Source organism: Furipterus horrens, unplaced genomic scaffold, assembly GCF_987537825.1.
Source record: "Furipterus horrens unplaced genomic scaffold, mFurHor1.1.pri manual_scaffold_8, whole genome shotgun sequence".
NCBI classification, from domain to species: domain Eukaryota; kingdom Metazoa; phylum Chordata; class Mammalia; order Chiroptera; family Furipteridae; genus Furipterus; species Furipterus horrens.
The window spans coordinates 99,063,777-99,135,092 of record NW_028327178.1 but is presented as its reverse complement, the minus strand read 5'-3'; the positions used below and the strand labels follow the sequence as shown (position 1 = coordinate 99,135,092).

Here is a 71,316-nt window from a genome sequence, read left to right as displayed (position 1 = left end):
TTTACCTACGAAGGAGGGACGTTGTCCAAAAAAGGCAGGGTAAGAATCTCCAAAAGTCCTTTCTTCCATAAAAGCAATGAGAACATTGGCAGAATTGTCAGAATCGACTATTTCAGAACACTGGATTAACTAAAAGTCTGCCGCAGTCTGGAGGAGTGGGCTTTTTTTTTTTTTTAAGGAAAACCAACGAATCTTGCTAAGAACAGTGAGCTTTATGGCGTTTTAACTTGCTCTTTCTTACCTTCCTGTTGTACAGCCCACAGCAGCCTTGGCAACTCCCAGCCCCTAATCACAGGGGAAACTAGCAGCCCAGCTGCCACTGGAGGCAGAACAGGGCTGGAGATTTCCAACTCTCCAGTCGCAAAGAAGCATCATTATTTGACCCATCAGTCGGCTGGAACACCCGGCTCATCAGGTTCGTCTTTACCTGACCTGGCTCTGAGCTGACCCAATACGATCAGACTCCCCCCACCCCCCAGGGGGCTTTTGTCAAGAACAGTAAGTAATCATTATGAACACTGTGGCTGACTGAGGGGGAGATAACAATTTGGGCAAACAAAAAGTTAACTAAAAACCTAAAAGGAAAAGCTGGAGAATAAAATTGCAGGGGGTTTTGAAAAGAAGGCCCATAACCATGCCTCTGGTTGTGTGCATGGCCCAGGCTGTGTGCATGATCAGGAGACAGGAGAAGGCCCTAAGCTGTCACCTCTGGCTATCCTTGAGGCGTCCTGCAAGCAGGAAGTGAAGGCTAAACCAGCAGACTTTTAGACTGAGTATAGAAAGCATGCCCAAACAGGCACACAGAACCCCTTTGCCAAGACGGAAGACTTACTGGTTCCAGGAAATCTCTGTCCAATGAATAGCTGACCATAAAGCTGAGAAGAGACTTCAGGGGCCACAAACGACAAAAAATACAGGCTTTACCGAATTACTCCAGGAAAGCCGCTGAACAACGGAACAATAACAACAGCAGAAAACAACAAACCCTTGCCCTGGCCAGGTGGCTCAGTTGGTTGGAGCGTCGTCCTGTACAGCAAAAGATTGCAGGTTTGATTCCCAGCCAGGGCACATACCTAGGCTGTACGTCTGAAACCAGGTTGGGGCACATACATCACTGTTTCTCTCTCTCTCTCTCCCTCTCTCTCTCTCCCTTCCTCTCTCTTTAAAATCAATAAACATATCCTCAGGTGAGGATTTAAAAAAAAAAAAATCACAAAAAACCTAGGATGAAAGGAGAATCTGATTTGCAGAGCTGTCACATTATGTTATTTAGGGCACCCAATTCCAACAAAAATATTATATGATATGAAAGAAACAAGAAAGTATGGCCCATAGATGGGGGGAAACAGTCAATGAAGCTCTCCCCAGGAAGCACAGATACTAGACTTACCAGACAAAGCACTTAAATCAGCACTTTTAAGTGTGTTAAAACAACCAAAGGAAACCTTTTCTAAAGAATTAAAGGAGAAGCAGCAGGAGGAGATGCCAGCAGGAAACCTATCTTACACCATTCACAAAATGAACTCAACATGGATTAAAGACCTAAACATGAGACCTGAAATTGTAGAACTCCTAGAAGAAAATATATTTTAAAAAAGATCCTTGACATTGATCAACACTTTTCTTTTTTTGATCTGACACCAAAACCACAAGCAACAAAAGCAAAAATAAACAAGTGGGACTCCATCAAACTAGAATGCTTCTGCACAGCAAAGGAAACCATCAACAGAGTGAAAAAGCAACCTACGGAATGGAAGAAAATAATTGCATGCCATATATCTGATGCGGGGTTAACATCTTAAACATATTGTGTAAGGAACTCCTACAACTCAATAGCAGAATTTTTTTTTCATAGTCAGAGAATCTGAATAGACATTTTTCAAAAGAAGACATAAACTAGCCAACGGGTATACAAAGAGGCTCAGCATCACCTGGAATGCAGGAGGAAGAGTCTGAAGCATCTCCTAAAACAAAGAGAAGCTTTGGGGGGCATTGATGGTGGGTGGCGGGTTAGGGACAGGGCTGCTGTTTTGAAAAGACCACTCTGGCTGCTGTGTGAAGAGTGCCCTGGGGACTGAGGGCCTAGGACTGAAGAGACCAGATCATTGAGGAGGGAAGGGATGGAGGTGGCTTTGTCCCCGGTGGGCACGAGAAAGACAGTGAAGTAGACATGTTTAAGAAACATTTTGGAGCTAGAGCTGATAAGATTTGCTAATGCAGACAATGTTCATCTCCTAGCAAGAGGTTTTCCTTCTGTTCCTTTTAGAGGCTTTGTTCTCCCCTATCCATTTGCAGAGAGAGCCGATGGGGGCAGTTTTAGAGTATCTTTGGGAGTGAGAGCTGAACGCAGGAGGTTAAAGTGCCCCAGACCCACCACCTGGGCTCTCAAAACTGAAGCACAGCATGTCCACAGGAAAACCAACCAACCAACCAACCTCATGAAAATGGTTCGTGTCAGTTTGTCCACAGTAGCCCTAAACTGGAAACAGCCCAAGTGGCCACCGATAGTGCAATGGATAAATAGAGGGTGCAGAATACTAGACAATAAGAAAGCAACCTGCTGTGACGAGCAACAACTTGAATGCATGCTAAAAACACGATGCTGTTCAAAAAAGCCAGACAAAACAAGAAAGCCTACTGATGATTTCATCATACAAAGTTCAAGCACAGGTGCAATTAATGTAATTTATAATAAGAAATTCCAATGGTGGCTACCTTGGAGTGGGAGGCAGAAATTGGCTGGAAAGGGGTATGCAGAAACTTTCTGGGAAGTTGGAAATGTCTTATATCTAGACCTGGGTATATGCACTTGTAAAAACGCCATCAGTCGCTGGTGATATGTCACGTGAAGATCACATACCCTTGATATGAATTGGTGAGAAGGGGCTGTTCCCCAAATCTATAACTCCAGTCCGATCATGGGCAAAACCTCAGAGGACCCTTCTACAAAATACCCCCTCAACACTGTTTGAGGTCACAGAAAACAAGGGAGCTGTCACAGAGCAGAGAGGGCTGAGGAGACACCTAAGCGCAACGTGGTATCCTGCATGGGATCCCGGGACAGAAAGAGGACATAAATAAAAGCGCTGCTGAAATCCATAAAAGTCTGGAGTTATGTTAATGATATTGTCCCAACATTGGTTTCTTGGTCTTGACACTATATCACGGTGACGTAAGCTATTAACACAGGGGAAAACAGGGTGTGTGGTATATGGGAACCCTGTACTACCCTGGTCATAGTTTTGCAAATATGAAATTATTCCAAAATAAAGTTTGTATTTCAAAAAAATCATCAAGCTGAATATTTAGATTTGCCAATTCACTGTATGTGAATGAGTTCTCAATAAAATATTGCTCCCCTACCCGGCCAGCACTCAGCCCAGCGGCAGCTTTTGGGAGCCCAGCGGTGACCGTGGAGGAGGTGGCATTGGCTTGCATCTTAAAGGATGAGTGGAAGTGAACCAGGGGAAGAGCAGGGAAGGGTGTTGCACTGTTGAGGGAATGTCTAGGGGTGTGGCCAAGCCTGACACTTTCTGGGGCCCAAAGGGGAGGTGGCGTGGAGATTAACAGAGTAGGCTAAGGTTTTAGGGGTTGATCCTATAAGTCAGGGACTGCCAACTCAACAGAGCATCCCTTTGAATGTAGAACCGAAGGGCATCGTGTTGGGGTTCAGTGATGAAGGAGGCGAGTCCCAGCCACACTGCTCCGAAGTAGGGAGAGAATTGAAGAGAAGCAGGTATGTATGATCGGTGCGTACTGGCAGCACACCCCAGCCCCCAGCGCACACACACAGATGCACACGCTCAGCTCAGCCTCTCCTCTCTGAAGCGGGCCGCCCATCACAGCGAACGGCGCACACACACACACACATACACACACACACCCACACGCCAGGTCTGGCTAAGAGCTCTCCACCCTTATACAAATTTGCTTGCATACACCATTGCAAGGTGAGGCCTGGCCCAAAGCCAATTTCCACTCTATCAGTTTCCACGGAACAACAAGACATGCAGTGGCTTCTAGAAGGAGCTGCAGGCTCCAACGGCTTTGCCTTTTCTGAGAAGCAATTGCTACTTTCATAAACACTGCGTGGGGGCGGGGGGGGGGGGGGGGATAGCTCGGCAGACGGTGGGGAAGCTATTGCTCATTATAGGCAAGACCTGATACAGAGAGGAGAGAGAAATCCAGCTTGTACCATCTCCACATATCACAGTATTGTGACTTATAACAGCATCTCCTGGATCTTATTTCATTACAACTGCCAAAAGGAAAAAAAAAAAAATTGAATTACCATGCTAATGTCTTCTCTTTGGGTGAAATCTGTGGTTCGGGTACATGGATATAAAATACATCATTAGTTGCTTTTAAGCTTGTCTTTAATGATGAAAAAACATTGTGGGGCACAGGGGACAGATATAACTAAACTCGGTCAGCCAGCAGCATCGGGAGCCTCTTGTAAACCATAATGTGACAGTGCAGTTTCTTTTTCCCTCTGAAATGACAGTTAATTCCAGACCAGGAAGGCTGTCAAAAATGCTTAGTTCTGCTCCACTTGAGTTAATTACTGGCCCTGGGGCAGGCTGCCCTCCACTCCTCTGCTAATGGGGCTGGGCTCCAGGTAAAAAATCCATTTGCAAGAATGTTTTCCTTGCTCCAGATCTAATTTATTGAATATCAAATATTTATGCCAATGCAATTAAAGTGACAACACCACTGCTCTCCCTTCTTCCCGGCCCCCAGTCCTAGACAAGCCCAGGCTTGCTGACAGAATGCTTTACCCCGTCAACACAGGGTAAAAGTTTCACTTGAGCTTCTAAAGCAAGAGCTTTGAAACCCACTCAACCCACCAATTCACCTGGGATTCTCTTTCTCCTTCTTTTGGAGGCAGCCACGTGAGGTTCGGGAACAATGACTGAGGAGCTGGGGCAGAAGGTAAAGCGAAGAAGAGAGAGGGAGGCCTGACTTTGGTTTCAATTCTGACATCCGCTGTGGTTTTCTGGGTTCCAGACACCGAAACAGGCAATACGGTGAGACGGATGGACACACTTGGTCCACAGCCCAACAATCTCCTGGCCTGAGAGGGGACAACTCGGGGCATGTGTAGAAGATGTTCCAGAAACAGGTTGTTACAGATCTTGGCTTGGGGTCTCCAAGGCTTGAAGGCCACCAAAGGTCCCCTCCCATCCAACCAGACCTAAATTACAGAAAGTTTCAGATCTAGCCAAGCATACGCCATCTTTCCCAAATCCCTAGTTACCCAGTAAGGGAACCTTAGACTTTCCAGACTCTGGAGCTTGGGCCGTTTCCCGTTGGGACTCCTCACAGGTCTCACCAGCACCCCCATCGTCACCCCCTAGGAGTCTCTAGCACCACAAGACTCATGATTTGACATCTGCCCCAACAGAGGGGTGACTGGTAAAGATGGGCCAATGAGCAATCTAATGTGTACACTCCCACAGGTATGTCCAAAAAACATAAAAAGGAAATAATGTGTTGATGGCATATTTGAGGTGGTGCTATGCCCTCTGGCTGGGATTCTGTCAGGGACCTTGGTGTCCATACTCACCTCTCCCTTCCTGCAACGAAACAAGGTCTTTTCTTGGGCCTGAATTGGGTTTTGAAGGAGAAGCAGGCATGCACAATGCTTAGCAGAGGGAACACAAGAGATTGTGTTTGAAGAACTGGAAGTAGATTGATTTTTATTGGAGCCTGAATTGCAAGGGAGTGAGCCCTGGGAATATAAGCATCAAATGAGGTCATCTAAGCATGTTAGAAAATGTCAAGTTCTGGATAAATGTGAATTACTCCCCACGTCACAGAGGTATTGGGGAACCAAATGATATGTTATATGCATTACAAAAATTGTATTACATAAATTGTCATTGTTACAAGATATTTAGGAAGACGGATTAAGCTTCAACCATGGAGATAGATCAGAAAAATACATTTTTTCATTTCTTTTGATCCTACCTTTTTAGAACTGTTATAAACTGAAATATTTTGATAAATATCCTTTCTGTTCTCTTTTTTTTAGATGAACACACTGTGCCCAACTTTAATGTTTAGATATTCTTGGTTTCCTGTCAATCCCACCAACTCGCTTTAGATTTGAAGCTTTGTGATCATTTTTTTTTTTTTATGACTAGACAATTCTTCATCTGTGAGGATGGGGCAAGAAGGTTGGTATTAATATCCAGATCTGCATCTTCAGTTATCACCCTGCTCAAACACATTATCACACCACACCCAAACTACTGCCATAATTTCTTAGCTGTCTACTCTGCCTCTAGTTTCCTCTGTCTCAAAATTGTCTTCCCTTGGCTGCTCAAGCATTGATATTGTTTTTACCACTAAAAGTAACTATAAAAGAACACTTGCTATAGCCACTGTGATAGGACAAGAAAAATAAAAGAGGTAAACCTATTGGGAAGGAAGAAACAAATGTATCATTATTAATTTTTTTTATAATTTATTTGTTTATTTATTTATTTTTAGAGAGAGGGGAAAGAAGAAAGAGAGAGAGAGAAACACCACTGTCTGGTTGCCTCTCACTCGCGCCCCCAACTGGGGACCTGACGTGCAACCTAGTCATGTGCCCTGACTGGGAATCGAACCAGCGACTCTTGGTTTGCAGGCCTACGCTCAATTCACTGAGCCACAGCAGCCAGGGCTAAATGTATCATTATTTATAGACAGTATAATTATATATCAGAAAAAGAAAAAAACAGAAAAGCTATTCAAACTAATGAGATAAGACAGTAAAATGGTCTAATATAAAATATGCTATATACTAACAATAGCCAATTAGAAATATAATTAAAAATATGGTCCGTGATATACATCCAGCTACCTTGATCACATCTTCATGAGAATGTATCACAGGAACTTCAGTGCACAAGTGAGTTTTGGATTTTTCAACTCAAACCTGCTCCTCCTCCAGAGCCCCCAGCACAGGGGCCCGATACGTAGATCTGTCACCAAACCGTGACTATCACCTTTTATTTCCATCTGCTGTTCTCTCCAATCCAAGTGCCTCCATCATCTCTCACCTGAATAACTGTAGTAACTCCTCACTGTTCTTCTGTTTTGGGTTCCCTGTTCTCTCCAAACTGTGTCCACAAAGCAGTCATGGGGACCTTTTTGAAATTTTAAGTAAACCACGCCACACCCCCACTGATAGCTCTTCTCTAGCTTATGAACCCCATATCCTACCCACTGCCTGCGTTGCTTGGCTTCCTGTGATCCTCACTGGCCCTTCTAGCTTTGGCTCAAGCCACTCACCTCCTTGTTTCCTCCATTAGAGGAAGTATATAAATGTTACAAATGCAAAAAGGGAAACTATGGCTTTTAAAACTGTAAGAGGACTCTATGCATAATTAGAAGATAATATTTTCATAACTTCAGTGAAATTGATTATTTTCTCAGAGAATATAACATACCAGAATTGTCTCAAGAAAAATTAGACTACCTGGATAGACCAATAATAAAGGAAAAATAAAAAGAAATTGTCAAAGTATTACCTCCTAAAATTGCTTCCAACCTCAGATGTTTTCATGGGCACATTATTTCAACCTTTCACAGAATAAATAATTTCCATGTAACATTTTCATGCCTTCAGGGCATGAAAAAAGATGTAAATCTTATCAGTTCATTTTACAAGCCCAGCAAAGCTATTGACATAATGTTTTGAATAAATCTCAAAAACATCATGTTGAATGACAAAAGCCAGGCACAGAGGAATATAAATTATATGATCCTATTTATATGAAGTTCAAGGAGAGGCGAATTTAATGTCTGGTGGTAAAAATTAGAAAAGTGGTTGCTGGGTGTGGGCCTGGAGGACTGCCTGGAAGGGGTCACAGGGAACTTTCCAGGGCCAGAGGATGTTCATGTCTTGACCTGGTGGATGGCTACTGAAGTGTGTACATTTGACCAAAGTCATAAAGATGTACACTTAAGATTTGTACATTTTATTATATATAAGTTATACCTCAATAATATATTATTAGGAAAGAGAAAACCTCGTAACCATAACTGAAAAGATAGTCAAGAAAAACAGCAGGTAAATTATACTTAATATGTTATATATGCAAAAATACTGAACAAAATGTAGACAAAGGTAGTCTTGCAAAAAATTATACAAATAATACACCAAAAACTGCAAGGTTGTTTCAATACTAGAAGTCTATTACTATTATAATACAAATTTGAAAAATGCATTATAAAAATATTGGAATTAGTTTATAAAATTCATTTATTCATGACTTTAATGCCTAATAAGCTCAGATACAAAAAGATAATACTTTAACATAATAAATAATATTTATTTCCAACTGAAAGCCCAAATCAGCCTTAACAGTGAAACTCAAGAGGCCACCTTATTAATGTCAAGTACAAAATGAGGCTGGCCTCTGTTCCCCCTACTATTCACTATTGTTCTAAAGTTTCTAAGTCATATAAAGGGACCAGAAATAGACATGAATCATAACTATTCGAGAGAAAGAGACAAAACTATTAGTTTTAGTCCATGATAATATTGTCTTTCTACAGAACTCAAGAGGGCCACCTGAAAAACAATATTTTGACCAGATATAAAATAAATATGCAGGCACAAGTAGGGATGCTCACTGAAGCATTGTTACAAAGAACAATTGGAAACCACCTAAGTGCCCAATAATAGGAGACTGGATAAATAGAAGGACACATGTGCACTAGAATACTATAGAGCAGTTAAAATGAATTTAGTAGATTCAAAAACATTAAGTGAGAAAGAAAATGAAGAATGTTATACATAGTGTGGTACTGGGAATGCGATGTTTAAAAATGCACTAAACTACACTGTTTGGAAATTTTGGGGGGAATATGGTTATGAACGATACTTACTAACATCAGAAAATTGGCTGCTTCTGGGGAGGGAGGAAAGGGAATGAGATTGGAGGGGAAAACAAAGGGGCTTCAGCTGTAGTCGTACCTTGTTATTTAAGAAATAAAAATCCCTGGGGGAAACACTCTCCATTTGACAAGTAGACCCAGCAGGCCAGAAATAACGCCCAGAAAGTTTGCTTGTGGCCCTGAACCAGTCCATCTCTGCCCCTCCTACCCAGCAACCACTTCTCTTTTGTCGCCCCAGATGAGTTTTGCCAATTCTTGAAGTTTATTTAAATGGATTCGTGGGTTTCCTTTCAAGTCTTCCTTGTTCTCCCTCCTGAAGACTGGCCTCCTTTATTTAAAACACCAAGTCTCAACAGATTGAGGCCGGCTAAGCCACAGTCGAGGACCGAACACCCTGGTGCTCTTGGCCACCAGGCAAGTCAGGGGTACATGAATTATAATATTGAGACAGTACCTTTCACTTACTACATAGGCATTTTAAAAAAGTTAATACCTAGCATCTGGAAATATGCATATTTTCTAGAGAGACCATTAATTTAGGAAACTTTCTGTAAGAGAATTGACCATTATTTTCAATAGCCTTAAAAAAAAAAATCTTGTACACCTAAGTCTTTCATGTTTCTTCCTCCATCCCAGAACTCACCACTGAATTCCACAGTTAGATGCCCAACGTCTCCACCTGGGTCTCTAACTGGTGTTTCAAAGCATGACCAAAACCATGCTCCCAATTCCTACTGCTCCTCTGTGACCCAAAGCTGCTCCTTCTACTAAAACCCTGCCAGGAAGACAAACAATCCAATTAAAAAATGGGCAAAGGACCTGAACAGATGCTTTTCCAAGGAGGACATACAGAGGGCCCACAGACATATGAAAAGATGCTCAACATCACCAGCCATCAGAGAGATGCAGATTAAAACCACAATGAGATACCATCTCACACCTGTCAGAATGGCCATCAGTAATGAATCAACAAACAACAAATGCAGGCAAGGATGTGGCAAAAAGGGAACCCTACTGCACTGTTGGTGGGAAGGCAGACTGGTGCAGCCACTGTGGAAAACAGTATGGAATTTCCCAAAAACATTAAAAATGGAACTGTCTTTTGACCAAGGAATTCCGCTTCTGGGAATATACCCTAAGAATCCCAAAACACCAGTTCAGAAGAGCTTATGCCTCCCTATGTTTGCAGCAGCGCTATTTACAATAGCCGAGTACTGGAAACAGCCTAAGTGCCCATCAGTAAATCAGTGGATCAAAAAACCATGATACGTTTACACAATGGAATACTATACAACAGAAAGAAAGAAGGAACTCCTACCTTTCGCGACAGCATGGATGGAACTGGAGAATATTACACCAAGTGAAATAAGCCAGGTGGGGAAAGACAAATACCATATGATCTCATCTATAAGAGGAATCTAATGAACAAAATTAACTAATGAGCAAAATAGAACCAGAGGCATGAAAACATGGAACAGGCTGACAGCAACCAAAAGGGAGTGGGGAAGGGGGTAATGGTGGAAAGAAGGGACAAGCCCAAGAACATGTAAGAATTCACATTTTCCAATTCAGCACAAACCTCTTCTCTCGGTGGGGAGCAAGGTCCAGCCCGTACTTTTCTGTTTGTTTTCTCGGTAAGAGGCTTTGTTGCCTGCAGTGATTAGTTGCCACAGGGAGGTCATAATTAACAGAGAGCCCAACTATTCCTAGCAGTCAGAAAACTGTTTTCTAACAAGTAGAAATACAATTAATATTGCCCAGCTCTCTCTTCTGTGGCGCTCCCCTCCCTTTACTCTCTACAAAGTCAGAAGGGGAAAAAAGATTAGGAATATCATATGGGTTGAACTGTGTCCTTCCGAAATGATACATCAAAGTCCTAACCCCAGTGAGTGAGAAGGTGACCTTATTTGGAAATAGAGTCATTGTAGATATAATTAGTTAAGATGAGGACCTCCTGGAATAGGGTGGCTGGTTCTTAATCCGATGTGACTGGTGTCCTCACAAGAAGAAGGGAGACGCAGAGACACACACAAGAAGAGAAGGCTGTTGGGAGGGCGGGGGCAGAGACAGGTGATGCAGTTGCAAGACAAGGAACGCCAACGATTGTCGGCCATGATCAAAAGCTAGGAGAGTCAAGGAAGGGTTGTACTCAGAACCTCAGAGGAGCAGAGCTCTGCCAACACCTGGATCTCAGCCTTCCAGCCCCAGAACTGAGTGAATAAATGTCTGCTGTTTCAAGCCACCCAGGTGGAGGCACTTTGTGACAGCAGCCCCAGCAAATGAGTACAGAGCAAAATCACCTAACTCCTCCCCTTGCAAATAGAAGTGCCTGAGGCTCTGGAAGGTGCAGGAGATTACCCGAGGTCCCAGGCAAGTGAGAAGCAGAGATGAGACTTGAATCAAAGTCCCACTGACTCCGACACCAGTGTTCATTTCACAGTATGATTCTCTCTCTGGGTGTGTGGCCCCCTTGGCCGCTGTAATCACATCTGGACATCGACCGCCTTGGGCTCAGTACCTGGGCAACAGCTGCAAGCACACCTGCCCTGGAGTATCCTGAGTGCTGGACGCTGCAGAAATGAAGATATTTTTAAGAATGCATGTGATGACTGAGGAAGAGGAGGTAGACAGAGAAAAGTGGTTAATATTAATTGAGCTGAGTGCCAGGGGCCTTATACACATGATCTATTTACATCCCACAATGACCCTTTGGTGTAGGTACAACTATCCTCGTTTTTCAGACCACAGTCAGCCTCAGACAAGCTAAATAACTCTCCCAAAACCATACAGTGGGCATGTGGTAGAGATCTGAACCCAAGCCCATGTGACCCCAAACCCTTCGAACTCAAATACTCTTCCTGAGTAGTTTCATCTCTGCACGTGGTTTTAATTGCCATCGATTTGCTAGTGGCTCACACATATTTATCTGCAGTCCCCAGATCTCACCTCCCTGTTCATTATCGCTACCTTAACATCTCGCAGGCATCTCAGATTTGACATGTCCAAAAGTTAGCTCATCAGCTTCCACTGGAAACCCGGCTCTCCCATCTGCCAAGATCCCCAAACTAGAAACCTGGCAGTCATCCCTGACTCCTTCCTCCCTCCCTTTATGAATCACCTAGTCCTACTCATTCACCCTCTTTCTAGCTCCACTGCTGGTACCCACTGCCATCTCCCTCCTGGGGAACTGTGGTCTCCTCACTGAGCTCTGAGGACTCCGCCTTCACCCTTTCCCTTCCTGCAGTAGCGAGAGTGATTTCTTGAAGCACAAATCTTATCACATTAGTCTCCTGATTAAGACCCTTCAACAGTGATTCCAGATTCTTACGTGCTAGTCACTGGTATAATCCCTTTACATATACCAAATCAGTTCATCCTAAAAACCACCCTATGATATAAAGTAGGTACTCTCTTGTTCTCCTTTGGCAGATGAGAGAATTGGGGTGCTGGAAGGTTAACTAACTTACCTAAAGTCTCACAACTAATCAATGGCTGGGCCAGGATTTAAATTCAGGCCCCGTGGCTCCTGAGATCATGCTCTTACAGTGATACTAAACATCCTTTCCAAAGATGCCCTGCTTCTCTTTGATCAAGTCCAAAGTCCTTCTCATGGCCAACACAGGCCTGCAAGGTCTCACCTCTGCCTCTACCTCTCCGCCCACCCTACTCTCTTATTCTTCTCAAGTTCAGAGCAGAGGCTGGGCTGGATTTCTTTCTTTTTTTTTTATTTTAATTCTTCAAGATCTCTAAGCTTCCTCCTGCCTCAGGGCCTTTGCACATGCTGTTTCTTCTGCCTGGAACGCTGCGTAGAATGCCCAGGTCACTCACCGGGCATATTTCTGTTCCTCTTTCAAGTCTCACTTTAAACATTGTTTCCTCGGGGAAGCTTTCTTTGAACCCCTAGAGCAAGTCGGTTTCCCCGTTCTGTACATTCATCATCACCTGCACTTTGTCTTTGTACCACTTCCCACAATTGTCATTATTTGTATAATTTTATTTTTAACATATGTCCCCACCCCACCCCTGATGGACAGCCAGCTCTGTGAGTGCAGGGGCTGTATCTGCTGAGCTTCTCTGGGACATTGCGTGGAAAACAGATATTCAATAGGTAGTGATGGGCACAAAGAACAAAAGAAACAGAAGAACAAATGAATGAGTACAGGCTGCTCTTCAGCTGTCTGTCCAACCAAGGAGCACCTGTCATGAGGCAACACCTTTCTCTCAAAGAGAGCTTCTCGCACCTGTAATGAGCATCCAAACCACCTGGGCATCTTTGTGAAGTGCAGACTCTGATATAGGAAGTCTGAGCTTTTGTGACAGGTTCCAGGTGATGCTGACGTTGCCAGTGCAGGGACCACACCATGAGCAGCAAATATTGAAAGAGTCTCTCAACTCAGTCTCTTATGAGCGAGTCTTTCCAATCTCGTCCCCCACCTATTCCTGTCCAAGGTGGCACCTGGTGATGGAGAGGGGGCTTTGTGTGACCTTTTGCTCCCAGGGAGTGGGACGTGAGAGTGGAAAGGGATGCAGAACTGGCCCTGTGCTGGAGCCCAAGTGGCTTTGTTGGTGTCTGCTGGAGATGCCTGCTCAGGCCTGCGACAGTCAGGGCAACGCCAGCTCCTATCTCAAGTTCCCCCCACTGCTCACATATCCCTCCAGTGAGGCGATTCCTAATCCATGTGATGGTTCAAGGACCCAGGTTCCTCCCATCTTTGGCTCTCCCATCTGTGGTCTCTCAGACCACAGAGTCATCTTCGAGCCACCAGAAGAATGGAGGGTGATAAATCCCACCCACTTCTTGAAAGCTACAGCCTAGAATTGACACATACCACTTTCACACACATTCCCCTGCTGCCGACCTGATCCCAGACATTTGTTAGCACTGACTGAGTCTGTGGTCTATTCTCCATCAGACATCGGGGTGCTGTCTTCCCTGAATCTTGACCTCCCACCTCAACGCATCCCGGCACTGCAGCTTCATCCTATCTCTCCCCCCACCCCCCACCCTGGGCATCTCCTGGCAGAACCCTTCGCCGTAAGATGCCCAGACCACTCACCACAGCTGCCCTGGTGACGGGCTCTTGGTTGAACCCACCTAGCTGGAGCCTTCCTTCTGCCTGCCCTCATCACAGTTCAGGGGTCTTCTACACAGCTATCTCTTCCTGAGGTCCCAAACAGGAAGCCAGGCAGAGGCCTCCTAAGAGAGGCTCAGTGGCTCTCCAACCTTTCTGGGTCACGATGGCTGGTCTGGGCACATGGTGCCTCTTTCCACCATGCTTACCTTCCCTCTGTTTCCCCTCCCCCTCCCCCTGTCCACCAGGACAGGAAGTAGAATGGTCCCTCCCTCCCTTTCCCTGTCTTGTCAAGGCTCTCCCTTCAGTAGGTACCATCATGTCCCAAGCTGTATCCCCTTTGCCACTCCAATGTCCCAGCCCCCAGATCCAGTGAGTGTAGCTCCTATAGGCTAATACTCTCCCCTCTCCTAGAGACTCACCTTGGGTGGGATGTGCCTCCCCTAGGAGCTTACTCTTCCTCCCCAAACTGTGACGTCCAGTGGCTGCTGACTGGCTGGCATGGGGGTAGAAATGCCAGCCCCCTGTTCTCAGGTGGGGACCAACTCTGCGGGGTCAGGCTGAAGCTGGTTTCTAGCTGCAGGTCCTTCCCCTACTGTCATGCTCACTTCTTTTCTGCTAAGAGCATTCTGCAGCAAAACACTCACAAGAATCCCCATCTCAGTCTCTGATGCTAGGAAACCTAACCTAAACACTCCCTGATGTCAGATCCTCTTCTCCCTGAAGCTGGCACTTGACCTCTTCTTTCTCCAGAGCCATAATGGCAGATAGGATCCAGGGAAAGAGAAACCAGCTTACAGATAACAGAACATGCCCTGAGATTTAAAATATATCACAAAAGAAACTCTAGGGTCTTGAACACCATGCTCTCCATCAGAACTCTCATTGGCACCCCTAGCATGGCCTGGAGCTCTGTCTCGGAGGGAGGCCACCCACCAAACCAAAGAGAACCTGTGGAATAGACTCCATGAACACTGTGCATGCGCTGAATGGCAGATCCTTGTCCCTGAGCCCCACCTGGCCTCACCTTGGCCTTTCCAAGGCAAAGCCCTCTTCTTGTTTCTGCGTTGACCATGTGGGGAAATGCAATGCGAATAGGTAAGAATTCAGAGAGAAGGAAAGCGCATCATCTTCCATACGGTCCAAGCACCTCTTTCTTAGCCTATCAGAAAATCCACACCCTCTTCCCCTGGCCTATCAGCTGGCCGCATCCTGGGACCTGGGACCCACACAAGAAATACTTCCAGTGCTTGGCGCCTGTGGAGACACGTGGCCGATGGTAGTGGGGAGGGAATGGAGGTGCCCACAGGCCCGTGGGCAGTGGAGGGAAAAGGTGAGGATGGGAGAGGAGAGGGTTAAGAAACTGGCAGTCCACACAAACACCTTCCACACCGCTCTCCTTTCAATTTCTTTTCCGTGAATTTAAATGCGTTCTGTCACAGTGAGTTATGTCACCCGCAGGAAATGCCCAACTCGGGGACGTTTTTAAAGATTATTTTTTAGATCACCTCTCACTATCCATTTGAGGAACGATTGTTCAATCTGAAAAAATAAATTCAAAACTGTCCCCATCTAAGCAAAATGGAAAAATAACTTTTTCTATTCTTTCCTCTTCTTTCCTTTTATTTTTTTAAAAGAAGGCTTATTTCTGAAGGACGGGTTTGAAAATCTGTTTCACCTTGTCTGGCTGGATTTGAGCACCTCAGTAAGCTGAACATCATGCCTTGTCATAGGAGCAAACAAAATGAATGTACAGACAGCTGTGTGACCTCAGGTAATTTACTTAACCTCTCTGAGCCTTAATCTCCTCGATTGTTACACTGAGATAACAGTACTGACCATGATCACCAAATGAGATGACACCCAGGACAATCCTTAAATCAAAGACACATGTAAGATATCTATTCCACTAAACTGTCAATTCTTCAAGGGCAGGGAGTAGGCTCTAGCCAATGCTGCCCTCTTGTACAGGGCCTGGCCCACAAAAAGCGTTTAATCAATGTTGGATGGCAGATGGCTTGATGGCTGGATGTCTGGACGCACAAAGAGATGGATGAATAAAAAAGGAATAAATGGATGCATTGATGTGCTGGAAAATAGCTATCCAAGAAACAAGTAAACAAAAACGCCTTTCCTTGTACTGGCCTCCAATTTCCGTGTTGTACATACTCCCACCGATGCTGATTTCAAGCCACGAGTGTGACATCAGTGAATGCAGGGCTGGAAAGAGACATGCAAAATTGGCATTTACGAGTCTGCAGAGGCCAGCTCCTGCACCTGACAGGAAAGGATGGAGGGAGGGAGGGAGGGAAGGAAAGAAAGAAAGAAAGAGAGAGAGAGAGAGAGAGAGAGAGAGAGAGAGAGAGAGAGAGGGAGGGAGAGAGAGAGAGAGAGAGAGAGAAAGGAAGGAAGGAAGGAAGGAAGGAAGGAAGGAAGGAAGGAAGAAAGAAAGAAAGAAAGAAAGGAGGGAGGGAGGAGGGAAGAAGGAAGGAGGAGGGAAAGAGAACCACAAATACCTTACCGTAGAGAAGAAAAGAAAAACCCCCGGGACCAGGGAGTACGAGGAGGAGCAGAGCCCGAGGAGACAGGAAAGCTGGGTCCGTCAGCGCGCCTCATGGGCTAGGACTGAACCCGCCCATTCTCTGGAGCAAATTCTTTCTTCTCAAGACTGAGGTGTGAGGTGGGGAGTTTATACAGTGCTGAACAATGATCCCCAATTCCTTTTAAGAATTGGAAATCTTTCTTTTTTCAAATGAAATCTTGGAAGGCACAATGATGATTACAGCCAATATCATGAAGCATTTACTACACCCTGGGTACAGTCTCAGCTACATGGTGTAGAATACCCATGGAATTTTCCCAACAGCGCAGTGAGACAGATAACCTTGCTATTCCCAGTTTACCAGTAGGGCTGAGGCACTAGCCCAAGGTCACACAATAAGCAGTAGGTCCAGGATTTAAACACATGCGGGGACAGCCGTCCTAACTACTCTGCTGGTGTGCCCAAACAGATCCAAAGAAAAAGGAGGGCTCTAATGTAATATGCCAATTAAACCTCAGTTTAAAGCTAAGCCCAGTAACTTGAGACCCCACATAGAGCCAGATTCTTGGCGGGTAAAAAGCGGGAGGAACAGGTGCCAGTCCTGGTTCTGCACCTGGCTGGCTGTGTGTCCTTGGAAAACCTTACCCTCTCTGAGCCTGTTTTCTCATTTATGACACAAGGTGATCACCCCCTGCAGCCCTTATCGGTTATACATTGGGCAATTGCCATAAGAAACAGGCAGTCTTCAGAGTAAACAGCTCCAATAAGTCACATTCTAGACGGCTTATTTACTTACCTCTATGCGACCAAGACCCATTTGGTTTAGAATGCATCCATTTGTGAGCTCCCATGACATTCTTGAAGAAACTGATAGTAATCACTTCTCTAATGACATTAAATCTTGTAGGAATGACTTTATTCTCAGGGATACTTAGTTTAAAGTTACTTTTGTAAACGCAAGGTAATATTTAGTTTCTAGTACTGCCTTCATATTCCATTTTACAAATGTGCATGAAATTAAAGCTATTTTGTGGGGGGAAACAACAGCAAAGAACAAAGGTGGTCAGTCTGTTGCGTGTTATTTTCTTTGAGGCTCATAGCCCTTTGAAAATTTAAAGAGAAATATGGACTTTTCTCCCCAGGGAAAGGCAGGTGCTACTAAATTTGGGATACGACTTTGGGACAGGAAGGATGAGGGGACTGTCACCCCAGCACAAGGGAGGACCTTAGTAGAAATAAGAAAGTCTCTAAGGTCCCAGGTAATTCTTCAGGTGCATGCTTCAGCATCCTCAATCAAGGCAGGAAAGTAGCCAGAAGCCACTCAGACACTGCCTGAGATTTTAAAATGAAGAATTCTCTTGATAAATAAATCTCTTAATGAAATACAAACAATTAAGCTAAAAGTCCTATCCAATGCAGTCTGTCACTCAGCAGCCTGACACTTAATTGAATTTCTTTTTCCGTCCCCTGGCTCCTTTTCCCTGATAAACAGATTCATTCACCACAGATCAAGTTTCCCTAACCCAGAAACCAATGATAGTCAATCAACTAATTGACACAACAAAGACTTCTGTTCAAAAAAAAAAAAGTTTCCCCTAATTAAAGTGGGAATGAAATATTATAATACTCTGGTGCCTGATATTAATTACTCTGTGGTTAACCCTCTCCCTCCTCCTTGGGGACCAGGCAGCAAACTGCAGGGCTGAGGGAGCCCAGACCCAGATATAAGTTCACATGCCAGCTTTATCCTAACGTTACTCTTTGGCCTTGGGAGGTGGCTTCTCCTCTCTGTTTTTATCAGCCGTGCTGTGAGAGAGAGCTAGGTGACTTCCCAGGCTGTTTCCAGCTCTAACTCTCACATTTTATGACCCAGAGGTCAGCCTGATGGCATAGTCTTCACTCTGTGATTGCAGGTCAGCCAGCGGAGCTTGCCAGGACCTCTCACAGGCCTCAGATGGAAAATACAGCCCAGCTTCAGTGCTCCCTCCTCCTGTACCTGGAAAACGCAGCAGCCCCTGAATGCATCTACCCACGCGCTCCCGGGCACAGTCCTTACACACACATTTATACACTCTCCTTGCAGAACACTCCCTCACACGCTCATCTCTCTCTCTCTCTCTTTCACACACACACACACACCCTTTCCTCCTGAAACATACCTGCCCATGTCTAGACACAAGCCCCTCTGGAGGGCAGAGCCCCTCAAAGCCATGTGCACACTCATCCCCTGCCCCCAGACGCACAGGCACACGCGGATGCAGCCCAGACTCCCTTCTACAGCAAACCCCCTCCAACGAAGCCGTGCACGCATGTTTCCCCATTCACATGCCACACACACAATCGCTGTCACGTGTGAGCTTGGGCTGGATATGAGCGGGCTTCCCAATCCCAAGGAAGTGTTGGCTGGGGCAATCCAAGGGACCTCAGAAAGCTAGTGACCGACCCAATGGGCTTCTCCAGAACCGTCTGGGTTCCAAAGTTTCTTTCATTCGATTACGGGCTACTGCGTGCCTCCTGCGCCAGGCATGGTGTGGGAAGGAGAGTAGGGGACAGACAGACACTGTCCCTTGGAAGCAGCTCTGTTCCTGATGGCCCCAGCCCAGGCTCACCTGTAGGGAGCAAGGGGCCCATCCTTAGGCCCTGACACATCTGGGGGTCAGTTTAGAAGCAGCTTTTTTATGACATCATGGTCAAGGTGCCTTTGGGCCAGGACTTACAGGACACAGGAGAGGGTGTGCCAGGCAGAGACGCTGGCTGAACAGAATTAGGGGGGCTGCGGAAGGAGGGTGCTGAGAGGCAGCACCACCCAGAGGTCTGAGCTGCCCAGCTCCACTGCTCACTATCTTCTAGGCTTGGGCAAGTCCCTAACTACCTCTAAGCCTCAATTTCCACACCTGCAGAATGGGGACAATAGCAGTAGCAGCAGAAAAGGACCATCCATTCACTCAACAGATAAGAGACTGAGCAGCTACTCTGTGCCAGGCACTGTTCTAGACACATGGAGCTGTCGTGATGACAAATGCCAGCTCTTGCTGCCACATCTGCACACACTGGGCACCAGCTTGGAAGTCCCCAACCCACCCACCCCCGCCCCAGGCATGTGAGGGAATGGAGGGAGTGGGAGGCCATCCGGGCCAGTGGGAAGACTGGGCTCTGGAATGAATAGGGGGCCTTTGGTGCTCTTCCTGAGCAGGGTGGGCATGAGGGAGCTGATGGAAGAATGGGAGGGGCAGAGGTTTAGTCTGGGAGGCCACCCTGGAGGAGGGGGCCCTGGAGAGGGACTGGTGATGGAACCCCCAGGCCCAAGCTACATCTCCAGTGAGAGACCCGGTCTCAGCCCTGACCCCCTCTGGGCCCACCCCCCATGCCTCATGGGGACCCCTTCCCAGGGCAGGGCCTGGCTTCCCCTGTAGGTCTGCAAAGCCAGGCTGGGGTGGAGGCAGTGGGTGCATTTCCCTCCCCCTCGGATACAGAGCAATGCTCTCTCTGCGCATCTGATGCCTTCTGTTGAGCTCATCTCCCTGTCTGTTTTCATGTTTTCCTCTCTCATGCTGGCTGTGAAAATACTTGCTTTTGAAAGTTGTTGCCATAACAACCACTTCATTACACGCCAGGCCCAGTATCTCAGAAATGCAGAATCTCTCCTTAAAAGCGTGCGCGCTGCACATCAAAGGGGAATAGGAGCTCATTATTTTTACATTATTTTGCAGGCAAATAGATATTTTCCAATACACATTTCTTTTCTAAGTTGATTTTCTTGTTCAGTGGAAATGCACATTTCTTTCTTAACGCTTTCCTGCCTGCAGAGTTGGGGGCCTAGAAACCTAAGTTCCTCCAAGTGGGGGGGGGGGGGGAGAAGACATTTCTTTGCCAGGACATTCATCCCTCGGCCCCCAACACAGCAGCTCATGAAGGATGGTTGCTCTAGTTCACAATTTAACTGCACCCAGAAATTCTAGAGAAGGCAGAAATTCTCACTGTGCCATATACACGCCTTTACTGCTCTGACTCTGATCTAACCAAGATTTCACAAGTCAAGCTAATTATTTAAGGAGCCAAGTTAAAAATCAAACCAAACAAATAAAAATCTGAACCATCTGGGATGAAGTTGTGGTCCACGATTTTCTTTTCTTTTCTTTTTTAAAATTCAATCTTTATTGGTTTTTTATTTCCCCCAAGGATTTTGTTTTCTAAGCCAGAGGGCACCGTCAGAATTTAATCGGGCCCTTTAGTGAATGCCTAGTATGGGTTTCTCCCCTCACGGTCATGTAAGGCCCATGATTTTGGTCTGTTTGGCTCCCTGATTTCTCTCCAACACCTAGAACAGTGCCCAGGCCTGAAGGTGCTCAATAAAGATTTGTGGAATGGACCAGTGAATGAAATGGGCTGTAAAAACCATACCTATAACAAGTCTGCAAAGAAAGGGATCATCGCCCCCGTTATACAGGCAAAGAGTTCAAGACTTAAAGACAATACGTAGTAACATTAATAACGACAATAATAACAGCTGACATTTTCAAGTTGTTACATGCATTTAAAAAGCTGCACCTGTCTTGCGTGCATAGCTCCCTGACTTTTCCTAAAATGAGCACCGCCAGGCAAACCAACAGCCGGATCCAGAAACAAAGCACTCACAGGAAGGAGACTGTGAACGGCACAGCTTCTCGGGGGTTTACAATCATCCGCGAAGCTGCTACACATTTGCTTTATGTAGGTTTCTGTATCTGTTGTCCTTTACAACAGAAAGGGCAAGTCTCCCTTGAGTCACTCCCTCCCATAACCACTATCCTGACCTCTAATGCCATAGATTAGTGTTGTCTGTCCTTTTGATCTCTGTAAATGGAACCACAGAGTGGGACCCCTTTCATGCCTGACTTTTTACCCTATTATGTTGTTTTTTTTTTTTTCAGATTCACCCATGCAATTCACCATCCTTTGCCTCTCTGCTCACAGCAGCTGATTTTTATTGAGTAGTTACTATGCACCTGTATGTTCACTGAACCCTCCCAATTCTCTAAGATGAAGGCATCATTGTGAGTTGCCTGGAGCCCCACAATAGTGAGGACTTGAACCCAGCACTTTATGGCCCCCAAACACGTGTTGTTGTCAGGACCCTCTTTCCTGGGTGACTCGAGTCTGGCGCTAAGCAACAGGTGGGTTAGGCCAGGGGTGAGCGGAGAGCTTTTGGCTCCAACGTGAAATGGCCCCAGTGTGCTCTGTCTCAGTATCTTGTCACTGCTTGTGTGTGTATCCTGCTCCTGACCTCACTGTCAGGCTCTCAGCTGCTCCCTCCTGCAGCTATTGCTGTGCCTGCCAAGGGCTACACCAAGAGTTCTCCCCATACTTCTAATCCACTTTGCCCAGGAAGCCCAAACACTGGGGTTATTGGAATTGTGCATAAATCAAGAGAAAGCACCTATGAACAAGGGCTTGCCCACTCCTGAGTTCTAGGCAATGATATCTGGGACAGCTGGTTTCTATCTGTTCCCTGGGTCCAGATAGTTGAGGTTTCTAGATAAGCCAAGTGCCACTCATGACATTTTTCCTTCTTTGACAGCTTCAATAAAAAGTTTTGGGGTTTGAGGTCTGAGGACTTCATTCTTGTCAGATTTCTACAGCTTGTCTCAATGGTCAGCAGCTGACAAGCTAGCTCAGGTCTTCGTGGCCCTGAAATCCTTCAGACAAAAGAGCCAGGAGACTCAAAAGGCCCTTTGCAACTCTCAGTGTCGAGGCAGATGTGAGTGCTGAGCTGTTACCTGGGAGGGACTGGTTTCTGGCCCCACATGACAGCTGGGGGCTCCCATAACCCTGGGCTTTAGCGTGTCTGCGCTAACTCCATTCTCGGGAGCTCCCCTGCCATCCCTTCAGGCCCCAAGGCTGGCAGCTCACTTACCTTATTCCGGGCCTGCACTGGGTGCTGAGGACGGGCACCCACCCAGCTGTGTGCCCGGCAGCATCCTGCTCTTCTGTGTCCAGCCCTCCTGGATGGCCTGGGTCACATGGGCCCGTGCTAGTCCCCCATCCCAGCCTGTCGTCCCTCCATCAGAGACTCGCTCACCTCCAGTGGCTGTTGTCAGCTCTCCAGGTTTTTTTAAATGAGAAGCTGACCCTTCTCCCCATCCAATGAGCTCCCTTGGAGGATGCCAGTCCTGCACCCACTCATCAATCCCTTCCCAAACCCGCCTGGTGGCCTTATCTGCTCTCCTGATTCTCGTCTGAGCCACGTTTTAGCACTTAACCGGCTCCTTCATTAATTAACGGGTTAAAAACAAATCTTTGACACAGTTTCCAGAGAAAGAAGGAGTCTGTCTCTTTGGGCTGTCGCCATGAGCATGAGCACCCCGTCTTCCTGAGGTTCACTGTCCCCTGAACCCAGGGCCTGACACCAGGGTCTCTCTCTTCATGGACAGAAGCAGTCATCTGCTTGTTTTCTGACACTTGCTACAGAAGCCCCAATGGCTGTGGTGTAAAAAGCCGTTCCACACTGAACCCACAGCTCCCATTCGGCAGCTACGGTCCTTTAATGGAAGCACACGTGTCTATCGAGAGTACAAACAGAACGGTTTCTATGGAGACATGGTCACAATGACTAATTAGACAAAAGAGAGTGTTTTTCAAAGCCTTGAAAGACACCATGGGTATAATAAACGAGCATCATCTTATTCAATTGATGTATTCCTTCTCATTTCTCCCTAGAAACATCAATAAATGGTCCCTGGTGACGCGATCTTATTATGGAGTTGGACTCTTTGGCCACCCAGTCAGAACCTTCCAGACTCCCAACCACAGGATTCTGGTCATGGAAGACATTCCAAAAGCAGCTGCAGGGTCACTTGTCCCTGCCAGCATTTCCAGATGGAGCTGCCTCACTCTGGTCCTACCTGCTCACTCTCACGGTGGCCATTAAGGAGACCAGGGATGCTCCAGGCTTTAGGGACCTCGTTATGTCCCCTTCAGCACACCAACCTGGCCTGGCCATCAGCTGTCCCCACCACCTTCATTTGTTTCAGAATGTTGGGTGTGAGTTTTCGTGTTACCCTGCTTCCCAACAAAGCTGAGGACAATGAGTATTAACTAGCCCACAATCCAAAGAACGTATATCCTTCTCCCCAAGGGGGTATGACCCTAGCATAATGTATCCCACACTAACAGCAAAAAGAATACCTGGATAGAGCTCTGGCTGGTGAGGCTCACCTGGTTGGACATTGTCCCATAAACTGAAAGGTCGCAGGTTCGATGCCCAGTCAGGGCACATGCCTGGGTTGCAGGTTTTGTCCCCAGTCAGGACAAAATATGGCCCCTGATTGGGGGCATGTGAGAGGCAACCAGTCAATGTTTCTTTCTCACATCAATGTTTCTCTCCCTCTTCTTCTCCCTTCCTTCTCCCTCCTTCCCCTTCTCTCTAAGAGCAATGAAAAATGTCCTCAGATGAGGATAAGAAAAAAAAAAAAGGATACCTGGACAGAAATACCTGGATGCAAGAAACAAATGGCAACTATGCACACACACTCCAACCAAATCACCCAAAGGCAAAGAATCCAGTCTAGAACAAAGTATAACCCCCAAACCAGAAGAAAAAGTTACTATTTTTTCTGCTCTACGACCACATAAGACTACAGATATTTTAAAGGTATAAACTGTCAAGAACAAATATAACAGAAGTGATGATAACAGAGATCTCATCAAAATTTTGAAGATAAAAAAGTAACTGACCGAGAAAAAGAGAAACCGAGACCTACGTGTAACTGCAGGGTGGAGAACCTACGCACAGTTGCTTACGGCAGCTTTATTCGTAATTGTCCAACACCGGAATCCAACGTCCTTTCACTGGTAAGCAGATGAGCCAGCTGTGGTCCGTCTGTACAACGGACGTGGCAACAAGGAGCAAACTACTGAAACACGCAGCGTGCTGATAAAAGCCCAACCTCGAAGGCTACCTTCTCTAAGAGGTATGTGATTTTCTGGAAGGCAAAAACTATAGTGATGGCCAAGGTGCAGGTATGGAAGCGGGGGTGGCCCACAAAGAGGCCGAAAGAATTGGGCTGCCATGGAATCCCTCTGCCTCTTGATTGGTTGCGGGTGACCACGTGACAACCCATTTGCCAACACTCAGACCTCAGTGTGCCCTGCTGTGTGAAAAATGAATTCGGACAGGAGTGGAAAACGTAGTCACAGACTCTTCGCAGAATAGGCCCATGTCTTTTGATTTGATGGACAATTTTATGTTGCTGTCTCCAGCATCCGCCGTCGGGTTTACTTAAGTATGCTATCTGGGAATAACATTGTTAATTGTGCTTCTGATAGAACAGATGGATTTTACACACCGTGTGATTCCAACCACAGTGTCTTTCCTAATCTCTTGTGAAACTGGGAGGGATCTTTTAGGAGACAAATCCATTGGGAATCATGTAATAGTTGTTTGAGGTTCAGAAATTCCTTTGGTTTCACTGTTTCCCATACCCCACCCCCAGTTAATGTCAAGTAAAATTATATTTAATGACTTTTACTTTCAAAAGTTTCCCAGTTTACAAAAATATTCCTATCTCCCTCTCCAACTAGAAACTCCACATAGAAACATAATTTGAATGATTTTTTTTTTTTGTAGCAATGGGGGGGTTATTTTTTTGTTGTTATACATTTCTGCATTTTCTGCATATCAATGCATGTGCTTTTCTTTTTTTCTGAAAACAAGTCCTCCCCTGACCCCACCCTAGGGACAGTCAACAGTTCCCTCTTGCCTCTCCCTGGCATGCATGTCACACTCCTTACTGCAGAGGTGCTGCCACTCCTGTTCCACCCCCGCTTTCTGGACTGCACATCCTGGCAGGGCAAGAACTCTGTCTTTGCGCATCCTATATCCCATGGAGGGCCATGGTCCACACAATAGGTCCTCTATGCACATTTGGGATAAAGAAGACCACATATCAAGGTCAGAGGCACCCTGGCTGGGGTGGCTTAGTTGGTTGGGGCGTCATCCCATAACTAAAAGGTCACAGGTTTGATTCCCTGCCGGGGCACATACCTAGGTTGCAGATTCATTCTCCAGTCTGGGTGTATACAATCCCTGGTCTGGGTACTAAAGAAGGCAACCAATCAATGTTTCTCTCTCTCCCTTCCTCTCTTTCTAAAAGTAATTAAAAAAATACTTCCTGAGTTTGAAAAGTAAAAAAGAAAATTCTCAGAGATTTCAAACCTGACCTCAGGTGGTCCCCTCACGTTGTCTACAACGTGAGATGGAACTCAAGGGAGAAAACCACGTTGCTTTCACAAGGACACTGGGACGCTTAGCACTGTCGGCTCACTGCCTGACATCTAGCGACATGTCTCTGCTCCTACTCAGAGACCGAGCCTTTGACAGGAACCTGGTGGATGGATTCTAGAACCATGAATAAACAAAAAGGACTTCAGGATGTGATGGAGCCATGGAATCCTGGAAGACACAGAGACTAAGCAAGCAGGGATTGAGTAGCCAAACCCGACAGACTCTTTGGCATTGATGAAGTCCACATTAACCGTTTGTAAGCCATCCTCAAGCACTGTAACATGAGATCATGTGTTGTTTGATATATTGTTGCTGATGGATTAATTCAAGTGATGTGCCCCGCAGAGCTGGGTATGGAAGGTATTGACAGTGAGTCCCCCTTCGCCAGTGAGTGAGCCAAGCCCACCAAGTGACACGTCTCAACAGGGTCTGGTCATTCTCTCTGAGGCCTTATATGTCCCCCACTACTCCCAAGAAGTGATAAAACTTTGCTTGTGTGAGACATGGCCTCCAAAATAAATCTAATTGCTTATGTTGGTAATGAAAGTGAAGTAAAAGTGAAGGCATCCGCGAAAGTGATGATGTAGAGCTATGTACTAAAAAAAGAATACCAAATTGCAGTGCAGCTCAAACCTACCATGTGAATAACTTCAATATATACTCAATATGGAAATCAGAAAAAGTGACTCAGGAAACTTTCCGCGCATGCTTCCATCACGGGCGAAACACATCAAATGAAAGCTCAGTTTCTTCCTTCCTTCGATTATTCAATTCAGCCAATATTACTGATATTCTCTGGTGGCCCAGGCACTGGTCTCGGCCCTGAAGATGTAACAGTGAACCAAGCAAAGCCCCTGCTTTCATGGAGCTTACTGTCCAGTGGAGAAAGCTAAGAAACAAATATATCCTATGTCAGGTGGAGACAAATTATGAAGAAAAAGTAAGTGGGCAGAGGGATAAAGAGCGAAGGAAGTTGATCTTTTAGGGAGAGTGGTCAAGTAGAGCCTCTCTGAGGAGGTGGCAATTGAGCAGAAACTGGAACAAGGAGGAGGGGGAGGGAAGCTACATGGCTATCTGGGGGAATATGCATGAACATCCCAGGCAGAGAGAACAGCAAGTGCAAAGGCCCTGGGGTAGGAATGCACTCGGAGGAATAGCAAGGAGAAAAGAGAAACTGGAACCAGATGAGCAAAAGGAGCAGCATGAGATAAGATCAGAGAGGGAGCAGGCAGACCCATAAGGCCACACAGGCCACTGTAAGGACCTTGGTTTTGACTCCACGTAAAAGGGGAACCAATTTCTAACAGGATTCTTCAGCTGCTGTAGGGAGAATAATCTGCAGGGAGAGAAAATTCAGAGGAGGAAGACCAGTGAGGCTACTGCTATAATCCAGGTCATTGGTTGGTGGCTTGGACAAAGGAGGTAAAGCAGAACTAGCAAAAAGTGGTCATATTTGGGAAATAGTTTGAAAATCCCCAGAGGTTATCAAGAGTCCACCTGGAGCAAGAATCTTTTACTTGTGCTGAGCTATTTATGTTTAAATATATTTAAATACTTATAATAATATAAATATATTTATATGTAAATATTGCTTTAAATTATGCATTACATTCTTTTTTAATTTTTTCAATTACAGTTTACATTCAATATTATGCTGTATTAGTTTCAGGTGTACAGCACAGATCAGGGGAACACTTTATAAAGCATTATACCCTTAAATATATTGCTCATAACAGTGGCTTATGTTCAAGTGTAGCACCATTTTCATTTTGATAAAAATGACCAGCCAGGATGCTGTAGGCAATGGCCTGTATACAAGCCCACTGTCTGGAGGCATAGTCCAGGTCTGGACACAACCAACTGCCTCCCTGGTGTCAGATATGTAAATGACCATCCATGTACTCAGGATCCTGGGAGGATACACCTGACCGCGTATGGTTTAGTAATAAGATCAACGTTTAAGGCCAAAGTGTGGGTTTTCAAAACTACCACTGAAGATGCCTTAGTAACCAGTAAAGTGGATCAGCTGATCATGGCTACAACCCTCTTCAGTTCTGCTCTGGCACCATCGAGTTTGACCATAGAAAGGGACAAATGGACAATATCATTCGCCCCGATGGGCAATGAACCCCGCTGCCTCTTCAGCCCCAGGCCAGGACCTGGAGGACGCGTGGAGAAATCACCAGGATTCCTGCTTACGCGTGAGGTCTCCTCTGCTCTCTTTTGCCATGAAGCCTCTAAAATGTGCTGTCAATGGCTCCGTTTGTTGTCGTAAGGACTAAATGAGATGGTGGAGTCAGTTTGCAAAATCGGGAAGGGGTTGGAATCAAATGCCCCTTTTGCCCCATACTCACTGTGTGGCTTAAGATTACTTAGCCTTCTGCCTCTCAGAGGGAGGAGTAATGACACCTACCTCACACGAGCCAGGTGAAAAAAGTATGAAATCACATATGTCCAGTGCCTTGCATTGCACTCGACACTTAGAAAGCGCTGGTCCATGTTCGGCCCTGATACTGGCTTTATGAATGTTCCTTTGTAAGTCCAGGAAGTGATTTCTGAAGGAGTTTAAGAGCCTTCAGGGACCCCTTGGGTTTGTGAGTATTGAACCAGTGGACTGGTGCACCCCAGAATGGACCCCAGTAGGCTCCACATCCCCAGATTAAACCACTGACCTACAGGGAAGGAACAAGGGTCACTTGTGTTCAGAGGAGTCTGGAATAGGGAGCTTAGAGTCACTGAACTTCAGAGGAGGGATGCACCCATTAGGGAGTAAAATGAACCCAACTTCTTAGGGTAACTGTGAAATGATCAAAGGAAACTAACTGAAACCTAAGGAGGTGAAGGTGTCATCCAAGATCACACATCAGTAAATGTTACAGTACAACGAAACTGGAAAGGCCTTCCAGGTCATCCGGTCAAGCCACAGCGAGGACTCGGGGTCTGGAGCTCCCCCCGCCACCTACCCAACACTAACTCCCATGTCCACGCCATTTACAGTTTGGCAGAAATCCACTCCCATCCCCTCCCCCACCAGCACCACCCTGAGCTGCCCCAAGATGCTCTAACGAAGCTGATGCAAAACATTTCATGTTGTACCACGCCTGTGGTAACAGTTGAGTTAAACCGAATGTTCACAGTCATTACGCTCAGAAACCCTGCACGAGTTCTATCTTTTGGGGTTTCAAAATGAATCAGATTTCCACACGCTCCTCTCTCCATCTAATCGCATGTCTGTATATGGTAACCTTTAGAAAATGAGTCTAATAATTAGTCATCTTGGCCTAGTTAAAGACAACACTATGTTCTCCAATTTCACTTTGTTTTCAACAGGAGAGTGATGCCAATGGTAATTTTCACCATGGTTAAAATATGCTTCTCAGCTGGTCCCTGCAGGAAACGGAGACAGCTCAGGTCCCTGCACCTGTCCGGCACCTGCCCACGGCTCACGCTTTAAGCAGGCTGTGCCCCCACCCCAGGTGTCCTCCCCCAACACTCACTCACATCTCTGACGACAACCATAAACTCAGCATTAAACTAGATGCTTTGGACTCATCGTTACTCTCAATCATCTTTGCCAGACAAACTTTACTGCCTCATTTTGAAGATGAAAAATTTGAGAACCTGAGGGTCCTGGTCCAAACTCCAGGCCCAGCCTATCTCCCCCTTTCACCCTGCAATCCAGCCAGCCTGCATGTGCAAAGGCCCTGAGTTCCCACCTCTGGGCCTTTGCACATGCAGATCCCTCTACCTGAAACACTCTTCCTCTTGACTCTTTGCCTAGTTAACTCCTACCCACCCTTCAGATCTCAATTCAAACATAATTTCCCAAGGGGAGGATTCCTTGCACCCTCCCACATCTCCCCATAGGAGTTCTTCACTCACATAGCTCCATCCATTGCTCCTCCTTCAAAACAGCTATTATAATATGTACTTTCATTTTTATGGGATTATTTGCTATTGTCTGGCTCTCCACGAAAATATGAGGAATGCTAAAAACAAAAATGAAAAAACTTGCCACACACACACACACACACACACACACACACACACACACCAAGACTGTGCCCACCTCCCCAGAACAGTTCTCAAAATTTTCCTTGTCCAAACCGCGACACCTGGAGCTTGTCAGGTGATGATGATTCAGCGGGACCAGGCGGACCCCCAAATATATACATCGTTAACAAGCACCCAAGTCGTTCTGAGGGGAGCCCGTTCCAGACCTCCACTTGCGGATCCCTAGACTCCGAGGAATTCGCGTGCGAGTACGAATGCCGGCGGCTGCGTGGGGGCCGCTCAGCCGTCCCCCCTCGCCCACCCGGCCGCGAGCTAAAACCGGCGGAAGCTGGGGCTGTGCTGCTCCCTGGTGGTCACAGCGGTGCAGCCGCCGCGGGGCTTCCCGAAGACCCTCCCCGCCGGTGCCTGCAGTGGCCCGTGACCTCTTGTCGCCCATGTCTGCCGCGGGGCACAGCACATCCCATGTGCTTCCTGAACTGTTATTCTTTACTTTTTTTTTTCTCTAAATGTATTTATGCAAAATAACTCATTTTAAAAGAGATACTTAAATGCTCACAGTAGATGGGGAAAAGAACAGTGTCACCGTAAATAGGGAGTGGGGAGGGGGTGGCGAGCCATGAGAAGTGAAAAAAAAAAGACGTTTCCAAATATTTAAAGAATAAAAAATTACAATTTTACAAACAAAAATAAACAATGGCTTACCCGGATGGTGGAACTATAAAGAACAACACAGAAATTATTACAATATTATTAAAGTCAGGATAGAGTGTATCTCTGGAGGAAGAGATAGTGGGGGTTCCTGGGACCCCCGTTGTCCTTAATCTGGGAAGTAGTTACAATTATGTGTTAACCTGCACATAGAAGCTTTAGGTATTTTTCCTGTATTTTCTATCTCATAATGAGAAATGCTATGAAAATAAAAATAAAGTGAAGTACAAGTAATTTACAACTGCACAGCTAAAAATAAGGGAGAAGACCCTGAGCTCCGGGCTGCTAGGAAGGACCCTTGTCCAGGTGAGGCCAGGAGCCCAGCTGGATAAACGCCCAGAAACAGGCTGATAGCAAGGGGCCTGCCAGGTGGTCGAGCTCCAGGCAGCAGCACCCCCACCACCACACCCCAACCCTCCTTCCTCCCAGCTCACTCTCCCTTGGGCTCCCCATGATTAAAGCTCAAAGCCTGGAGTGGGTCTTTGGGGGTCAGGCCACTGTCAGTGTCCTGGGCCAGCGTGGTGGAAACAGCAGGAACCTAATCTCAGGGGACCATTAGCACCCCGATAAGCAGGCGAATGGGGACAATTGGGCCGCTCGTGTTCTGTTTTCAACCACTGGAGACCGTCACACATTACTGACTAACGCCCCCCATTCTGATTGGTTCACTCCTGTACCACACCTGTCATCCAATATGTTTACAATCAGCCCTGCATGTGTGCAACTCCTCCCATAAAAACTGTCTCAAAACACCATCAAACATCGCTCACATACCTCTGGTCGGGCACCCAACAAGCTCAGGAAGTGCTGGGCATGACCTGGCCCCTTCCAGGGTGACTCTAAGGACCCCAGCATCACAGCAGGGCTGTCACCAGCGCTGAGCACCTGCAAGGCACATGGTTAACTCTAGGGCTTCCTCGTTCAGAAAACATGAGCGCTGGGACCGTCCCAGCACAGATGCGGAGGCCGCCAGGGAGGAAGGAGTCCCTGCGGGAGCCCACAGAGCTCTGCCGTTTGCGTGTTTCTGACTTAATCTTCACAACCACCCTCCCACAGAGCAACTGGGGAAACTGAGGCTGGCCCAAGCACTCTCCATTCTCTCCTTCCACCTTTTTTTTATTGTTGGTTTTATTTACTTATTTTTTTCCTTTTCCTCCTTTTTGGGGTGTGCCTCTCTTCCAAGGAACCTGCTGCTGGCTCCCTGAGTACTGGACCCACCAGGGACTCGCAGGCAAGCTCACTTCTCCCGCCGTGCTCAGCCCACTCCCGTCCTGATGAGGTGTGTGTGTCCATGCATGGAGAGGCAATCTGGGAGAAGAGACACCGTGTTCTTTTCTTCTTCATACCTTTTTGCATTTTCTGATTTCTTTGTATAATAAGGTTTGAAAATGAGAAAATACAGCCGCGTGTTAAGGAAATAAAGCAGCAGAATTTGGGGCAGTGAGCTCTCAGGTGAGAATAAGGTCTCAAGGCTTCACTCTGCCCTTCAATGGCTAAGTGACTTCAGGCAGGTCCTTCCCCCTGTCTGGGCCTCAGTATCCCCCCCTATTCAACCAGAAGGGTGTGTCTGTGCTTCTTTATCCCCATCCCCACCCCCACCCATTTTCCTGCCCAGCTCTGTGGGAGGTTGACCCCTGTGGACTGCACCACCCAGACACCCTAGCTGGCTGGCTTCAGGGGACTAGAGACTGGAGGAGAGAGATGGGGGTACTTCTTCTCCCTGTCTTCCTTCTTTGGGCCTCATTCAGGCAGCCCCTCCACACCAGCTCCCGTGGACCAACCTCTTCCTTACGCCTCCAGTTCTTCATGGACCCCAATAGCACAATCCCCTTTCCTGCCCGACCCCCAGGCTTCCCACTGTTGCTAGTTCTTAAAGACTGAACACTGTGGTTGGGTCCCTTAGCCCACCCACTGTTCTGAAATATTCTTTTCACTAAACTGAGTTAGATTCTGTTTCCTGCTAGGATGTCAAGTAACACAGGGGTGGGTCTATTAGCAAGTATAAATTTCCCAGACCATATCCCTGGGGATAAAAACCTATTAATTTCCCTATTTCTTCATCTTTGAACTCATTCTGGCTTTTAAGCTCCCATTCCCACTGAAGCTGGGAAACAAAGCCGCAAACATAAGATAGAACAGCCGCTTCATTCAACTCTTCTTGGGGAAACTTCATTGTATTCAGATTTCGCAAGTGCACACACTCACCCGAGGTGATACAAGTTGAGGATGTGGGGGTGTTACATACCGCATTAGCACTTGGGGACAGTTGTCCAGCTGAGAGTGGTCCTTAGCCCTCACTGGCCTCCCTGGAGTCTGGGTCACCCCGATTCCTACTGCTGCTGCCAAGATGAGTACAGTTTGACCACGGCCCCCGATAATTCATTCCAAAGACCCTGTTACCCACTCAAGACAGCATCCACCCTCAGCCACATACATGCACACCCTCTCTGGGGGCTTGAGGACTCTAGTCTGCTCCCCCACACTGTGCTGAGGTCCCTGGTCTCACTGACGCTGTCCTCAGGCCACCCATTCCAACACCTTCCTCGGCTACCACTTCTCCACCAGTGCCGCCATATGGGGCTTCTCTGTGAAGTCTCTCTGGGAGGGACCCTCACAGCCTCAGCTGGGGCTGCTGTCACCTTGAAGGACAGGTGCTGGACTCATCCTCAGGAACCTAGTAGTTCTAAACCTTAACCACCCCCCCCCCCAATCTGGTCCTTCCACGCTAATTGAACTCATCCCCTTTTGCACTGGAGAACATTCTTTGGCACCGCCCATTCATTCCCATCCTGAGTCCCCTTGGCTGGTTGTGTGACAGGCCAAGCTTTGAGAATGAAAAAACAAGCAAACAAACACATTTTTCTCTCCCCAGCATCCGGCTCTTGCAACCCAAAGCCATAGCTTTCAAGAGCACCTTGGTTATGACCCAACAATTCCACTTGTGGAAATATATCTGACGATGAAACACTGATTCAGAAGAATACATGCATCCCTATGTTCATTGCAACGTTATTTACAATAGCCAAGATTTAGAAGCAGCCCAAGTGCCTATCAGTAGATGAGTGGATAGAACAGCTGTGGTACATTTACACAATGGAATATTACTTGGCTTTAAAAAAGAAGGAAGTCTTATCTTTTGCCACAGCATGGATGGACCCAGAGAGTATTATGCTAAGTGAAATAAGCCAGGCAGAGAAAGACAAGTACGATATGATTTCAGTTGTATGTGGAATCTAATGAACAAAATAAACAAATAAACAAAAAAGAAACAGAGTCATAGATATAGAGAACAGACTGGCAGCCATCAGAGGGGAGAGGGGTTGAGGGGGGCTGGGAGGACAAGGTAAAGGGATTAAGCAAAAACAAAAACCAAAAAATCCCTCACAGACAACAGCATGGTGATTACCAGAGGGAAGGGGGGTGGGGAGGGTAGAAGAGGGTCAAGGGGGGATAAATGGTGACAGAAGATGACTTGGGGTGGTGAATGCACAATGCAATATACAGATGATGTGTCATAGAATTGTACACTTGAAACTGATATAATTTTACTAACAAATGTCACCCCAAAAAATTCAATAAAAACGTTTTTAAAAGAGCACCTTGGAACTCAAAACTCTGCAATCTGACTGTCATCATCCAGACTGCTGAGGGGTCCTCCCTCCCCTGGGGTCTAAGCCTCAAGGTCCATTGGTAGTAATCGTGATGGTCTTCATGGGCACTACTAGCTGCAACCAGCCCTGAATCATTCACCCCCTGCCCCCATTCAGTTAACAGATATTCTGTGAGCACCCTCTGGACACCAGACAAGAGAAAATGAGGAGCTGGTTGTTAAACATTTGTTGGGCTCACTACTCCATAAGTCACCGAGTAAGAAATAAATCTGTCATTTGAAGGGACCCTGTGGTAGGAGCGGCCCGTCTCCCACCCATGTCCATGGGACCTTCCAGTGTGTTCTCCCCATTGCCAAGGAACTCACAACCCCATCCCCGAAGGAGCCATCAGCAAATGAATCTCCGGGAGGTTGGTGTGTCCATGCCCCCGTCCCCTCTCCCCTTTGGGGGTGGGGGTGGGGGTAATTCTGAATTGTGTGTTTCATACCATTTCCCACAGTTTCCCCAGAGGCCTTCCAATGCCCATGGAGGTAGCTGGCTTAACCACACACACTTGAGCCTTTGCCAGTCTTTCCTAGTTTCTACATGTTTTTCTAAATATAATTTTTGCATGTTTTTTCTTATTATGGAAATGTGTGCCCGTTGACAGTTTGGGAAAGTATAGAAAGTATACAGTTACAACGTGTGACTCATTCTTATTTGCTATTCGCACGTGAGGGTATGTACAGGTGCATCTCACTTCCCTGCCCCCTACAGGCTTACCTGCCCTTCCCGAATAAACTAGCTGTACCTGAGTCCTTGTCTCAGGCTCTGCACCTGGGAAAACGCCAGTAATACCAGGGCCACATCCCTGGTGGGACTCCATGAAACCAGTGAGCTGAAGGCAGCAGGGACAGGGACGCTAATGCCACAGGGCGGCTGGAGGGGACTTGTGCTCGGTGCTGATGTTATCCCTGCGGAGGCGCAGGAGGGCCGGCTGTGGTCCCACTTCCTGCCCCCGGCACTGATGGTGGAATGAGGTGTGTTGTTCCTGGGCCCAGGAGTCCAGCCAAGTGAAGTCATTGCCACGTGGCTCCACTCCTCAGTCGGGTCCCTCAAACCACAGGGCCTCCAAGATGACAAAGCAAAAGGACAGCAAATCCCACCTGAATGGGGACGGTGCAGCATCCTGCAGAGATCACACAGACATTCCCCATGGTAGTCCCTCCTGCCAACACAGGCAGAGCAGTGTCTCGGGACTTCTCAATGGGCTTGGAGGCCCCAAGGGAAGGGTCAGACCTAGGAATGAGTATTATGACCTTTCATAAAAATCTATTCCTCCAAAAATAAGAGAGCCCTTGCCAGTGTGGCTCAGTTGGTTGGAGTATCATCCCGTGGACCAAAAGGTGGCGGGTTCGATTCCCGGTCAGGGCACATGCCTCGGTTGTGGGTTCGGTCCCTGGTCGTGGTGTGTACAAGAGACAACCGATTGATGTTTCTCTCTCATATCAATGTTACTCTCTCTCTCCCTTCCTCTCTCTCTAAAATCAATAAACATATTTAAATATTTTTTTTTTAGAAAAAGAAATGAGAAAACCTTCAAACAGCATTTTCTGAAACATGTCCCATGGAAAACTATCTGCTTGAGGTGGTGTGAGGTGTCAAGGCGAAAAGGCTACACTGGGAAAATCTTGAATTAAACAAAGGAACACTGGCCATCTCACCCTAGGACTTCCCAGATCAAGCCGACGGGCCCTGTGCCCCCCCCACCCCCCCAGGGGTAACGTGCAGGGCTCCAGCCTCCACAGCTGTGGGGAAATCCATTTCTGTTGTTGGCGCCACCCAGAGTGACTATAGCTCCCAGCGTGGCTCCATAGGACTCGTGGTCCTAGGCACGCCAGCTCGGAAAAACAATTTTCATTTCATAAATAGGCACAGACAGAAACAATATTTAATTCAAACATCTGTAAGGAAATGGCTGAAACTGATGACATTTTTGGCCACAGAGAAAACCTCAGTGGTACTAACATGCAATCTTTTTCAGGCCACATTATCTGACTACAATGTAATAAAAGTAAAAGTTAAAAACCAAAGAATAAACAAACAAAAAAAAATTAAATCACTGGGAAATTTATCCCTAAATAACTCAAGTCAAAGAAGGAAAAAAAAGAAAACTGCAATTATGGGCCATTTGGAACATAATGACAATTCGAACTCCACATTGCAAAATTCATGGGATGGAACCAAAGCACTCCCCGTGGCTCTAAGTGTTTTTGTCGTTAACAAGAAAGACTGGAAGCGACTGAAGCATTCCACTCCAGAAGCTAGAAAATAAGCAACAAGATAAACCTAAGGAGAGAATGAAAAGTAAAGGTAAAAATTAATGAAATAGAAAATAAATAAAATCAGTAGAAATGACAAATCTAAGAATTAGCTACATATATATAGCTGTAAGAGATCTAGATTTGTAAAAGCCCAGTAAAGAGAGGGGGCAGGAAGCAAATGAGGGGGAGAGAGAGAGAGAGAGAGAGAGAGAGAGAGAGAGAGAGAGAGAGAGAGAGATGAATACAAAAATTCAACATTAGGAAAGTAAAGGAAATTCAACCAGAGATGCAGAGAAGAGTTTTCAGATTAAAAAGGACTACTAAATGCACGTGATGCGCTAGTTAATTTGGAGTGTTCAGTGGAGAATGCTTGTGTATTAGTTGGCTCTGGCTTCTGTAACAAATACCACACACTGGGTATCTTCAACAACAGAAGCTCATTTTCTCACCAATCTGAAGGCTGGAAGTCCAAGATCAAGGTGCTGTCAGGGTTGGTTTGGGGTGGGAACTATCTTTTTGGCTTGCAGATGGCCACCTTCTCATGTCCTCTCATGGCCTTTCCTCTGTGTTCCTGTGGGGAGACAAAGGTCTCTGTGTCCCTTTCTCTTCTTATAAGGACACCTGTCCTATTGGATCAAGGCCCCCATGCTTATGACCTCATTTAACCTTAATTACTTCCTTAAATGCCTCTCCAAATACAGTCACATTGGGGTTAGGACTTCAACATATGAATTGGGGGGTGGGGGGGAAATTCATTCCATAACAGCAGTTTTTCTAGAAAAATAAGAATTGCCAAGACAAGTAGGAAACCATGAAACCAACTTGAAAATGGACATAGAACTGGTATTTCCTGAAAGGGGGGGGGGATGGGTAAGAGAGTTTAGTAAAAAAGTTATTTCAAACTTTTAAAGAATGTTTCTAGGCTCCTTAAACCATCCAGAAAACAGAAAAAGTAAAATAGATGCATTCCGATTCATTTTCAAATCTACCACGGCCGTGACACACAACCTGACAGACGTAACCCAAATGTCACTCAGTCTTTGGCATCTTAGCACGATCCCACGGTACATATGGAGAAGCGCTGCACAGCCTGACAAGGCAATTTTTCAAAATAAGGTCCTCAAATCGCAGGGCCAGCTGGAGCCCCAGTGGGCTGAGACCAGGGCAGCCTTGAATATGAAGCGGCCCGTAGAACGCAGCGTGGGGGAGCCCAGGGCCAGAACTCAAGTGCTCAGAGGGGCCGCAGAGGCTGTCCGCGCCTGACTGCTGCACATGCAAGGGGACACAAGGAGCCAGAAGTGGAGTGGACACCCCCTCCTCAATGCCACACACACAGTTCATGGGTTTGGCCTGCTTGGGATCACCTTAGGTCATGGAGGATGGTCCCGGGGCTGGGGCTGCAGAGTTGGCTCTAACTGCTAAAGGCTATGAGGAGCCAGGTCAGCTCAGCTCAGCTCAGAGTAAGAAACCTAACCATGGACCTCCTGGGGGGAGGTAGGGAGCTCCCTGTCACTGCAGGACCATCCAGGAGGGACACTGTGGAGGGGACACCAACACAGGGACAGAAGCTGGCCTCGATGTTAGAAGTGTCTCCAAGCTGGAAGGATTCTGACTCAGTGACTCTAATCCTCTAGTGGATCCATCCTCACCCATCATGATAATTGCAACGTGGCTGTCCAGGCCACACCATCTTCATGCCGAGAAAACATTGTTTCCGCGCTCTGTGACCTTCTCTCCCCTCCGTGCCTGCATTACCATCCTTTGGCGGCATCCCTCAGGATGATAGGCGTCGGGGGGCAGTGAGCGGAAAGCAGACCTGACCTCCCTTGCAATATTGGTCCTGTGTGTGCATCCCTCTCTCCCCTTGTGTTGCCATGGTGAGCGACCTGTCAGGTCCCAGGCTCGGAGCAGATCCTGGGAGAAGGCTGCAGGCTTGCGGACCATTCAAGACATCCATTAGAAGCATTAACAAGCCCGGCCTCCCCTCTCTCCATAATGGACTGAACGTTGGCCTGTTATACTAATGGGTGCTTCGCCGCCAAGCAACGGACCGCAGCGAATGCCCTTTCCCTTCCTATATGGATTTTAATGGCAGGTGAAGTGCTGTCATTATTGTCTCCATTGACAGGCTTACAAATGCCTGAATTACCGAGCCGGGGCAGCCCTGGTCATGAGTATGAAGGCAGGGCACGGGGCTGGGATTTAAAAAGCATCATCAGTGTTGACGACAAATACCATTGCTGCCAAGCCACCTGCTCACCCCCAGGAGGGCCAATGTCACAGTTTCTTCAATACTGGATTGCAGGCTTGGAGAAAACAGGCTCTTGCTCATGTAAATGGTGTGGAAGTTACAATTTATCAAGGACACGTCCTCAGCAAAGAATAGCAGGAGATACTCCACAGCGGGGTGGGGGCGGGGGGCAGTACCGTGAACATGGTCCTGGGGACCTCTCCCTCCTCACAGGAGACAGTTTGGTTGGAGACACTAGAATCCCCACCAGTCCAGAGTGAGGTCCTGCCAGGACTTAAGAAGCCCCCATTGGTACTGACCAAGCCATTTACCCCCGACTCGGAGCTCAGACTCAAGGAGGAGGGAGTACACTGTACTTGTGGCGAAAAGGGAAATGAATGCTGGTGACAAAAGGGACAGACTGGGGACGTTCTTAGGACCCTTGGCAAAATTCTTATCCTCCTTCTTGTGTTTACATGATGGGACTATACTTCCTTGACCCTTGACGTTAGACGTGGCCATGGGACTTGGTTAGGATACTAAAATGCGAGTGGCAGTGACACCTGTTATTTCAGGGGAAACTGGAGAATCAGGGAAGAAGCGATATTTGAAGAGACAATGGCTGAGTACTTTCCAGAACTAACTGAAGACACTAATCCACAGGTTGAAGAGGTCTAACACCTAAATAAATTTACTCTTCAACATCAGAGTGACACCGTAGGAAAACCAAAGAGAGAGAAATAGTCTTTAAGACAGATATAAGAAAAGAAATAGATCGCCTGCCAAAGAAGTTAGGTACCAGTGGAATTCCGACTTCTTGGCCACAGAGGGGAAGTTAGAAAGAATGGAACTCAGCTTCAATGTGAAGAAAGGAAACACAACTCTACTTATCAAAAATATCTTGTAAGAACAAGGGTGGAATAAAGACATTTTCAGACAACAAAACCGAAAGAGTGTGTCAAAAGGGAAGTCCAAAAGGTAAACTTCTAGCAGAAACAGCATGGTCCCACCTGGTAGATCTGAGATACAAGCAAGGTGGGGGGTCGGGGGGTGTTAAACATGAGAATGAGTATAAACCAACTCTGATGATGTAAAATGACAGTAGCAATAGTCTTGTCAAGTTTTAAAAACTTAGTCTTAAAATACAGGCCTGGGCAAAAGGAGGTTTACAGTTGAGAGTATGCAGAACAGAACTTATTCTTATATTATCATTTATTAATTATTGTATTATTTATCATATAAACAGCTGTAAACCTAAGTTGCCTCCCCCTGTCCAGGGCGCAATAATGTCAGGGGGCTAGTAAATGAAGAAAAGCCCTGTATTATTCAGGAAGAGGGTAAAACTTTTATTAACAATAAATCTTAAGTTATCTATGAAAGTTTTAATCGATAGAGTCACTACTAAATGATAAGTGTATAACTTACAAAATAGTAAGAAAGTGTAAATGTTTTTTAAACTGTCTATTTAAAGTAAGGAAAGGAAGAAGAAATAAACCAAAGAGTAGGTTAGAAAGCACAAAATAAGATAGTAGATGTAAACCTAAATATATCAGGAATTATATTAAATTTTAAAGACAGAAGTCACAATTTTAAATGGCAGCTGTCCTAAAGCCACCCTGCCCCTCAAAAGTGCTGGACAAGTAGCCCTTTTCCTGAGGACACATGCTGCCCATTGTGACTATCCGGATGGCCCCTTGACATCACACATTGTCACTTAGAATCACGGGGGCTGGCACATACCTGCTTCCTTCCCTGCAGGGCTGTTGTGGTTTTTGACTCTGTGTCTGCTGTAGAGTTCTTCAGACTCACACGCCATTTGACAACTCTGCCCTGTGTCCAACTGCTCCTGACAGCTCCTCAGCCCTTGTCTAGCCCACCATTTGTGGTCCCAGGAACAGGGAATGCAAGTTAAAACCTTTGCCTACAGAGTTCCAAGGGTCAGCGCCAGGCAGAGGACAGGACTTTTCCATGCGGGGCATTTCATTTTGACTCTGGACAGTGAGCTGCTCTGCTTTTAGAGCCATTGATCATGGAGCCAGAAGCCTTAGAAACTTGCCTTTACAACCCCCACCATCGCCTTCTGCTCAGCAGATTTCAATACCACCTGGCGTCGTGCAGGAAAAAAGAATCCCAAGAAAGCCAAAAAGACGGCCAGCTGCAAATACAGCGCCTGCCGTGTGGTCCCCATCAAAAAGCTGGAGGAGCACGAGGCAGCCTGTGTCAACGGGAGCCCAGGGGAGGAAGAAGACAGCTGGAAGCCTCGGAAAGTTAGCTTGCCAGGTCCAGACCAGAACGGAAGCATCACTCCAGTGTCCTCCTGGGTCCCCAACCCCGATGTCTGGAACATCAATGACACTAACAGCCATCCCATATTCATCCTTCAGACTTTTGTTCCCCAAAAGCTTGTCTATGAAAAGCGACACAGAAAGAGAGGACCACCTGCCCCATCCCTGACCACCTCCCAGAAGATCCTCCGACCAGCAGAGTAAGCCACCAGCGGCAGAGAGGAGCTGCAGCCCCTCTTCATGCATGAAAGGAGATGCAACTCACCAGAATAAAAGGCATGCAAAGCAAACTTCACTGGATCTCCCCCCCCCCCACCTAAGCAGATTGGTAAAGATCAACAGGCTTAAGAACATTCTGCTGGCAAAGATGGGCAAATGATCACTTTTATAACATTGGTGGGAAGGTTGGTTCATAAAACTTCTCTGGTGCAACAGCTACCAACGTTACCAACGCACTATGCTTACCTGGAGCACTTCCACTTCTAGGAATTCATCCTGCAAATATATTCACACTTGTAGAAAGTAAGGTAAGTGCAAGGTTGTTCATTGCAGCATTATTTGTAGCAGCAGCAGGTCAGAAATTATCTAGACACCCATTAGGAGGGTTGGATGAAATCAGTGATGGTGTTGAACTTTCACGGAAAGTCTGTAAAAATTGACCACACACCTAATGCTTACGCATTTTCTCCTATCCCATACTGCTTTCCTGGCTGATAACTATGGAGCAGGTGATCACAATACAGCCTGCAAGTCCAAGATTGGGTTTAAGTCCTCACTTGACTGCTCTCTAGTGACTTCCGCTCAGAGCGCTCAACTGAAGCATGGATATTCCTCCTTTGCAGGGTTTATTATGCATAAGAAAGGAAAGAGGCCTTGGCTGGTGTGGCTCAGTGGATTGAGTGCTGGCCTGTGAACTAAAAGGTCGCTGGTTCGATTCCCAGTCAGGGCACATGGCTGCGCTGTGGGCCAGGTCCCCAGTTGGGGGCGTGTGAGAGACAACCAATTGATGTATCTCTCGCACATCAATGTTTCTCTCCATCTCCTTCTCCCTCCATTCCCCTCTCTCTAAAAGTAAATAAATAAAATCTTTAAAGAAAAAGGAAAGTTCTTGTGATAACATCAGAAGAGCCCATATTTTCTGAGCCCCAAATATGTTCTCTCCAATCCCTTCAACAACTTTGAAAGGTTAATGATTCTCCCTGTTTCATAGCTGAAGACTCCCAGGCCGACAGGAAAGACACAATTAATATAGTAATAGCCAGCCAAGCGGATTCACATCCGTCTGACCCAAAGTCAGATCCCTGTCCACAGTGGGGAGAAAAGCCACGGAAAGCTTGCTGGGAGTCCTAGGCAACATTCTAGAAAACAGGCAGGGTCACGATGGCTCCGGATTCCAGAATCTCCCATTCCACTCATTTGCAGCAACGTTCTGAGCCTCCTAAGTTCTTCCTTCACCCTGCTGAGCCCAGGGGGCATTGTTCATCTTCCTCGGGGCTTTTCAGTCCCCAGTCTACCTTCTGTATCAGCTAGCTATTGCCACACAGTGCTGAGTCACAAACCACCCCAGCATTCAGTGGCTTGAAACAGCATTCTTATCACGAGTCATTTGGGGGTTAGTTAATCCAGGTCCACAGAAAGCAGACAGAAAAACCCAGGATATTGGACATCTGGGCAGTAAGATTAGCAATGCCTGCAGACAACACTTTTTTTTTTTTTCAGAGGCAGGGGAACATTTACAAAATTGATCGTATGCTCCGTCATAAAGCACATCTCAACACATTTCAAGGACCTGAAACCACACAATGTTCCCTGAACACAAAAGAATTAAGCTAGAAATGAACACTAAAATGCGACGAAGCCCTCCCCGCTCCTCTGGTTCTAGCTGCCCTACGATTTTCTCTTGACCACACCACTTCACGGCAGAAGGAGACATCCACCAACCACCTACTGGGTGCTCAGGCTTGGACTATGATTCGGATAGGGTGCAGGGACGCAGGAGACAGACATCCTCCCAACCGTGCCTCTCTGAAGGGCATTTGAGACTCAGGCTCTGCACCTGTCCTTGTCAGACTGTCCCATTTATGTTCTTTAAATACCGGAAGGTCAGCCCTAGTTAACATGCAAGTATCACACCTTCATCCTGAGCAGCTGAGTCCGCAGGTATCAGGGAGAAGTATGATTCTCAGCTCACATCCAAACTCAGCTTTGATTACTTTCAAACCCATCTGGAAGGTGGAAACAGAAAATCCACCTTAGAAGGGGTTAAATCACTATTATTACTAGAACAGAGCCTCAGGGGTCTCTAAACACAGCTAGAACACAGACTGACTCACGCAGGGGTCTGCTGAGAAAGTGGCTCATTCAGGTAGTCAGATTCTCAGGCTAACCCTGACCTGTCAACTGCCTGTCCTGGGACCCCGATTTCCCCCCAAGCCAGCTTCCCACGCACCTTAGTCATTCCTTTCGCTTTAGATATTACAAAGGGGAGACTCTGTTCCTCTGGACAAAGAATAATTTTCTCCACAATTGCTGTCCAACAATGGAGCTGCCTGCTGAGTAACAAAGTCACTTTTCCCCATCACTGGAGGTGTTCAAACAAAGGTCAGACACCTGCTTGCTGAGGATGCTGAAGAAGGAGCCTTAAAATCAGAAAAATTCTTCAAGGACCTCCCGAGACCTTCAAGAAGCAGCTATGGTCCATTTACCGGCTGCTGCAAACACACCAATGACCACCAGGTGGCGACAGAACCACACCATCATTGCAAAGGCTTCAGTAACCCAAAGACGGCTTTTCCTGACAGTACTAGGGAACGTTATGTGTACGATAGATTCATGGACATGAACTAAGGTTGGGGGTGGAGGGGAAAAAAAGAAAATGGGACAACTGTAATAGCACTATCAATAAAATATACTAAAAAAAAAAACCTAATTGAAGCAAACTACTAAAACTAAAAATAGAATTGCTACATGACCCGTCAATTCAACTTCTGGGATTATATATATCCAAAAAGGTTGAAAACAGAATCTCTTCTAATTTAAAAAAGACAAATATTAATAAAAGCATCTTAGAAAACAATGGTCTTTATTAAAGGGAAAATTCAAAAATACAAAGAAGTGTTGACTACGTTTTTCAAGCTGTACTAAGTAAATGCCCTGTACCTAAACGTGTGTATCCCACACCGTCACTGAATGCCTACTTCCCCCGCTCATCAGGGGCCTGGCCTGCTCCTAACCAGGCCCCCACCCCCTGAGCTGCCTCTGGCTGCCATGAACTGAGACCTCAGTCCCCAGGGATGGACTTCTGCTGTCCACTGAACCCCATTGCTGGAAACATCCACCCCTGATCTAGACCCCAGGCCTGGCACCTGCCCCTTCCATCCCCAGTGACTCTTCCCAGCCAGACTCAAGTGCCAGTCTGCCCCTTGGGCCACACCCAGGCTGCCACTGCTGCCACAGCCCTGGGGAAGTAGGGCCGCTGCAGCCAGGTTCTGCCCCGCTCCGTCACGTCTACGGGTCTGACCTGGGGGCTAGGCTCATTAGAGGCCAGGCCAACTACCCAGAGCAAGAGCCAGCAAGGCTCTTATGCATCATCCATCCATCCTCACCCAACAGCCAGTCCTCAGAGCTCTGAGAGACACCCACTGGGTGCAGAGACAAAAGGGACCCTGTGGAGGGGGTAGGGTGCTAGCCCCAGGGCTGGGTCGTGCAGGCAAGGCTGTACTCCAAGACAAGGGCCCAGGTCCCCACACCCCTTGGGGACCTCGGGATAGTCACCAGGGATCCATGAGCAAGGAAGGCCCAGAAAGAAGATGGAACCAAGCGGTACAAGGAAAAAGGCAATTTTATTCTTTCAAGAAAGTACACCAACAGGGCGAGGAAGGAACACGTGGGCCAAAGCCCTGTCCTGAGCAAGGGTCTGAGATGAGGCCAGGCCTGACCAGCACCTGGGGCTCCCTGGGGCCCTGGGAAAAGGACCAAACACACCCAGAGGTGGGACTCCATTTTATTAGCACCAGAAACTGCGCAAACACATCTGCGCTCAAGAGACAGGACCATGGTGGCACTCTGGCGGCCCCAAGGTCTCCACCTGAGAGCTCTGGGGAGGGGCTGGCAGCAGAAGGCTCCCTGCAGGTGGTCACCTGAGTGTGGTTCAAATTCACAGACCAGCCTCTGTCTCCCAGCCCCCTGTAAACATGAGAGTGGGCTCGCGGCTGCCGAGCCCCTCAGGACAAGATGAGGGTTCGCGACGTGCGGCCGGGCTTCACGCGGCCCAGGATCTGGCGGGCTTTCTCCTGCATATAGAGCTGGTCCTTGGTCCTCCCGCAGGCCACTATCTTCCAGGCGCTGCTCATCTGGAGGAGGCAAGGAGGTTACCCACCAGGCAGGAGCAGCGTGCTCCTGGGGAGCCTGGCGGGAGGGCCGGGGGGTGTTTCTATGGCCCTCCCTCTGGTCGCCTTGAGCTCTCCACCTCCCTGGTGGCTCTGGGGAAGTCGCTCCCCTCTCTGGGCTCCTGGACCAGAAGACATGGCCACACCCCTCTCTGGCACCAGGCTATAGCCATGCAGGCTGGTGAGGAAGGGTTCACACATGCAGATGTCCATGCAGGAGCTGCCAGGGCAGGCCCCATCCTCAAGGACAGGCACGTGCCAAGCCACTAAATACAGAGACAACAATTTAATTACAAATGAGACTCCTGAAGGGGGTCTCCCCAGGATGCAGGTTCCCTGAGAGAGTGGCATCAGACTGAGATCTGACACCTAAGTTGATCAGGAATCCAGGCAGAGCCGGCAGCCTGTGCAAAGGCACTGTAGTGAGAAGAGCATCAGTGCGCGTCCCCAGGGGTGGTGTCAGCACTCACCGGGGCAGGCATTGGAAAGTGGCTTTGGGGATTCTGGGGCATCACCAGCTTCTCGGGCTTGGCCTGCAGGAAGCCCTCGTTGAGCAAACTGTGGTCCCCTCTCATGCTCGGCAGGGTGAGGCTGGAAGAGCTTGATGGGACATGTGTCGGCTGAAATCAAACCCAAGTTAAAGGCTCGTCATTTGGTCCCAAGTGCAGAAACAAACAAAAACCCGCAGTCATGTCCCAGTGCCACCTCCTCCTGGCTGTGGTGACCTTGGGCAGGACAATAACTTCTCTAGGCCTCAGTCTTCCCCTCCAGATGGGGAGCTCATCTAAAGCTTAGGAAAAGATGTGTCAAGTGCCCATTTAAGATCCCAGCACCTTGTAAATGCTCAATAACGTGTCCTTTGAGGTGAGGCTGGCTCACCCCCAAAAGCCTTGGGTGGAGGCGAGGGTGCTCTGGTTTCTCCTGGGACCAGAAACATCCACCGGCAGCCACAGTGATGCCTGAATCTTCCAGCACTCACGAGGGGCTGTGCAAGCACCCAGGACTGCCCAGCACCCCACCCCCCAACTCGGCTTAGCCTTTACCCTCCCAATAGTCTGCTGGGCTCCAGGCTCTCACTACAGGCCGGAGCCCGAGGCCTGGGACCCTGAGACCTCAGAGCCCAAGTGCTGGTGTCGTCCCAGGTCCGCCTCTACAAACCCTGTGCTCTGAACCGCCTGCCGTTCACGATTTTCCTTTTCGGTAATTATTTCATGTGCCCTACATGATGCCAGCTGCACGTCTGGCTGGAGGACACTACATCCAGACTGAGGTTTCTCTGCAAGAACTGCGGGTACCAGCAAAATTTGGTCAGCAAGGCCTTTCTCAACTGACCCGCACCGCGCCCTCACTGCCTTTCACTGGGTGCCATGACAAGAGACTCGCCCCGTCACCCACTTCAAGGGATCAACACTGTGACATGGTACCTGGGGAGCTAGCCTCTGTGTAGGCAACAGCCCGCTTCCCGGGGTCCGCCTGGGAACCGGATGGCACCCATCCCAGGGCTGACGTGCCCCACCCCCCTGGCTGTACTTGAGGCACGTCACTGCACCTCTGCAGTCACCCCCACGAGCAGGATCGAAGTGCAGGTGCCGGGGACCCAGACCCCTGGTTTCCACAAGTTTTCTAACAAATTTACCTCTTGCCAAATTCAACTTTCTGGAAAGACAGTAGCAGAGCTGTTCTGATGGAAGCCGAGCAAGGGGTCCGGCCCCACCCTCCCTAACAGCCCCCTCCCTGCCAAGCCCACCACTCGGAAGCCACTTCTGAGAACCACCGGACTCACCCCACCTCCAGGGTCCCCACAACCACAGGGTCCCCGAGGCCGAGGCCTCCAGGGAGAGCCCATCTGCAGACAGGGCAGAAGAGCCTCTGCAGTTCCTGGGGGGACGGTTCCCCTCAGACCCCTTACCAAGGACAGAGCCTTGGGCACTGCGGACATCAGCTTCCCGTCCTCATCCACAATGTCAAGAGCCAGGGACTTGCGGACTTTCTTGATGGGGCTCCGCCGCAGCTGGAGGTGGGGAGGAAGGAAGCCATTAGGGCAGGATGGGGATCCCTCAGGGCCTCGGCCACCCGCTCCCAGAACTAGGCCACATGTAGCAGAGCCTTCAAGCCAGGCCCTACTGGAGAGGATGTGCCAGAGGGGATGAGGGGCAGGGGCTCAGGGGGGGCCCCACAGAAGACTCTGCACCCAGGGTAGATCTTCCTGCCAGATGCTCCAACAGGGAACCAAGACGTAAACACCAACCTCCACCCCGAGATCCGCTACTCATCCCCGAGTGGACCCAGCACCACCCGTGTCCCTAATGACCCCCTGAAACAGGCCCCAAAGTTAATCATCCAAGTTACACCTAAAATCCCCACCCACAGGCAGTAACATGGAGACATAAACCCCACGGAACAGACCCTCCACCAACACCCGTGACAGGGACTCCCCAGCCCCACGCCTAACTGCACACCCGCAGGTCAGGGTCGGCTCCAATACCAGGGAAGGGCTCAGGGACTGACAGCACCCCCCGACCCAGCGGTGTGCCCCAGGCGGGTGCAGTCATGGCTCAGAACCACCACCCAACATGAAGGAGAGGCCTGGGGTCGCGTTCTCTCTACCTACGACACCCAGGGGCCCCAGCCAGTGGGTCCCCCACTTGCCCGACACAGCCTCTGCCTGCCACCCCGGCACGTTCCCATCTTCCCACTTCTCCCTGGAGAGCACCCGGGGAGACACGGGGCACAAGAACAAAGACACTCAAAGTCCTCCCGCTCTCGAGACACCGCACAGGAAGGAGAGGCTGGCCTGGGGAGCCCCTGCCGTGGCCTCTGCGCCCAGGGACCCTGACCAGTGTCCCTGCCTGCTCTCCACCTCACCTGAACTGACTCCCTGCTACCTGGTTCATGCGGCCCAGACGCCTGGCGGGCTCCATCCGCAGGATTTCCCCTGGATACCCTCTCTGTGTCCCCTTCTGCCATGCATTTGTACTAAGGGTCGCCAGTGGGTCTCTGCCCACTGAACTCTAGGAGCGAGCGACCACGTCTGGGTCTTCTCTGCTCTGGCCTCCCCCCACGCCCACCCCCAGCCCACTTCACAAGGGACACGATGCTGAAGAACTAGGAGTTAGTGCAAAGAGAAGGGGGGAGGGTCCCAGACACCAGGGCCTCACCTTGGCCAGTTCCATGGAAAACCACTCTCAGGAACGAGGGTTGGGGGCAGCTCCACTTGCCCTGACGTCCTTCTCACGGCTGTACCCCAACCCACTCCCTGGCCATGCCTCTCCTCATCTCCCCACAGCTCCTGCCCGGCCGCCTGCAACACCCCCTCCACTCACCCCAGCCTTCCTCTTCTGCTTCTCGGGCCTCAGGTCGTCCTCGCTGATGAGCTCGATGCCGGCCTCGGAGCGCAGCACCTCCTTCAAGTCCTCCTCCAGGTGTGGGGTCTGGGGCTGGGGCAGAGAGGGCCACGTCAGGCTCCCCGGCTGTCGGACGCGGGGCAGAGGCACACCCCTGCTGTCCTGGGCAATGCAGGAAGGAGGTCCAGGGCCGGGACGCTGGCCTCTCCACACACGCCATTAACTGCCCTCAACGCACGGAGGGCCATCGTGGGCCAGGAGCACCCCCAAGTCACTACAGCAGCCCTCCCACAACCCCCTGCAACAGCTTTGTCTTCGAGGGTAGAACTGGGAGCTCAAGAGAGCGAGAGCCTGGCCCAAGGTCACCCAGCTGTGGAGTCAGAACCTGGACACACTCAAAGCTCCGACTCCTTCAGCCCTTTGTTATGCGCTAATGGGGACGGGGCTCGCTTCCCTTTCTCAGGCCTGGGGGCTCCAGGCGACCTCTCTGGCCTCAGGTGTCAAGAGACCAGAGAAAGGAGGGTGCTCCCAAGCGGCTGCAGGTGTACCGCCCACCAGCACCTCAGAGGTCACTCTGAAAGCCCCTGTGGTCCTTTCACGCACGTTGCCGAGGCCAGATTTGTATGAGATTTGCCCTCTCAACCCTTCTGGAGAAGGTGCAGATAGAGGACCCGAACGCCCTCGGACAGGAAAGGGCAGTGCTCACTGAGCCCTGGCCGGGGTAACTCGCTCAGCAGCACCGCAGGGTGGGGACGCCACCGCCCCCACGCAGTGAGGGGAGAAGGGAGGGGACCTCGCTGGGCGCTTGCTTCCCAGGACCAGTGCTACTCTGGGACCAGACCTTCTCTCACCTTCCACCGGTTCCTGAAACTGCTGCCTGTCTCAGAGAGCCCAAGGGGCCAGCTGCCTTTCGCCGTGGGAAAAGCATGACCACGTCCTGAGCTGGGAGGGGCAGGAGAGCAGGGCAGCTGGCCCACGACATCCTCACTGGCCGTCTGCAGCCCACCCAGGAATGTCCCGTGTTTGTAAAGGACCAGTTTTGCAGGCAAAAGGCTGCAGTCTGAGGGGCAATGCACCACTTCCCCAAAGGAGCCCCAGCACGGGAACAAGTGCTTCTCGGTCCCAGCACCTCCCGTTTTCTTCCCGGCACATCCGATGTGCCGGGAGCACGTAGTTATTTATGCATTCATGGGCTTAGTTTCCGTCTCCACCGCCCCGCACTGAGCTCTCCCAACGCTGCCTGGCACATAGTAGGTGCTCAGAAAGGGCCTGACAAATTGAGGAGTAAAGTCAGCCTCAGTCTCCCCATTTATAAATTTAAGATATCTGCAACTTCTTGGGGGTGCTGGAAGAACCCAAGGAGACCACAGAGGACGCTGCGAACCGCAAATGGCTGGATGAGCCCAGAGACCCCGCTGCACGGAGCCGCCGGCCACACCACGCACCAGGGGCTTCAGCGGTCCGTACTTCTCCAGGGCGTTCTTGAACGGAGTCGGCGTGTGGGGAGTGTTGTCCATGGAGTACTTCTGATCTGGGGTTACAAACCTGCCAGAGCCCAAGAAGCAGGCTTAGTGACAGGGTTGGGGACAGACACCAGCTGCCCTCCCATCTCCCCTCCACTTGGACCTCTGGCCTTAGCAGCAGGGAGGAAGCCCCCTCGCCCCTCCCCCCCCACAGGCCCTTGACCACCCACCTCCCCGCCTAAGAGGGTCTTAATCAGGGACCAAGAGGAAGGGACCATCTTTGGACACAGGAAAGAACAGGAAAAAGTCTAAGAGGGTCCTGGAGACCCAGGGGGGTGAAAGGATGGCTGCTTGGTCATCAGTCTATGAAGACTCTCCATAGAACAAGAAAGGCTGTGGCCAGCAAGAGAGGGGCGGGGGTGGAAGGCAGGGATCCAGGAAGGTCGTGTCCGTCCCCCACCTCTTTCTGGAGAGCAAGTGGCAGCGGCGTCATGAGGGAAAGGCAGGGCAGGCATCAGGTGCGAGATGGTGAGGCCAACGCACGTGTGTGACTTACCGTCTTCCCCAGTCTCATCGGGATCACAGTGGGGATGGAAACGTGGAGGGAAAGCTTTAGCAGAGAGAAACCTAGGCAGGGTCTGGTCCACAAGCAGAAATACTAGGAAGCTTCTACCAGATGTGGCCCCACCAATGTGTGACTCTGCCTGCGATGGGGACAGCCTGCTGGGGAACGGACAGAAGAATCACCTCACACCCGAGCCCCAGGGCTGCAGGCACGGCCGGCCGCGGGCTGGGGGCAAACTCCGGCTCTGCTGGCGGGCGCCAGACCCCACCTGCACGAGACCTGCATGACCTTAGTCCACAGGAGGCACCACCGCAGCGGACTCTCAAAGCCTCGCTGGGACGGTCCAAGGCCAGGAGGAACACCCCAGGTGGTCAGGAACTTGGGGACAGAGGCCAGTCCTGGACACAGCTGCCCGGGGTTGCCGCTCCAGCCACTTCCCTCTGCGCGCCAGTCATTCCACCGGGAGGTAAAAAGCTAGAACAAACCACTCTTTTCTTCCTTTCTGGGGACCGAGAGATCCAGCAGGGACCCAGGCAATCTGATCCCATACTCTTGTTATCCCCCACCGGGGACACATAGATGCTGCTCTAAAGATGAGCACGCAGGTAAGCGCCGGTCAAATGTAAACACCTCACAGTTCAAACCAGTTCAAAGAAATGACTCTGAGCCACGGCGCCAACAAACATGAGAACATTCTAGAACCTTTTGAAGTCACTGTGTCAGCAAGAACTGAGAATCTAATGTCAGAAAGTTGAGGGAGGCCAACTGAACACACAAGATAACTTGGAGTGAAAAATAAGGGCAATTCTGGAAGCCAGAGGGCTCAGCAGGCGGGAAACAGCAGAGAACCAAGTAGGCGAACGAGAGGACGTTCTCGCCGCGTTCAGAGGAAACCGCTTCAGACTATGAAGATGAAAACAGACAGGAGACCGATGACCCTGTGTCGGAAGGAATTCCAGAGGCAGGAGGAAAGGGAGAGACACCAGAGACTCCAGAATGAGAAATACCAGCCCATGTGCTCAGCTCAAAGTTCTGTTTTGAGTTTGAAATGAAGTCTGAGGGAAATAGAAAGAGCACTCCTGACATACAGCCTGGCAAATTTCAGGAAAAGACAAAACGAAGCAAAACAAAACAGCCCCACAAAGACCCAGGAGGGGGAAAAAAAAGATTTCCTACAAAGGAATGATAGCCAGGGAGGTATCAGAAATCTCCAAAACATAAATGCCGCAAGGAAACAAGAGTCCATGGCTTAGGGTCACAACTACTCTCCCTCTGATCTCTACACCCAGCTCCTGTTGTTGAAAACAAACCAGAGAGCCCAGACTCCTCACTGATACCCTTCCCTCGGAAAGGCACACAAATCCAAATCCAGAAAATAGCTACATTTTAAAACAGAGGAAGGTTTGCTCTTATGAACCAGTAAAATCTTAGGGTTGTTTTAACACAGCTCATCTGGGCCCTTCCCCACTGATCCTTGACCTCTCTCTGGCTCCAAGAAAGAATCATTTCTCATGAAACTTTATGTTAAATTTCAGGCCACCTGTTGAGAGACTCATTTCTGACCAAGGGACTCATAAATCTTTCCTGAAACATGTATCACTACAAAGGCTAAAATTCCTGAGCCCATTTCTGAATCACATAACTTACTTGCGAAATAATAAATAGCGATGCTTCTCCCGCAGCAAATGTTAAAAAGTCAAGCAGCTCTATCAGGAATTAAGAATCATGAGTGGGCAGACGGGAGGTGGGAGGCTGGAGGAGGGAATTGGCGGGAACAGAGCTGCCGCCACCACCGCAAAGAGGCCCAGTACCATATAAAATTAAAATTAGCCCTGGCTGCTGTGGCTCAGTGGATTGAGGGCTGGCCTGTGAACCAAAGGGTCGCCGATTTGGTTCCTAGTCAGGGCACAGGCCTGGGTTCCAGGATGGGTCCCCTGTTGGGAGCATGTGAGAGGCAATTGATCAATGTTCCTCTCCCTCTCCCCCTCCCTTCCCCTCTCTAAAAATAAAAAAATAAAATCTTTTTAGAAATTTAAAATTAAAAAAAAAAATTTTTTTAGTTAAATTTGGTGATGATGGCTCTGAACAAAATGGCTCTTCTATTTGAGATAAACCATTTTTGAAGACTGAGACCGCAGAGTTTTATCCTTGAGGATAAAAGAAATCTTTGCAGAAGCCTGTATTTTATATAGCAAGCATGTGACTCCTGAGACTGAATCTCTAATCAACGTTAGCAGAAGCATTTACATCCAGCCAGCTTCAGGAGTCTCAAATGGACCCTACCACCAAGAAATCACGATGGCAGAGGAAAATGGGTTAGTACAAGAATGCTGTGGTCACATACAACCAAGACAAGGCTCTTTTTAAATGGATTTCATGACATGAAGACAGTAGGTTTCTTACCCAACACAAATGGACAGAGTTGCCTTTTCAAAGGCTTTCTGTATCGTTAAAACAAGTCCATATTTTGGCATACGGAGATGAAAGACGGCGTAGTAACAGAGATGATAGTCTGTACACCTGGAATTATTTTCAGTTTGATTTGTAGGACCATGACCTTGTGGAATGTTAACCTGAAAATCCTGAATCGGCCAGGAGGCCCACAACCTGTACAGGCTTCGTAAGCTCAGCGGGCAGGATGCAGCCGTCACTGCTGACCGTGCACCAGAGTCAGAGAAAACGGGGCGCTTTGGCCCTTCAGGTCAGGCTACTCAAGCACAGCACATTTGTGCCTGAAACTTACAAGATACAGAGATGAGGTTTTCATAGCCATTTGGACTCTCCGTTTCTGAGACCAGAAAACCATCAGATTAAAATATAAAAATGAATTAGAACAATGGTAAACAAACAAACAAAACCAACGGTAAAAGGACAGACTATACTGACAAAAATGAAGGGGTGTGGTGGCCGGGGGGCTGCTTTCCTATACCAGAGACTCAGATGTTTTTCCAAGGGTGCCCCCTCTACCCACTGCCAGGCTGGCCCCTGCTGGGGGAAGGGGCAGGGCCTGCGCTCCAGGGCCAGTGGGGCGCGAGGTGGTGGGGGGGGCGCGGGGGGCTGTGGCCCAGCACTCACGCAGCATGTTTCTGGTGCAGGGGCGTCTTATCCCGGTGCAGGGGCGTGGTGACCACCACCTTCTGGCTGCACACCGGCGTGGATGTCAGCGAGGGGCTCTCCAGCTCCAGCGTGTCCTGTTTGTTCCAGAAGTTCAAAAACTGCCAGGGAAGACAAAGCAAACAAGACAAACAATGACCTCTGGGATGAGGTGAGACCCTCCCTTTCGCCCTCCTGCCCCAACATACACCCACACCCACCCCCACCCCCGCCCCTGCTCTGCCGGGTCCCCTCCTGATATAGAAGACTCCCCACCCATCAGACCAGAGAACAAAAATGCCGTGACAGATCTGCAGGAGCCGCCATGTAGGTTCATGGCAATCACTGGGCTTGACATCGTCCCAAGCCCCCTCTTGCCAGGTCGGCAGATAATTTTCCACCCGGGCGCTGCTGACAGTGTACTGAGGGCAACGAACATTGACTGAGTGGGAAGAGCTCTTAAATGGCCTGTAATGGACAGGGGATGGTCATGACTGCTGATGTTGACCTTTAAAGAGCACCTCCTCCTGCCGGGGCTAAGCATTTTCCACCAAGAATTGTGTGGATGCCCTGGCTGGTGTGGCTCAGTGGACTGAGCACCAGCCTGCAAACCAAACGGTAACCAGTTCAATTCCTGGTCAAAGCACATGCCTGGGTTGCCAGCTAGGGGATGCGTGAGAGGCAACCGGTCAATGTATCTTTCTCACATCGCTGTTTCTCTCCCTCCCTCTAAGTAAATAAAATCTTTAAAAAAAAGAATTATATGGAGTTTCCACAGATCCTCTGAGGGGTAGGTACTACCTCTATTGTGATCCCTTTTAAAATAAGAAAACTGAGGCTTAGAGAAATTTAGATTCTTGTGTTGAATTCTAGATAGGAGTCAAATCCAGATCCGAGTCGAGTCCCTCTCTCTGCTCCAACGGTGCCCTTGGTAGTTCAAGGCCACCTACAGCCCCAAGTCCATTGCCCTGCTCAGAGTCCCCAGAGCAGGGAGGCCACCAGGCCCCAGCATCCTGGGCTGCTGTTTGGGCAGCTCAAGGCTCCTCTGTCTTCCTTCTGCAGCCAGTATTTCTCATGGAGGGTCCATTATGGGCTAAACTGTGTTCTCCCAAACTTTATACATGGAAGTCACACAACTGTGACTGTATTTGGAGATAAAGCCTTTAAAGAGATGATTAAAGGTAAAATGAGATCATGTCGTTGGGCCCTAAATCAGTAAAGCCGAGACTGGTGTCCTTAGAAGATTATAAAAGGTGAGAGATTACGGGACAGATTAGACTAGGATCCAGACATACAGAGATCATGTGAGGGGACAGGGAGAAGTCAGCCACCTGCAAGCCTAAGTGAGAGGCCTCAGAAGGAACTAACCCTGCCTGTTCCTTCTAGAACTTTGTTAAGCAATGCAGTGTGTGTGCTATTATGGCAGCCCTAACAAATTAACATGGGACCTCTCCTGGGAAAAGCACAAACAACCCCAACACACGAGCCTGGCCCCAATCCCTCTACTACAGATGAGGACGAAGCTTCCTGAAACATGCCACCTCTGGGCCTCACTCTCGCTCACATCCTCACGGGAGGGAGCCTCCACCCACCCTGTTCCTGTGTGGGAATTGGGAACTCTAGGAGCTGCCTCTTCTCCACTCCTCCAGTCCCTCCTCCCACAGCCCTACCACCCCTATCCCCCGGGGGCAGTACATACCCCTCAGATTTTATTAAGGCCCTCCACAGCCCCTGCCCCCAAATCACTCCTAGCTCTGGACTTCACACCACTCACTCTGCCCTCCCCGGCTCTGCACAGGTGTTCTAGTCAATTGATCAACAAAACCCAGCTCAGATGCCACTCTCCAGAAAGCCTGAGCGCCCCACCCTGCCCTCTAGGAAAGACCCCCCCACCATAGGACTCAGAACACATTAAGCTCTCAACTGCTGTCTTCTGAGCCCCGTCCACAGCCTTCCCGATCAGCTCATCACAAGTCACCCAACACTCACTGTTCTCTTCACCCCTGACCCCAGCAATAACAAATCTGGTAAGAAACAGGTGCTCAATAAATGGATTCTTGTAACAAGTACTGAGCGCCTTCCCTTCTTTGCCCAGGTATCACCTCCTATCCTCAGCTCAAGCAAGTCCTCCTCCTCAAGGAAGCCTTCCTGGGTGACACTCCCCTCCATCCCAGCCCTAGACTAGATGCACCATCAGCCTTCTCCTGCATCTCACTGATCATGCTAATTTGGGTCTTTCTGATGAATTGGTGTTCTGCCAGAATGTAAGCTCCCCGGGGCAGGGCCAGGCCTGTTTCTGCTCACCCCTTCACTTCCAGCCCCACACCTAGCAGACAACCCATGAGTACTTGCCAAATGGAGTGCACCTGCGTGCCAGGCCCTGTACTGGGTACTGGAAGCCTGTAAACAGAACCCAGTGAGTAGTCAGGATGGGGCCACCCACCTGGGAGGGTGAAAAGGGCAAGGTCTTGACGGGGGTGCTCTTGGGGGTGAGGCTGTTGCAGGAGTCCAGGAAGGACAGATTGGCACTGTTCTCTGTGACGGGGGACAGGGCAACACGCCTCTTCTTCTGCCGCTTGAGCATGGAGGGCGGGGTGCCAATGCCCAAACCCCCCACTTCAGTGCTGGGGGAAATGGGGATCAGCTCGCCCCGGCTGCCCCGGCTCAAGTCTGAGATGGTGTGGCCATCTAGGCGGTACTCGGTCACGCTGGGCCCGGGGGCGACAGACTGGCGGGGCGCTGGGGCCTGCCGTGGCTGTGGTGATGGCTGGGGCTGCGCTGGGCTGCTGCTGCTGCTGCCGCCGCTACTGCCCTCAGCAGATGGCTCCTCGGGGAGGTCAAACTTACTCAGGTCACACCAACCATCGGGGTCCTGCCCAGAGAGGAGGGGTTAGTCATCACCACAATGCCTCTGCTTTTCTTCCAGCAGACACAAGAGGACTCATTCATTCAAGGAAACTACATGACTGTCAAGTACAATCCCACAGCCCAGGAACAATCATCGTTAACATTTCCTCCCATTTCCGCAGGGAGTCTTCTATGTCTGTATATCTCTGTTGGTAAATAAAAATGAAAAACTTACTGTGCACGTGGCTGCTAGCTGTTACTTTTAAAATGTTCCATGCCCTGGCTGGTGTGACTAAGTGGACTGAGCACTGGCCTGGGAACCAAAGTGTTGCCAGTTCGATTCCCAGCCATGGCACATGCCTGGGCTGCAGGCCAAGTCCCCAGTTGGGGGTGTGCAAGAGGCAACCACACATTGATGTTTCTCTCCCCCTTTCTCCCTCCCTTCCCCTCTCTCTAAAAATAAATAAAATCTTTATGGGAGGAGGGCGGGACAAGGGAGAGCAATGGGGGGAAAATGAGACAACTGTAATAGAACAATTAAAAAAAAAATCTTACAAAAAAAAAAAGTTCCACGCAATACTTCTTTAGGATATACAAGAGCACAAAGAAAGCCCAAACAGCCATCAGTAAGCCAAAGAAATAAAGCTATCATTGTAGTCTTATGTCCACCCACCCACTCCCATCCTGTTCCTTCAGGCAGGTTACCAGCAAGGAAATTTAGAATTAACCGCCCTCACATATTTATCATTTTACCGCTTATACGTGCCCCTGAATGACATCTAGTATTCTACATGTTTTTAACCTTAGTTTAAATCACTTCTATATCCTTCTTTTTGTTCCATTTAAAATGTCGGTAAAGCAGGAATAACAGTGCCTAATTCTATTACCTATGACTTAATGTTTACTATAAATAAATGTTACGGTAAAATTTTCAACTTTTATGACTGTAAAATATTCCATCATATGCCTGTGTCAGTTATTTACCTATCCCTTCCTGCAGGTGCTCAGGAAAGCGACTGAGCCGTATTCCTACAAAGGCTGCCGCTCCATCAGCCACTGGGCCTGACTCCCGGCCCGGCCCTCACCAGCTGTGTGATGCTGGACAAGACTCCCAACCTCTGTGAGCCTGGGTGCCCCTCCCTGGAGAGGAGCCCACCACCCACTTCGCAGGTCTGTTAAAGGACTAACAGAGAGCAAGTATGCAGGGAGCCACTAACAAGCCTGGCACATAGTAGGGACTCAAACGTTAACATACTCGAGTTACTAATTAGGCACTGAGCCTTGCATACACTGGGTGCTCAGTACAAGCGAGCTCCCCTCACCCCTTCTCTGTGCCCAGCAAGTGGAGGAAGATGCGGAACAGCCTGAGGGGAAAGCGGCAACACCACGAAGTGCCTGCCAACAGTCCCGTAGAGAGCAGAGGGACCCACGTGGCAGCCTCGTAGCCGCGTGCTGCAGAGGCGACGGAACACTTCGGACCTGCTTCTCTAGCTACTCTGAAACTCCTTGGAGTGCAAGGGACACCAGGCAGACCCTGAAGCTGAGTCCAGCCCCAGCCGCTGGGGCTGAGAAATGAGACCCAAAGTCAAAGGGTCGCAGGAAGCACGCCATCCAACCACCAGTAAACAAGGCAGTGAGAGCACAGCATCACGGTCAGGACCACCAAGTTTACTCACTGTGAGGCCTTGGGTACATGACTTGACCTCTCTGAGCCTCAGTCTCAGCTACCAAACTGAGCAAGGACACACCTCACTGAATTCTGGGTGGACTGTACATTAAGCTCAGAGACTGGTACGTTCAATAAACGTCATTATTTTTACCAAGGGGAGGGCAAGGCCAAGTGTGAGGGCAAACGTGGGGCGCCTGAACTCCATGGCCCCTGCTTGCCAGGCCTCTGGCCCGTCACCTCCCGAAACCCGCCTCACACCACAGGCCTGGCTGATACAGCTGGGATCTGGGGGTGTCACAGCACGAGGTACAGCCCCCACTCCAAGGGGCATGACCCACAGCCAGCGTGGCCTCAGTGGCTGCGACACCTGAGCAATCAGAGCCCACTCACCGCTCCAGCCCAACCAGCTCCCCGGCCCCCTGTCCAGGGACCCCCACCCCCACCTGTGGTGGCCGCAAACACCGTGCTCAGCTGTGCTGTGTCATTGGCCTCTAACACCCTCCCCTCTGTCATCCCTGAGGACTCGGGGTGCTGCTACCGCCTAGGGAGCGACTCTCCGCCCCCAACATGCTGTACATCCTGAGTCAGGAGCTCCGAGGGCAGCGACCCCAGGGCAACTATCTCAGGCCCCCCAGGCCCTGGCTGCAGGCTGGGCATTCAGCATCAGCTCAGTAAATGAGATTGGGATACTAGTGAACAGAAGGGTGCCCGCCCACCAGAGGAGGATTCCCTGCTGGCGTGCGGGGGGTGGTGCTCTGGGCCCACTGGGAAGCGCTGTGACCAACATTACCGACTCAATCAAGTCCAGGGCTTCCGAGAAGCTGGACCCCACGGCCGGGATCAGGAGGTTTGCCGCCTCCACCACCCACTTATAGGGCAGGCTGGTTTCTGGCGAGGAGCCCTCCTGGTCTTCGTGCTTGAGGGTGTCGTCCAGCGGCTCCGGCGTGTGCACTGCGTCCTGTTCTGCGGGAACAGCTTCCTGCTCCTTCGTGGGGGTGGCCGCTGTGGCCTCCTCCTCGCTGCTTTCCTCTTCCTTCACGGCAGGGAGCGCCAGGGGCCAGCCGGTCACAAGACTTTCCTGCTGGGCACAATGGCACACCTGTTAAGAGTTTTTGTTATGAGATAGAAGATTATGCTGTATTCCAGCTAAAAACAGCACAACTTGAATCGAATAAGAAAACCCTGATGAACCCCGATTGAGAGACAGTCTCTACCATAACCGGCCTCACCGTACACTTTGAAAAGATCAACATCATGAAAGACGACCAAAGCCTGATTAGTTAAAAGTACGCAAAAGAGGTGTAACAAGGAAATGCAGTGGCTAATCCTGGGTGGGCTCAGGAGCCGGAGAAAACAAAATCTGGACTGCAGATTAGATAGAAGTAGGAGAAAAAGTCCTGAATCAGCGTTCAATTCCCTGAATTAGATAACAACCAAACTGTGGCTGTGTTAAGGGAACACCTCTGTTCTTAGGAAACACACTGAAATATTAACAGATAAAGAGGCACAATGTATGTAACCAGCCTTCAAATGGCTCAGATAAAAAAAGTTCGACGCCCGGTCAGGGCACATACAGGAACCAACCAATGAAACGTATAAGCAAGTCCAACAACAAATCAATGCCCCTCCCTCTTCTCTCCCTCTCTCCAGGCCCCCTCTGCTCTAAAATCAATCAATAAAAAATTTTAAAAATATGTAATAAAATTGCCAACATGCTTTTAGCATGAAAAAACTGGAAAGAGCAATAGACAGGAAGGGAACTGTTGATGAGGACAGAGAAAGGGTGAGGACAATCCTCCGTTTTTGATGTCAGCTTGCTCCGTCATGCTTCCCTCAGGGGAAGACAAGTGCCACGTATGTGCAGACGTGTGTCACAAGGAAAGGCCCTAGTGAGACGCGGCCACACCGAAGCTAATCAACAGCTGTGGGTCAGGTGGAAAGGGAAGAACAGGCATTAAATGACAGTGACGGATAACCCTCCAACCGAACCCACCACGCCGGAGCCACACCCCGTGGCCGGGCAGCCTTCTCACCTGGCCTTCCGCGGGGGCAGCGCTCTGGGGGGGATCCTTGCCCTCGAGCTCCAGCAGCAAGTACACAGGAGACTTGCAGTCTTTGGACTCGCTCAGAAAGCCTCCTGTGTCCACCTTCCTTTTGATGGTGGAATTCCAGTGGTTCTTCACAGCATTGTCTGTCCTGCGGGGGCAAACGAGGGACCTTGGAACCCAGTGGCCCGTGTGCCACTTCTGTAAATGAGGGCTCAACCTAAGGGCCTCGCCATTTGCGACAACATGGATGGATGGAACTAGACAGAATTATGCTTAGTGAAATAAGCCAGGCAAAGAAAGCAAAATACCGTATGATATCACCCAATACAGGAAACTAAAGAGCAACACAAACAAATGAACTAAATAGGCAAACACTAGAATAGTAGTCAGGAGGGGGGAGGGGGGAGGGAAAGAAGGGGGATAAGTAAGGGAAGGGTCAGGTCAAGGAACGTATATGAATGACTCATGGACATGGACAACGGGGAGGGATATGATTGTGGGAGAAGGGATGGGCTGGGAGGGGGGAGCAATGGGGGAAAAATGGGACAACTGTAATTGAATAACCAAAAAATAAAATTAAAAAAAAAACAAAACAAAAAAAACCCTAAGGGCCTCGAAGGTCTCTTTCAGCTCTAAGACGAAGTCACACATTTTGAGTCCCTGACAATTCATTCAGAGCATCTTCCACTCACCTCTGCTAAATGCTAGTACACAGCAGTGCACAAGTGCTCGCACTCAGTAGGCACTTTGCTCTCCGAGGCTCCAAGAAGAGAGCTTTGCCCTTGAATTTCGAACAGAGCATCACAGCGTGGCTGAGCGACCCGTCTGAGAGGGTCTGGACCTCTGACCACTCCCACTGCAGACCACCAGGAAACACACACAGAGCGTGTCCCAGCTCCAGGCCAGACGCCGCGTCCCCATCTTGCAGGGCCCCTTCCCTAGTCTTCTCCAGCTCTCCTCCTCTCACAGGCCAGAGCCTTTCCTCCATAAATGCCACGTACCCTCACCTCTGCATCCCGGGCTCTGCTTCTAGGGAGCCGGACACAAAACGCCTCCCAGCCCTCCCGATCAGTTCTAGGGGGCTCCAAGCTGTGACGTACCTCATTCTCTTGCTCACATATATTTATGAAGTAAGTGCCCCTGATGCAGCAAATAAGACAGCTGCATTTACAGTCTACCCTAGTAGCGGAGACGGGCATCATGGCCCAATGACAACTGGAGTACAAGCTGGGCAGTGTGGCCAGGTCGCCAGGGACCAACGAAGGACAGAGACAGCTTTTCCAAGGAAATGACGCCCCCACTGAGAACTAAAGGACGCAAACACATTGGCTACACAATGGCACAAAGCAGAGGGATCCCAGGCTGAGAGGCGCACAGGAGTGTCTAGAGAAGAGCTCCCTGTGTCTGAGGGAGAGCGGAGGGACAGGCAGGCAAGGATGTGGGGGACCGAGGCAAGGCTGGTGGCCTGAGCCGGCCCAGCAGGCCACACAAGGGAAGAGGCTGAGTCTTCACCCCAAGTCCTAGAAGTTCCAAAAGGCTCCCAGACTCGGGTTTGACTTTTGAAAACAGCCCATTGAATACTTCAAGGGAAGTACACCATCTGCCATTGTACCTCCTTCCTTCTCCCAGGGCCATGGTATCATGAGAAAAGAAGAGTTAAAAATAAAACAAAATAAGATAAACATGTACAATGACAAAGAGAACAGAGTAGATGACAACGGCAAGTCAGAGATTTTTCTAAGTTTCCAGAAGACAGAACCGTTAGGAGAGCAACAAACAACTTGGAAGACTGGGGGTTGACCTGGAGGAAGATTTAGGCAAGAACAGACCCAGGCCTTCCCAAAGCTCCTTGCAAAAACTCAAGAGGCTCAGGGATTGGAGGGACGAGGCCCAAGTGAGGGGCAGGGTAAAAACAGAGCAGTGATTTGGAACTCCAGACCCTGGCCTTGACCTCACAGGTTTATTCTCTAAAAGAAAAGGACCAGGCAACCAAGGTCACAGCAGAAGGCAGGGATGGCAGAGCTGAGATGGGGACTCAGTGAAAATCTGCAGTGAACGGGAGGTCCCCAGGCCCCTCCTCCCTGCCCTGCCCCAGAACTCCCTACACCGGGCAGAGCCTGAAGGATGCGTGCACCGTTGGGAAGAGTGACAGACTCCCGAGAAGACTCCATCCAGGCCCCCGATGGCGGCTCACCTGCCGGGCAGCATCTTGGCGATCTCGGCCCAGCGGTTGCCCAGCACCCTGTGGGCCTCACAGATGATGCGGTCCTCCTCCTCGGTCCAGCAGGACTTCTTCACCTCGGGGTTGAGGTGGTTGTGCCAGCGCTCACGGCACTGCTTCCCCAGCCGGCCCTTCAGGTGCTTGGCGATCAGCGTCCACTGCTTCGTGCCGTACTTCTTCACCAGCTCGATGACCTTGGAGATAAGCCTCGTGAAGCCAGCAGACCTGCCCTGGCCTCGCACCAGCACCCCGCCTAAGCCCGCCTGCAGCCCTGGGAGGTATGACTGGCCGCCCAGCAGAGGACACACACCCAACCTTCGGCTTGACCCCCAGCTTAACAAAAGGGCAGCCTCGCAATTCCTTGACTCACTGGGGTGAGGAAGGGCCCACAGTGTACAAGGCACTGTCCCAGGAATTACCTTCTCATCTTCCTCTTTGGTCCACGGACCCTTGACGAGATCTGGATTCAAGACCCTCAGCCACCGGTACTGGCATTGCTGGTCAGTGCGGTTCTGGGGGATAGGAATTGTGGGAACTGGGGAGGTGGCCTGGGATCCTGCTTGATCACTGGGCACAGGGGACTGTGACCTGGCCCAGGCCCACCTCAGATGAGTTCTGTCTTGTTCCTGCACCCACCACATGCCACATGGCCACATGCCAGGACACGTGTGGTTTCTCTTTGCTACAGAGGACATGGAAGGAACAGGGCAAATCATATGAATGAAGGAGGAAGATGAGGAATGGAGCAAAAGGGACCTGGTGACTTGGTCCTTGAGCTCCCTGAGTGACTCAAGAAATAAGCCAGCCAGTAGCTCCAGCCACACATCTCCCCCAAGCAGACACCTGCTGTCCTGGGAGCTGGGATCTCAGGGAGGCCTCACCCTGAAGCCTGCTCAGGTACCATTTCCCCTCAGTTTCAACCTCACTGTTGAGAAACTGAGCACCAACGCATGTCTAACTTGCAGGAAGAAATGCAAACATGCCACTGGTCACATGCTGCAAACATCGGAGCTGGAGGACCACAGGCACGCTGAGGCTGCAGTGTGACCTTAGCCAGGGTGCCTGGAATTCCAGTTTGGGAAGGGCCTGGGGGGGGGTGGGGGCTGGTAAGGAACTCCTGTTCTTCTGCTTGGCAGCAGGTCTGTCCCAGGACCACTGTCTCGTCCCTCAGAGCCCTGTCCCTGGGGGAGGAGGCCACAGGAGGGCTGCACTCACAGGGAAGTGGCTGGCCAGGAACTTCCAGTCTTGCTGTCCGAACCGCCTCACCAGGGACCTCAGCTGCTCGTCCTGCCAACGCCAGAGAGAGGGCTCAGCTCACACGGGCGCAGAAAGCAGGTGTTTGCGACAAGAGCTCTCTCCAGGGAGAGAGCCACATTCACCCATTCAGTCATGACCTACTGTGTGCCAGGCGCTCCAGACGAGGCAGCGCTAACCTTATGGGCCTTATGGTCCAGAGGAAGACGGATGCTAATCCAAGTCTCCCACAAACAAAAGTAATGCCACTGTGCTGGAGGCATGGAGAGGTGCGCGGGGGAGCCTATTCAGGGGAAAAATGGGACAGGCCAGAAGGAAGTCCAGTGTAGTGGGAGTGCAGGAAGCAAGGGACAGAGGGACGCAAGCTGATTTTGGAGGGGACGGCTGGGGTCAGGCCACATGCAGGACTGATCGGATCTGCATCCGGCACAGCCCCTGCCCCATTTGAGCGCTGGGTGGTCACGGTCCGACATGCTAGTTGTGAAGTTCACTGGCAGCTACAGGGAAAAGGGGCCGTCAGAGGGAGGGACGGATAAAAGGGGGCCAGAGGTGATAACGACACAGCCCTGGAGATGGGGAGACAGGGGCAGAATACAGAGCAGTCAGAAGCAAAACGGTGTCTGTTAAAATATTCTCCTGGAAACGAACTACTGATTCACACAACAGCATGGAATCTCAACGTCATTATGACACATGAAAGAAGCCAGATATAAGAATAAGCACTGTATGGCTCCATGCATATGAAAGTCTAAAAAACGTCAACTAAGCCATAGGGACAAAAAGGCAGTCCGTGGTTGCCTGCGATCAGGGGTAGAGGGAGGAGGGGTGGGCAGCAAAGGGGAGCGAGGAGTGTTTGAGGATAATGAAAATGTTCTGTATGGTGAAGGTGCTGGTAGTTCCACAAACACATCTGTAGAAATTCATCAGATTATACTCTTAAGTCATGGTAGTTGACCGTATAAAAAGTATTTCGCAATCAAACTGACTTTTTAAATGTAATTTAAGTAAAAGAAATGTGGTCTATACACACAATGGGATCTTATTCAGCCTTAAAATGGAAGGAAGTTCTGGTACATGCTACAACATGGATGAACCTCGAGCACATGCTAAGCAAAATAAGCCAGTCACAGAAATAGAAAGTAGAATGCTGGTTGCCAGGGGCTGAAGAAGGAGATTGAGGAATTCAGTGCTTAATAGGTACAGAGATTCGGTTTTACAAGATGAAAAAGTTCTAGAGATCTATTGCACCTGGGACTACACTTAACACTCCTGAACTGTTCGCTTAAAAGTGGCACAATGATAATTTAATGTTATGTGTTCTCTCTCCCTCCCTCTCCCCGTCTTGCTTCTGGACAAAAAGAAAAAGAAAAAGGGCACCGCAGAAATCCAGACCCTCAGCTGCAGCTTGGCCACCGTCCAGCACCGGCTGGACGAAGTCCCCATAAATCCCGTAGCTGAGCCAGGTGACACCCACCCAGCCAGCCCCAGACTCCCCGTCCTCCCCTGCGGTCCAGCCTGGCCAGGCCCACACCTGCCTTCCTCCCCTGCACCAGCAGCACCACTGTCCTCCAGACAACCGCCACGGACACTTTGTCATATCGCCTCCAACCCCTCGTGGGCCCCTGCGACCGGCTACACCTGTCAGCTCCACCCTGCGTGGCCCTAGCCTCTCCACAGCCGTCTTCTCTTGCCGGCCCCACGCAATGCCCTCCCCAGGTCCCAGCTCTGTCTCTGGGCCCCACATGCTGCCCCCAAATCTCTTACCCGTCCTACACACAGCATGTTAGCCCCTCGGAAGCCCGGCTACGTTCATATCACTCCTCTGCTTTAAAAACCTTCAATGGCTCCGCACTGCCAGCTGGAGAGTCCTACATTCCGGGCCTGACATCCAAGGCCCTCCAGGGTGCGGCCCAGGCGATCATTTCCAACCCCTCTTCCCCTTCACGACTCTTCACTCCAGCCAAAGCAAGGCTCCTCTACCGGCTTTTCTCCGTCCACGACCCATTTCCTGCTCTGGCCCATCGTTCTGCACACTTCCCCGACTGCTGGATTTCCAAACCCTATCCTGAGACTTCCCCTAACCTCCAAAGACCACAGTAACCTCTCCTTCTAAAGGTATTTCAACAATTACCTCCCTGACTGCTGGGTTTCAAAACCCTTATCCATGAAACTTCCCCTGATTAGACAAGAGTAACCTCTCCTCCTGGAAGTATTTTAGCAATTACTAGTGCCGCCTGTGCGCTAGGAGCCTCAGTGCAACACACACACACAGACACAGACACACGGATCCCGCTGGTGACCACGGCACGTCCACGTCACGTCCACGTCACGGGCCTGTGCCCAGTCTTGTCTCTCTGTTCCAGGCAGAGAGCTGCTCTGGGACAGGGAGCCCATCTTGTTTGGTCTTCAAAGCCCACAAGAACTGTAGCTCCTGGTCCACAGTGGGATGTGGGATGAACAGAAAAAGCTGGCTCAGCCCTCCTCTGAAGAAGCACTTTGTAGGATATAAGAGGGATTTAAAACTACACTAAGAAAAAAAAAAAAAGACCTAAAACTAAGCACATCCAGGCAAAGAGAGGTAGAATAAAAAGATAAGGCCAATAGGAGTCTGAGATGGTAGATAGACCCAATTTAGAAAAACATCTAGAAGTTTCTAGAAAACACACACCCATCCCATGACTGTACCTAATTATCCTGCCCAGGGAAAAAACATCCTCAAAAAAACTTACCAAGAATCCAATAAAAAAAAATCTTAAAGAAAAAAAAAGCCCTGGCTGGTGTGGCTCAGGGGAGTAACAGCCGGCCTGAGAACCTAAAGGTCACCAGTTCGATTCCCAGCCAGAGCACATGCCTGGGTTGCAGACCACGTCCCCAGTTGGGGGCTATGAGAGGCAACCTATCTATGTATCTCTCACACATAGATGTTTCCCTCCCTCTCTTTTCTTCCTCCCTCCCTTCCCCTCTCTCTAAAAATAAATAAATAAAATCTTTTAAAAGAAAAAAAAAAAAAGAATCCTCACAGCAGCTCTATCCACAACAGCCAAAAACTGGGAAGAGCCCAAATGACCATCAACAAGTAAAACACGCTGTGGTACATCCACATAATGGAAGACTACACAACAATAAAAACAAACACATTACTGAACGACACATTTTGCTGAACAAAAGAAGCCAGAGACAAGAGTACAGCTGTATGACTTCATTGATAGGACAGTCAAGAACAAGCAAAATGAATCAAGAGGCATTAGATCAGCGACTGCCTGGAGATGGGGAAGATGGACCACAAAGGGGGCGTTCTGGGATAAATCACGGGGACGCTTGTGTGGGCATATACATCTGTAAAAACTGTTGGAACTGTTCACTTCTAAGAGATGCTTTTGGTTGGACATAAACTACACTTCCATAAAGCTGCTTAAAGAATAAAAAGAAAATCAATTCAGAACTTGATGTCACAAGATAGAATTTCTTAAAATAAAATAAAGAGGGGGGCTGTGGATTCGGCTAAACCTCCTAGCAGTCACAGGACAAGAAGCACATTACTGTCCATGATGCAGAACATGCCAGCTTCCAAGAGATCCGATGGCCGGGCCTGAGGCCTGAGAGACACAACCCCCTCCCCCCTCCAAGACTCCTCAGTATTGACATTCCCCAAGAACACTCCGAGAAGAGGCAGCAGGGAGAACCAGAGGACCCATCCACTTCTTTCATCAGCTCCTCCTCTTCATTGCACCCATCAGGGCATCAGGCACATACTCCCAGCGGCCATCACCCCTGCTGTCATTGCCCTACACTGTCACTCACCTCCTCCTGGGTCCATTTGACCTTACACTTGCTGTCCCTCTGCTCCGGCACATCTGAGTCTGTATCCTGGTAGTGGAGCTCATCCAACTCCTCACTGCAGGAGGAGCAAGAAAAAGGTCAAGGACATGTATCTCCATATCCTGCTGTAGGATGGATGGACAGCATGTGGGCCGGGGCCAGTGATCTCTAGGGACAGGTTTGGGGGAAGCAGGTTTTTACTCTTTCTGCTATCAAAGATGTAGTAGGTACTTCCACCCTCCTCTTTTTAAAAATTCTAACAAAACGAGGTTATGACCTATTTTCATTTTCTTCTTTATTCTTTTATTTCCAGGAACACCCTAAGGATTAGAAAAGCTACAAGAAAAAAGAAGTTGAAATTTCACCAAGATTATGGTATTCAAAAGCAGACGCCTATTTAATATTTTCAATAACAGCTTTTTAAACTTGCATGGATAGTCTAAGGATTAAAGCTGAGGGTGCCTGTAAATATGAAGCATTAGAATATTAAAAAATATTGGTTATTTGGGAAAAACATTTTAAATACCTGATCTTAGTAAGTATGCCCATTTTTGCATATCCCCTCTCGATCCTTGCCTACACACAGGCTCATCTCTCCCCTATAACATTTCTAGAGCCAAAGCAGTCCCACCCAGGCTCTCTCCTGTTACTTCTTGTGTCCTGAGTCCTTCCTTGTTTCACTGTCCCCAGGTTTAACAAACACACTCTCAAACTTAAAAAAAAAAAAAAAAAAAAAAAAAGAATGTTGGCCCTTAGGCTTCCTGTCTCCATGATGTCATGGACAAAGGTCAGCTCCACCACCATTTCCACGTGGCCCTTGGGGGTTGGTACCAAAAGGCCCTAAATGTTTGCTGAGAGAATGATCAGATTCAGGAATGAATAAACAAACATACATAAGAAAGGCCAATTAATGTCAATTTTTTGGAAGGAGGAAAGAGACAATGTCTAAATCCAGCAATATATCATAGAAGGACCTGGAATTCAGCTTTGTCCAGTCCTTCCTGACCTAATTCATGGTTTCTTCCACCATCTCAAAGTAGAAGACAAAAAATTTATAAGATACTAATGACAAAATGAAGTTGGCTTTACAATCAACAGCCCCCAAACCTCGTCCTGATAGAAACCATCTTTGGTTCTCCAGCAACCAGCTCAGGACGAAGAAGCATCTGTGTGAATGCTCTCTAATACCTAATGGGGACAGCAACTCAGCTGGGAGAATTCTTTTTTTAAGGTTATTTTGTTTTTTGTTTTTCGAGAGAGGGCAAGAGAAACGCTGATTTGTTGTTCTTATTTACGCATTCATCAGTTGACTCTTGTACGTTGTGCCCTGACTGGGATTGACCCCACAACCTCAGCATATTAAGATGATGTTCCAACCAACTGAACTACCCAGCCAGAGCCTCAGCTGGGAGAATTCTGTGATGATAAACTTCTATCATCAACATGGCGCTGAGGATCCCATTTCACACGCATTCTCATTATCCCCATTTAAGAGATGTGCAAACTGAAGTTCACAGGGGTCATGCCACTTACCAAGTCCAGAGCCAGGTTCAAAATCTACACTTTCAAGTCCTCACTTCATAACCCCAGTTCAAAAAGCAGAGGCAAAGTCAGTGGTGACAACCACATGAAGGTCCAACACACCCTTTCTATGCCCTTCCACGTGCTGGGCTCTGCTCCAGGTGGGGTGAGTCAGAAGCTACGCGGGAAGTGGGGCACTGGTGAAGGGAAAGTTACAGCAGGGGGTGAGAGGACTGCCAGGGTGCAGAAGCCATCCCTCATGTGGGAGGGGGTTCCTCCACTGAGTCCCAGGGGAGAGGTGGCAGAGGGCCAGGGTGTTGTCTGGGGCTTTTGTGGTTCCCTGGAGGAACACTTCCTGAACCAAAAATCAGGACAGGGTCTGACAAGTGCCTGACCAGAAAACTCCTGGGAATTGGAGCTGACCTGGGACACTGTGGCCTGAAGACAGACACCCTGTGCCAAGTACCCAAGTACCCACTGCCCAGGGATCAGATGCTTCTCTGCTGGGAGAAACTCTGGGGAAAGCCAGCAAACAGTGCTTTTTAAGTCTATCTCCTCAGCCTGAGAAGGCAAACCCCATCCAGAGAAGGGTTTAAGGTTATCTGGGCTACAGGAATCCAAGGAGGGAACAGGGGAGGACCCCATTGTCATCCCTGATTCCCAGATTGGCCGAAAAGGCCAGAGGTCAGGCCCCAGGAGCACAGGTGTAAAAAGGGACTTGGAGCCCGGAGACTGGGTTTCTGGCTCAACTCTGCCCCTTATTCTCTAGGGGAATAAGTAAAATGCAGACCGCAGTTCCTGCCTTGGCCCCCGGGACTGCTGATAAACAGAATGGTCTTGATACACAACAGTCTCTCTTCTCACCTTCAACCCCCGCTGATCTAAAACTCAATTGGAACAGGAAGAAAGGTCTCCGAAACTCAACCCAGCTGAGACCGGGAACCCAGGTGGTGGGAGACAAAAGAGGCCCTCCCCAGCCCCCACCCCCGCCTCAAGCCGAGGAGAAGGCTTAGGGTGCTCTGTGCTTCCAAAAATGTTGAGAACAAACGCCCACCGGCAATCTGAACGCCAAGAGGCTTGAACGACAAGTGTCTTCCCGGCTTTGGCCTCCCACGAGCTGTGACTTGGAGAATCATCTTCCCTCGCCAAGGGTCGCCTCTCTCCCCGGTAATGGCTCTTCCAGAGGACACCGCTGTCCCACCCCCAACCCGCAATTAGGCGGGAGACGAAATGACCTCATGTAGGGTTTGGCCCAGGTCCCAGGAGACCCACTCGCCCTAGCTCCGAAGCCCAACAGGCCCGAGGAGCGGGAGCATGGGACGCCAAGAGACCCCCGGCTTGGCGCGCCCTCTGCCTCGGGCAGCGCAGGACGCAACATTTCCCGGGAGAACCCCTCACCCCAGCCCCGCTCGTGGGGGGGGGGGCGCTATGGTGAGGGTGGGGGGGTAGGGGTCGGGTAGAGGGGGATGGGTCCTGGGGAGGGGCCCTCACCCGCCCGGCTCTGCTCACCCGCGCGTCCGCCGAGTCATCCCCCCAGCCCGGGCTGCGCCGATCTCTCCTGCCCGCGGGCTGAGCCGGGAGCGGGAGCCGGGCCGGGGTCAGAGCGCCGGCTGCTCCGGCCGCTCCGGGTCCGGGGACCGCGCTGGGAAGCTTCAGCTTATCCGCAGGTCCAGCCGCCGCCGCTGCTCGCAGGAACTGCAGCCACCGCTAGCGCGCGCAGGAGCACTTTCCTATCTCCCGCCAAGCGCGTCGGCACCGCCCGGGCCTGGCGCGCAGGCAGACGGGCGGGCTCCGGGCGGGGCCTGGCGGAGGCGGGGGCTGCTCCGGGGCGGGCCCGGCGGGCAGGCGGTGCACAGCCCTAGATCCCTGAAGCCCCCGGGCACGGAGGGTAGGGAGGGTGCAGCTCTGAACCCGCAGCCTTGGAACTGAGACTGGGCTCAGGCCAGGTGCGGATCGGGCGGCCCAGGAGTAGCCCCCACTGCAAAGACTGAGCAAAGGGAGTGAGCTGCAAGGATGGGAGAGTCAGGCTGGGGAAACGGCACTCGGATGAAACTAGCCCAGGGCCAGTCCAAGCCGGTCCTGTGGACTACAGCCCCCGCCCTGAAGCGGCCCCCTCTCCCCCTACCTAGACCAGGGCTGCACCTTCCCACCTGCTTCCTTTTCAG

The 71,316-nt window shown here is 49.4% G+C and overlaps 2 protein-coding genes and 1 long non-coding RNA gene across 4 annotated transcripts in view; 1 reads left to right on the top strand and 2 right to left on the bottom strand.

The window, feature by feature from the left end:
* The window catches only part of LOC150003593 (uncharacterized), a 5,257-nt gene extending 317 nt beyond the window's left edge, over positions 1-4,940 (bottom strand). Inside the window, exon 1 of the long non-coding RNA XR_016512671.1 lies at positions 4,856-4,940. This is a non-coding gene — a long non-coding RNA (uncharacterized LOC150003593). The remainder of the gene's footprint in view (positions 1-4,855) is intronic.
* A 35,723-nt stretch (positions 4,941-40,663) lies between these two features.
* GTSF1L (gametocyte specific factor 1 like) lies at positions 40,664-41,123 on the top strand. The gene is given in 2 exon segments (XM_090285048.1): positions 40,664-40,753; positions 40,755-41,123. Coding segments are annotated over 2 exon segments (459 nt in total).
* Positions 41,124-44,742: 3,619 nt separating this feature from the next.
* On the bottom strand, positions 44,743-70,867 carry MYBL2 (MYB proto-oncogene like 2). Of its 2 annotated transcripts, none has more exons than XM_090286432.1 (14): positions 70,661-70,867; positions 67,613-67,706; positions 63,773-63,844; positions 62,977-63,069; positions 62,531-62,751; positions 60,322-60,484; positions 59,079-59,387; positions 56,216-56,644; positions 53,755-53,894; positions 50,097-50,196; positions 48,631-48,744; positions 47,217-47,318; positions 45,778-45,927; positions 44,743-45,271 (listed from the first exon to the last, which is right to left on the bottom strand). In XM_090286432.1, the coding sequence occupies exons 1-14, from the start codon at positions 70,678-70,680 to the stop codon at positions 45,143-45,145; spliced, it is 2,136 nt and encodes a 711-aa protein (XP_090142558.1). In that variant the 5' UTR covers positions 70,681-70,867; the 3' UTR covers positions 44,743-45,142. The 2 variants fall into 2 exon arrangements, with proteins under 2 accessions (XP_090142558.1, XP_090142559.1); XM_090286433.1 differs by having other exon boundaries at positions 59,079-59,366.
* Between the last annotated feature and the right edge of the window lie 449 nt (positions 70,868-71,316).

Coding starts and splice junctions, on each gene's coding strand:
- MYBL2 (XM_090286432.1), bottom strand. CDS start 70,680: ATGACTCGGCGGACGCGCGG. Junction 56,645..59,078: donor CCCTGGACTTGATTGAGTCG/GTAATGTTGGTC, acceptor CTCTCTGGGCAG/GACCCCGATGGTTGGTGTGA. Junction 45,928..47,216: donor TGCCCAAGGCTCTGTCCTTG/GTAAGGGGTCTG, acceptor GTTTGATTTCAG/CCGACACATGTCCCATCAAG.